The 70,614-nt window shown below is 42.6% G+C and overlaps 4 protein-coding genes and 1 pseudogene across 9 annotated transcripts; all 5 read right to left on the minus strand.

Annotated features, from left to right (window-relative positions):
* Positions 1-4,558: 4,558 nt before the first annotated feature.
* On the minus strand, positions 4,559-10,490 carry LOC134481925 (uncharacterized). Of its 2 annotated transcripts, none has more exons than XM_087587019.1 (4): positions 7,889-8,066; positions 7,485-7,644; positions 5,865-5,996; positions 4,559-5,422 (listed from the first exon to the last, which is right to left on the minus strand). In XM_087587019.1, exons 3-4 carry the CDS (start codon positions 5,975-5,977, stop codon positions 5,221-5,223), a joined length of 315 nt encoding a protein of 104 aa, XP_087443145.1. In that variant the 5' UTR covers positions 5,978-5,996; positions 7,485-7,644; positions 7,889-8,066; the 3' UTR covers positions 4,559-5,220. The 2 variants fall into 2 exon arrangements, with proteins under 2 accessions (XP_087443145.1, XP_087443144.1); XM_087587018.1 differs by lacking the exon at positions 7,889-8,066 and adding an exon at positions 8,395-10,490 and having other exon boundaries at positions 4,721-5,422.
* Positions 10,075-10,432, minus strand: LOC134482242 (glutaredoxin-1-like; annotated as a pseudogene).
* Positions 10,491-15,377: 4,887 nt separating the features above from the next.
* Positions 15,378-28,098, minus strand: LOC148000745 (disks large homolog 5-like). Of its 5 annotated transcripts, none has more exons than XM_087587158.1 (9): positions 28,012-28,098; positions 27,245-27,507; positions 24,970-25,195; positions 22,365-22,442; positions 22,013-22,240; positions 21,133-21,295; positions 19,832-19,963; positions 19,198-19,374; positions 15,378-15,967 (listed from the first exon to the last, which is right to left on the minus strand). In XM_087587158.1, the coding sequence occupies exons 5-8, from the start codon at positions 22,161-22,163 to the stop codon at positions 19,287-19,289; spliced, it is 534 nt and encodes a 177-aa protein (XP_087443284.1). In that variant the 5' UTR covers positions 22,164-22,240; positions 22,365-22,442; positions 24,970-25,195; positions 27,245-27,507; positions 28,012-28,098; the 3' UTR covers positions 15,378-15,967; positions 19,198-19,286. The 5 variants fall into 5 exon arrangements, with proteins under 5 accessions (XP_087443284.1, XP_087443283.1, XP_087443280.1 ...); XM_087587157.1 differs by having other exon boundaries at positions 27,245-27,361; positions 28,012-28,097; XM_087587154.1 differs by having other exon boundaries at positions 22,013-25,195; positions 27,245-27,361.
* Positions 28,099-36,923: 8,825 nt separating this feature from the next.
* LOC148000746 (disks large homolog 5-like) lies at positions 36,924-40,643 on the minus strand. The gene is made up of 4 exons (XM_087587021.1): positions 40,483-40,643; positions 39,573-39,732; positions 38,060-38,191; positions 36,924-37,613 (listed from the first exon to the last, which is right to left on the minus strand). The coding sequence occupies exons 1-4, from the start codon at positions 40,571-40,573 to the stop codon at positions 37,412-37,414; spliced, it is 585 nt and encodes a 194-aa protein (XP_087443147.1). The 5' UTR covers positions 40,574-40,643; the 3' UTR covers positions 36,924-37,411.
* A 6,628-nt stretch (positions 40,644-47,271) lies between these two features.
* Positions 47,272-54,516, minus strand: LOC134482168 (disks large homolog 5-like). The gene is made up of 5 exons (XM_087587159.1): positions 54,320-54,516; positions 53,418-53,580; positions 52,118-52,249; positions 51,484-51,660; positions 47,272-47,861 (listed from the first exon to the last, which is right to left on the minus strand). Exons 1-5 carry the CDS (start codon positions 54,342-54,344, stop codon positions 47,777-47,779), a joined length of 582 nt encoding a protein of 193 aa, XP_087443285.1. The 5' UTR covers positions 54,345-54,516; the 3' UTR covers positions 47,272-47,776.
* Positions 54,517-70,614: the final 16,098 nt, after the last annotated feature.

Here is a 70,614-nt window from a genome sequence, read left to right on the forward strand (position 1 = left end):
CCTGAGTGTTAGTATTCTGCTAGCAGCCTTCTGATGAAGATGTAGAACTCACAACTCCTGCTGCACCGCTGCACCACACCTGCTTAGAGGGTGACATGCCCCCACCTTAAAGATATTGAACTAAACATCTGAACCTATAAGCCCAGCCCCAATTAAATGTTGTCCTTCATAAGACTTACTTTGGTCATGCTATATGTTCTCAGCAGTAAAACCCTAACTTCACGGTCCTCTGAAGGATCATTTCCCCAATGTAGGGGACTGCCAGGGCGTTGAGGGCACATAATTTAGGGCAAACATAGTCATGAGCCTATTGGGTAGCGCTGACCTTAAATATTAAATTATCATTTTTCAGTTCTGTAATAGCTGCCAACTGTAGGCTGGATACAATGGGGGCTAGAATGCCATATACATCTAATGCAGGGCAAAGGGAAGGAGCGTCATCCAGTCCCACCAGTCTCTAAGGCTAATTCAGTTAAGGTCTAATTTAGAGTTCTATGTATCCTTTCTACCTGCCCTTAACTGTGGGGATGATATGCATAATGAAGCTTCCAATTAGTCCCCAAGATCTTAGTCAGTCCCTGACATTTCTGAAATATGAAGGCAGGCCCTTATCTGGTCCTATTACCTTAGGTGCTCCAAACCTGGGAAAATCTCTTCTAGTATCTCTATCCGTCTATCCAGGAGGAAATGTCCACAAAAACCAGCAGGTATTTTGAGCCATGTCTTTCTTCCTTAATCTCTATAAAATCAATTTTCCCAGTAGAGGCCTCCAAGCTCTTACCTCTCAGTCAGGAGTTTGGATATTTGGGGTGACTGGGAGTGTTGCTCAGCTGATAAGCTTTAAAGTTTGTCATTCGTTTTACTCCCAAGTGAGTGACTCTGTGGATCTTTCTGAGAAGAGTTCTTGTTAAAGAGATGGATAATATTAGCTTACGCTCGATAATCACCGTCCCATTTAGTTTCTTTTTCTGCATGTATCAGTTGATCTAGGTGGTTCAGGTAGAACAGTATCCAATCTAGAGATGCTGTTTTCTTTAAGACTATGTCCTTAGCGGCCTTGTTAGCCCGTCTGTTATCTCTAGCCATTGGGTTCTTTTCCCATGATGAGGGCCTGTGTTAATGTTATTAGCTTGGCCCTTTGAATTGAAGTGTCTGGAGGAACAGACTGAGTCCAGACTACCTCCATTTCCAGTGTCACTACTGCCCCTGCTCTCCTCTGACCCTCATGGGTAAAGCTGCTTTTGTTAATAAACCAGATCTGTTCTGTCTCTGACAGAGGAGAATCACTTTGATGGAGTGGACAGTCCAAGTCAGGGTCGGGCAGCAGAATTGCACGGTTCGGGGTAACAGGTGGCTGGAAAATATGTAAGCCATAGTAGATTGAGAAAGTCTGATAATGAAGCCTGTAGACATTACTGAACAGCAATCTGTGTGTGTGTGTGTGTGTGTGTGTGTGTGTGTGTGTGTGTGTGTGTGTGATGAGTCCCAAAGTTAACTTATCCGCATCTTTATCCAACAGTGCTGTGGCAACAATAATAAGCAGGCAATCCTGCTGTCACTGAGTCCAGTTTCTATGATAAATAAGCCATTGGCCATTTCTATGGTAGTCTTTTCTCCTGGATCCAGGGCTTTGTTGGCTAGAGGGGCTCTAATTAATTCTTCTTGTCTAATCTGCACTCTTCTATAATCTCTGCAACTTTTATTAGCTTGTATCTGTAACTTTTATCTAATATTTGGCACTAACTAATTGAAGAAAGCCCTGTGCTAGAGTTCTCTGTTTTCTCTTATTTAATATCATATCTAAACACTGGCAAATTATTGTTTAAACCTGCTTACAGAGCCTGGTGGCAAATCTGGAGGAGATCCCTAACCCTTACACCCATTAAATAACCAATCTGGGTGGGTTCCCTGTGGGCCCAAGGGCCAGTTTCTTGGCCTATGTCTGTGGTGAAGAGAATCTGTAAGAACTTTTCGGGGGAGTTGGTGTCATGTCCTGAATACAGTTTATTCTACATTATGCCATCCTGTGGCTGGTTCCTCAGGGGAAGAGATGCCTCAACATGAGCCTACCAGAGGCATCCCCTTTCTTTATATAAAATAAATCTTTTTCATCTTAAAAACTCAGAGACCACATTTACTCGGACAGGGAGCAAGCATTTCTCTTGGCAAGAAGGATATTCATTTACTGAACAAAAGATGTGACCAAGAGTCAGTTGCAAACTCTGTTAATGGATACATATGACCACTTGGGGCCTCTCCTGTCATGGACCCTGGATGCCAGACTGCACTGTGTCTGCCCTAGGCAGAAGGAGAGGGGAAGAGGGGATAAACCAGTGAGAAATGTAAAACCTGGAGCTGGTCCTGAGGGAAAAAGAAACTCAACAAATGACTGCTGAGAATTGAACTCAGGACATCTGGAAGAGCAGTCAGTGTTCTTAACCACTGAGCCATCTCTCCAGCCCTTAAGCTAACACTGTCAACACGGATGGAGCTAACCGCTAGGCTGGACTCAGATTTTGTTCCCGTTGACAAAGAAGTGTTAGCAGGGAGGAGGAGGGAAAACTTCTGAAACACTATATCCTCTACTGCTGACACCTTGGGGGGGGGGGTCCTGTGGCCATTTAACATCAAACGCAGGCCACTCTAAGTTACATTAAGTGGTCATTAGTCCTAACAACCTGTCCCATGTCAAAAAATTTCGTCAGTCCAAGTCCAAGAACACAGAAAACAAAAGAACAACTAACACAAAGCGCCCTCTTTCACAGCTGAAGTACACAGACCAGCCTGTCCATGCCACGGACAGGATAACTCAGGCTATCTGCTCCAGCCACTGGCCAGATCAAAGTCCTGTTACTGAGGCTGTCCGAGCCCTCCTTAAGCTTGCACATATGAATCTAACCAAAAGCAGAACACATGGAAGCTAGATAGAGGCAACATAGACAACTGTGGTACATCGCTCAAGCTGTCACTTCCCCGATTCACCACTCTCCTGTGGGTCCCCCACAAGAGGGGAGTTTACTGGCCAATACACAAAATGTGAGGTGCAAATTGAACCACTACCTGGACCTCCTGAAATGTTACTCACAGAGGAGGAAATCTATGCAAAAACAAGAGTTAGAAATTCCAAAATATCAGGGTCATCCCATTTCAGAGAGAGAAGTCCCTGAGTAGAGTCTACCAGGGAGTTATATACTTGCAATTAAGGTAGAATTCAAACAATTGGGGCAGAATTTGGAGAAAGGTAACTATATAGGGTACTATCAGTGGGGAGAGGCAACCTCCAAATTGACTTGCAGTCAGTGGGCTGTTCTGGGACCTTCTGAGGGAGTCGGATGGGGAGTCACAGGAGGCTTTTTCAACAGTCTGGTTTGCAGCTGTTGCAGGAACTACACTAGCTCTACTCCTCCTGGAAGGGAGGGGTCATTCTTTGCTCAGAGGTTGGTGGTGGAATTTTCCCACCGGCCTCAGATTTGTTCCAACTCGGGCTCTTTCATGGGGACTTTGGATCTGGAAAGCTGTGGAAATGCTTTAAATAGGGCTTAATGGGCCATCCTAGAACAAATATGGAAGACTTTATTACTGAAAGTGGTTTAAATTGTGTGACTCTGTCCCAAGCATACTGTGAAGAATTTCAATATTTGCTTAGAGACTCTTTGGGGAGATTTTATGGTAAAGAATGTGGCTACCTTTTGCACTTGTCTGAAGATTCTGCGTGAGAACTAGATTAAGAAAATCAGATAAATTGAATTGAAAAAGGAAGTCTCAGAAACACCACTATGTGGCCCCCATAGTCTTATATGTTTGAAGAAGCCTCTGGAAGCCTCAGAGTGAAATGTGCAGGTTTGTATATGCTTGGCCCAGGGAGTGGTACTATTATACGGTACGGCTCTTTGGAGTAGGTATTTCCTTGTTGGGTCAGGTGTTTAGCTGTGGGTCTGGCCTTTAAGACCCTCATCCTAGCTGCCTGAAACTGAGTATTCTGCTAGCAAACATCAGATGAAGATGTAGAACTCTCAGCTCCTACAGCACCATATCTGCTTAGTTGCTGCCAGGCTCCCACCTTGATGATAAAGAACTGAAAATCTGAACCTTTAAGCCAGCTCCAATTAAATGCTGTCCTTTATAACATTTGTCTTAGTCATGGTATCTGTTCTCGGCAGTGAAACCCTAACTAAAAACTTCACATAGATGCCTGGAAGTTTAGATAATTAGCATGCGTACCCCATAAATGTGTCCCTACATATCTCAAGAAACACTTTGTTCAGGTATGATCCATTGCCACAAATAAGGAACACGATGAAGGACAAACGTCCAGGGTAGGGGCTGGAGAGATGGCTCATCATTTGAGAATTTGTTTCTCAAAAGACCTGCAGGGCACCTAACAATCCTCTGTCACTTAAGTTCCAGGTGAAACCCAATGACCTCTTCTGGCCTTTGGGGAATAGCACGCACAGACCTACAGAAGGCAAAACACTCATAAATATAAAATAAATCAACGACAACAACAAACAAAAACAAAAGCACCCAAAGATGGGAAAACCAAAGGAGAAAACTCATAGGGCACCTTTGCCTGGATATTTTGTCCAGCTTTTAAAGAAATCTAGAAACTGAATTGTAAACTATGTGGTCTGCTTGAGTTGAAATCCCAAATGGAACATAGTACATTGTCAAGAACAAAAGTCATCATCCTAATCAAGAAGAACAAGAAAACAACCAACCATAAAAACCCTATCCCCTGAAAGGTCTTGCAATTTATTATCTCTTCTGTGCAGTTACAATTGATATCATGTTTGAAGGAAACCAAAAGCAAGCAATTCTGTTTCATGACTGCTTCTATACTCCCTATAATATTGTTTTATTTCCTGGGAGATACTACAGAACACCTGATGAATATTCCATTAATATGTTCAACACTCTCATCCACAAAAGAGTATATTTTAGTGGTCACTAAATATTTGATAAGGATACAGCATTGATAATTTTTTCATCATGAAGTTGGTATTCAGAGTTGGACACACAATCTACACTGAAAGTACAATTTTCTTTGTATCTCAGTCTGACTGGGAAGTAATTATGATGCCCAATCCCTGTGAGAATGCAGAGATCCATCTCTGCCTGAGAGCTGTGGGATTTCAGATGGTTACATCACACCTCAATAAAGAAGGTTCTTAAGAGTGACGAGTTCGAGATCACTGTTTGATTCACAAGGATACATTCGATTTACTCAAAAGTAACAGGACACAAGGATTCAATATCTGCGGTGTAGATGGTCTTGCTGGCCTCCTCACAGAACCTCTTTCCCTCCTCACAGGATGCTTGCAGTTCAGTCTGCTCCACCAGCAGTTTTCTGTTCTCATTCATCAAAATCCTTACATTCTTCTTCAATTCATTGCATTCATTCAGGAGGTGGAAGTTTCTGATGCTGAATCAAAAACAAATAATGGTAAATCCCAGGCAGTTTCTGTTTGCCTGCCACTCCTGCAAGTACAATCATCCCTTCAAGGGCCCCATCCCCAGGCATCTCCAGACTAGAGCCACAGTTTGCATGTTAGCACCAATTAGAGGCAGGTCAAATCCCGAGTCCGCACTCCATGGGAATCAAAGTACTTCAGAAAATCTTGACACTAGAGGGTATATATACATCAAAGCAGAGGAAATGGTGCATATGGGTGCTTATGTGTTCATGGTATTCTAAAATCATTGGCAGGTGGAGGGCCAATCCCCTCTGAGGGCTGATAGAAGACCCAGCAGCTATACAATCTTCCCATGTGTTTCTCATGGATCCCAGATCTTTTTTCAAAGTCATAGCTGGACAGAAGTATTCCCTGCCTAGTGCTGGGGTCTCCTTTCTGTCAGTGACTCACCGGTAGGAATTGTTCTCTTGTATGAGCTCCTTGTACTTCGCCATGGCATCACTTATCCAGTTGGTCATCTTATGCATGTCCATCGTTCTCATCTCATGTTGGGATTTAAGCATTGGCAATTCAACACTCAGCCTGTGTTAGAACATGACCCAAGGAACAAATAACTGTCTGACCCCATGATTTCAGAATTAGGTGAAGTGTAAATAAAAAATAGCCAATAAAAAATTCAAATTCAAGGAATGGGGGCTAGGGAAGAAAGTGGAAAACTCAAAGACCACAGCAAAAACACAACAGTGAGATTCAAACCATCACTCTCCCATAGAAAATATTTCTCTGCAAATCAGCATGCATTTGTTTTGAAATAAGTAATCCTTAAAAGGCTGGTGAGATATGGTCCTATAAAGACTCTCTGTATAGGAGGGGAGAAAGTCTGAGAGCTGCATGTTTGGGAATAACAAGTGCCAAGAATTTATTCCCACAGTGACCTTTTCTAGGTCACAGTAAACCATCCTTGGATAATTAAAAAAAAGAAAATAAAGTTCAAAGCAGGAAAATGAATAATAAATAAATAAATAAATAAATAAATAAATAAATAAATGAACTCAGACTGTTCTCTGGACTACCTAAGCCCAGTATATACCACAAACTTGCTACTTCCAATGGTGCTGGTTAAATTAATTATCCTGGCCTTTGGACAGCAGAGCTAGGGGACCAAATGGAGGGAGCTGACCTTGAAGAGCTGGCCATGTAAGCATGAAGGAATTGAATAGTTGTGTAAGAAGTATAAGATGTTTCCTCCAGTCTGTGCCATAGCCTTGGGTCCAACAGAAAGATGTGATGACATTTCTCTTGTTTTGAATGCAGGGATTCTCAATCCTTGTTACATGACTCCCAGAGGCCGAAACTACTTTTTACAGGGAAGAGGATTCATAACACCTCCTCCCCTCAGGAGAGTCCTATTTGCCAGCAAGGTAAACAGAAGGAGCAAAGTGCTCTGTTGATCAATGACGGACTCACGGACTCATCACTATCATGACCTGCAAACTGTTCATCAAACAAATTCTCAGACCCAATCAAAGGTCCCAGACTTCCTGATCCTAAGCAAAACAAACACAAATACTTTCACATCCATACGTTCATACCAACCCATATACAAACATAATTAGAATGCCAACTTTATCGTGGAGGTGCCATAGAATCAGTGTATAACGACCAAAATCAGAGTAAGAGTGATGACATTCAGGCATTTCATTTCACACACTTAGATGCAGCAAGTGTGACCAGGTCCTTCCAGCTGTTGAAAAAATCCAATTCAACTCCAAGGAGCTCAGGGTCAAGTACAAGAGAGGTTGACCCTAAACACACAGCACCTAGCTTCTCTCACAGGCCAGCACCTGTCAAGGCTCCTTAAAATCCAGAATGAGAGGTGAAACACTTTCTTTTTTTTTTTGGTTCCTTTTTTCGGAGCTGGAGACCGAACCCAGGGCCTTGTGCTTCCTAGGTAAGTGCTCTACCACTGAGCTAAATCCCCAGACCCGAAACAGTTTCTTGATGTGAGGAAATCTTGGCTTAGCAGAGAGAGCACAAGACAGTCAATAGGTTACAGGGCATAATGACTACCTGTAGTTCAAACCATCATTGACAAAAAGGTCCAGGATTCGAGAAAGTTCATCCCGCTCGATTTTACACTTCTGGATTTCAAGTTTTAGTTCCTCCAATTTCTTTATACGCTTTTCATGGTTACTGATGAAATTTTCTGATGATGCCTTCCGAATAAACCCTGTAGATAGATAAACACAAGTGAATGTACATATTGGATAGCCCATGGGCAGAAAAGACCATTCTGAGTCTCAAAATGGAGGTTGAGGAAGAGGAAAGGCTGGAGACTTGTTGAATCCCTGAAAGAGAAGAAAAGCTATCTTTAATGTGGACTCTTAAGCTATTTCCCTCTTCCCAACCTCCATTGCCATACATAAGCCTCACTCACTATTACAGGATCCCTCATACTGAAAGATAGAATCTACCTCAGACATAAAGATTTGGGACATTGTCAGCAGATAACAGACGTGGAGCAGGTCAATCCTGGAGTTCACAGCACCATCAAACCCTAATCGTGTGTTCAAGCTTAAAGTGTCTGCGACCTCAATTCATGACTAGGGGGTTCATCCTTCCTTGTTGTTGTCACTACAGACTTAGTAACCTACAGGAATCTAGAGGATGAAGTGCGTCAGCACCCAACCATGAACGGGCACATTGTTAGTCTCATAGGGCTTCCTCCTGGCATTCCTTGGCAGTAGAAATTAAAAAGCTCATAGAAAAGAAGCTGCAGGCTGTCCAATTCCTGGCTCTCTGTCAAATTAATCATCAGGACTCTTGACTCTTGGTCTGCAATTGACAAATTCCAAGGCTCCTGCTTGTAAGGCCGACTCCTGAAAGGCTCAGCTCAAACCTCCCTCCTGGAGGAAGTTCCCCAACTCTACCCAGTACTCACTGTGCCTTCCCCAGAATGATTTCATTCTTCTGTACTTACAAGACAGAAGGCCAGCTTTCTTCTGCCTCGGTCTGGTCTCTCCTTGGTCTCCCCTCTCCTTCTGAACTAGCTTGAGCAGCTGGTGAAACATGCCTGTTTGTGAACCCAAAAGGCACTGAGGGAATCCCACAGGCAGTTGGTGTCACCACAACACTGGTGACATCACAGAAGATTCTAGTGCTCTCTTAGATACAAGAGATTGTCCAAGGAAGAGATTACTGATGACGTCACTGGAAAGTTCTATGGCCTACCTGCTAACCAGCTCTCCCAAAAGAAACCAATTTCTATGAGGCCCTTTTCTGCAGCCTCTCCTGTGACCCAGGGAATATCCTTTGGCAACTTCTCCTCCAGAGTTAGATATTTCTCTCTGCTTCATCGGATGTCATCAATGCTTTTGATGGAGAGAGTTGGTTACAACCCTGAATTGCATATGATATTTTTGTTAGTATCTAAATCTCCAGGGACCACAAATGAGGACGATTTCTATCAATAATAAATCTACACCTGAGACGATGCACATACATACAGTCCAATTCCCAAATTTTTCTGTTTCCTAGAGGCCAATATATTCCTCCTGTAATTTTAATTTTATAAAACCTGAATAATATTTGCTTATTGTGCATTGCTTGATAGCCAGGACTATTTCCACATACATGTCCATGTAGTTCACAAAGTCAATGTTAATAATCCTACTTTTTGCAATAAAAACTCCCTTTTCTTCGGAATATAGGGGATCAACTACAGGGCAAATATAAAATCATAAATTTCTGTCCCTTCTTTTACATATTAAGTAGGACATCATTCCTTTCTCAAATATAGCCAGACAATTAAATTGGTCATCAGTGAGTAAAGGTCAACCTGGACTGCGTGTTCCTACATTGTAGCCCGACAGCCATCACTTCTCCAATATCTGTCTTCCTTAATTTCCAAGTCCAGGCATGAGGATATTGGGGGTTGCCCCTTGATACAATTGATGCAATTTTGCATTTCATATTTGACTTTGCTGGTACTCTGACGAGGATCAACATAAAACTTGGGATTTTCTTAATCTCCTTTATGAATAGAGATGAATGCACAATCTGCTCTGTCGTCTATGTTATTATGGCTACAGTGAGGACCAAGTATGCTAAAGCTCTTCATCTGATTTTTCAAACAGCGTGCTCATACAAGTGTGGCCTTCTGTGGGTTGTGCGAGGGCAAGGTTGAGAACACTGGCTGAGGGCTGTGAATGGAGAAGTGGGACGGTGCATGCAGGATGGAGGGAAAGGCCTGTGTGTAGGTCATAAACAAAATCACAATATCCATTGATTTAATGACCATTCAGGAAGAGGACTTCTGCAAAATGACTTCAGCTGACCAGCATGGCAGGAAACCAGAAACAGATTCAATGGGGATTTAGATCAACTGGATGGGAAACATGGGCTTAGAGGCAGAGACATGTCAGCTCAGGAAGAGTGGAAAAGCCAGTGTTGTCTGTTAAGCTTCTCAGCCCCATGGTTAAAGGCAAACAGCAACAAGTTTTAGCACTGAGGAAAAGAAGAAATAAAAGCCAATTTGTTGAAAAGTCTGGTCACCAGAAAATACTGACATCCTCTGTGATGCACATCATCTCTCAGGGGTCCGGGCCATCAGAATAGCTGGATGATGGCTCTCGGCATGGGCTCTGCCTGCACCCCTTTCCTAACCGCAGAGCTCAAATCGCTTCAGCCGGGTCATCAGCTCCCCATTGTGTGGCATGGAGATCAGATCGCTGCGTCTGCCTATGCAGTCTTTCTTTACCTATGAAGGCCTGAGGAACTGTTCTCCATCCAGTGAGCTGTTGTAATTAATCTGGAATCTCATTGGTGTTGTTAGTGGCTGTGATGTTCACAGACTCCAGAAGACCAGGTTTGAAAGGCAGTTGACTGAGGATTTCTTGGGTCTTTCTGCAATAGGGGCAGGTGGGCTGGATGAACACGACCACCTTCCCAGACGGACACTTGCAGTTCACAAACCACTGAGCCACGCTGACAGGCTGCAGCTTTCCAGGAAGGAACATTCGGTTGAAGGTCCTGGTCCCGTGTCAAATGGAATTGGAAAACCTGATGTCTTTGCTTCTGTGGACCAAGACCGGAAAAACCCAACTACATAAAAATCTGAGGACAAGTTGTGAGGGGTTTGTTCTTTCCTTCAATCATGTAGGTCCTAGGAAGGAGCTCAGGTGTAGGGAGTTGGCAACAATTACCTTTATCTGCTGAGCCATCTCATCTGCTGAATACCTCATTCATGGAACTGAAGAAACTCTGTATCCATCCTGGTATTCTGTGTATATATCTGTGTATCATTCGTAGAGTGGATACTTTTGTCTGTTGGTTGGAAAGACCAGTCTGGAGGGCTCATGGTTGGTCTCAGTAGTCCAGTCCAGGAGCTGCTTTACAAGAACCATTCATTGATCTAGAAGAAACTCTTTTTATAGGCAGTGAGATCTACTGGAACAATATCAACCATCCTTCTCCCTTCCCAGTTCTGAACTGAATCATTCTCCACCAAAGGCCTGTGGTCTCTGCTGCAGGCTGCACCCCCCAGGCTGTCTGAAGCTTGCTCATAGCAGTGCATTTATGGGACGGCAACATGATTTCCTCACCACTTCACCCCCAGGAGAGTTTTTCAATTCTTTATTTAATCGATGGGTCTAATCTACATCGTCACCCAGGATGAGATGGGGGAGTTCTGCTCCAACCCTTACAGGAAGAGATGCTGAGATATGATGCTGTACCCACTAATGCCCTACCTGGACGCCTGCCAGTTTAGACAATAAGCATGGCTGTCCAATATATGTGTTCCTACTGGTCTCTAGAAAGAGAGAGTGAGAAAATATGCCTTGTACATATGAAGCCAGAAAAGAATTTGTGGTTCTAGAAGACAAGGTACGAAGGACTGCGTGAAAATCCCAGTGACTGAGAAAGCAGCCTGGAGCCAGTTGTGTTATTGAGACTTCCGACAGCTTGGCCTTTACACATGTGAGACAGCAGACTCCCATGAGCAAATCCTTAGCCTGGAAGATGTAGTTATGGTAGCCCAGAAGAACAAACACAGAACTGTCCCCTCTGTCTGCCTCTTACTACTCTGATCTCCCACATCACAGGAGGCTGAATGGTCTTCCGCATACCCTGGGATGCAGCTCACAAGGGACAGCGCCTGTCTTCAACAGAGCTTCATCTGAGCCTGCCCTTGGCCTGTGGTGGATGTGCAGGAAGTGAGCTGACAGGTGAAACGTAGCCTGGCTGGGTCTCAAAGTGCAGCTTGAGACTCACCCACTGTGATTGTCAACACTTCCATGTCTCCATTGGGAGGGCAGTGTCACAATGTCCTCCTATTGTCTTCTCACTCCATTCACATGCTTCGTGTGACACAAGCTCATTCACAGTTCACAGGAGGCAGCATAGCTTCAGACCCCTCATGTCTGGCCACAGAAGCCAAGAGAGCAATGTCACAGTTCACAGTGACAATGTAGATAAGCCAGGGCCTTTCCTCCAAGTTTTACTTTCAAGCATATCCTTTTATTGCAGTTTACGCTACTCTTTCTAGAAGGCCAGGTTGCAGGAGAGCATTTGGATGACGTCACTGGGAACTGCCAGGGCCTCCTGCTAACCAGCTTTCCTTATGGTGACCAGATTCTGAGGTGCCATCTCCAGGAGGCTCTCCAGTGACACAATGGAACCCTTTCCATGTCTCCTCCCTCTAAAGCTAGAGATTTCTCTTTGCTCCATTAGTAGTTACCTGCTCTGAAAGGGCAGATTGCGTCAGGGGCTTGGCATGGGGAGAAAACATCAAGGGACACGTGATGGAAGACATTCTTCTGCATAATAATTTTATTCCCAGATCCAGTCCTGTGACATACATTCCAATTTCCTAGGTTTTCCTGGTTTCCCAAAAGTCAGTATTTCCCTCCAGACCTTTAATTTATTGGATATTGGATTTCATTTTCTTATTGTACATTCCTTCCAAGGTGTCTTTCTTTTTATATATTCATGGATGTGTACTCACAAAGTCTCTGTTTTGCATCCCTCTGTTGCAATGATCTTGGTAACATAGTGAACCCAGTTATACAGTGAATATAAAACTGTAAATGTTGTGCACCTACTTCAGATGATAAACTTTCAAATCCTTTCTCCAAAAAATAACCAGATATTAGTGAGCAAAGGACAACGTGGACGGAGATTGGTCCTCTGCAGTTCCATTAGATGTCACTTCTCTAGTGTCCACCTTCCTGAGTTCCCAGGGCCAGGCCTGAGGGTGTTAGAGTTTGGACCATGACCCTGTATTCATGCCAAACATAAGATCCAGGAGGTTGGGCAGGTAGTGGAAGGGCTTGAGGTCAGGTGAAAGCTCAACTTTAATAGGTCCAGAAGCTCTGGAGGGAGTCTATTTGGCCTTGTCATCTGTGGCTTCTATATTCTTGACCTAGTTGTGAGGAATCCATGTTAAAATTCCACCTAACCTCATAACTGTAAGAGTGTAAAACATCGCCACGTAAGTTCATTGCAAATTGCTTTCATTGTCCTTTTCGTTGCCCACTACCACCAGGTCCAAATTAGGGGATATTGTAGATAGATTTAGAGGTTCACTGGGTCTCTCTGATAGTCAAAGTAATAGACTTTACAGAGAACTGGACAGACAGGATTTCAAGAATAAAATAGTTGAAGAATTCTGCCAAGTGCTGATCTCTAAGACTTAGAAGCAATGGGGCGTGTATTCTAAATATAATATTATAGGGTTCAATCCCTCCTTGTATGGAGTACAGCAGGCCCAAAATAAGAAAAGAGCCTTTCCACCTTTCCTGGACTCTAATGAGAGTTTTCTTAGTGTCTTCTTTAATGTCTTGTTCATTATTTCCACCTACCCAGAATTCTGCACAACAAAGACTCCAAACTATTCATACATCTTTGACTGTTATTCATAGGCTTTGGCCGTGAGAGCTGGGCTATTATAGGACAGCATTCTTAGTAAGTGGCAAAATTAGGAGGAAAGTTCCTAGCAGAGCTTTCTAGTTGCTCTATGATCAGTTTCAGTCCGATGTAGTGAGCTTCTACTCACCCAGAAAGGGTATCAATAAAAACAAGCAGGTACTTTTATCTGACTCTAGGAGGCCATGTGTCAGTTAATTCAGGTTCCCATAATTTATCATAGCGTTGGCTACCTGTATGCAATCCTTTCTTGGTAAATGATCTCTATTTTTTATTTACATAGGTGTAAATGTGACATCTGGCTTTGACATCTCCTTCTACACTGTCCAGTGTATGTAGGCGTAACATACCTTGGTGTTGGCAACTCAGAGAGTTCTGTGGACCCAAGACAAGTAGTCTGGTAAAGCTGAGTTACCAGAAACCTGCCAATTCTTTCTGGAAGAATGATCTTTCCCTCTGGTGTTCACCACTAACCTCTGGCCTCAAGCTATTCATTTGATTCTTTTACATCCTCGCCTCTTAGTTATACTCGAAATACACAAGATCTAAGGCACAAACCACATGAAACTCAAGAAGGATGACGAAAATGTGGATGCTTCACTCCTTCTTTAAGGGGGGAACAAAAATATTCACAGGAGGGGATAGGGAGGAAAATTTTAGGGCAGAGAATGAAGGAACGGCCATTCAGAGCCTGCCCCACATGTGGTCCATATAGATAGATAGATGGATAGATAGATAGATAGATAGATAGATGATAGATAGATAGATATAGATATAGATATAGATATATAGATATAGATATATAGATATATAGATATATAGATATAGATATAGATATAGATATAGATATAGATATAGATATAGATATAGATATAGATATAGATATAGATATGGATATATATCCACCAAAACTAGATAAAATAGATGAAGCTAAGAAGTGCATGCTGACATGAACCGGATATAGATCTCTCCTGAAAGACACAGCCAGAACATGTCAAATACAGAGTCAAATGCCTGAAGCGAACCACTGAACTGAGAACGGGACACCCATTGGAGGAACTAGGGAAAGGATTGAAGGAGCTGAAGGGGCTTGCAACCCCATAAGAACCAACCAGAGCTTCCAGGGACCAAACCACTGCCCAAAGACTACACATGGACTGACCCTGCGTAGGTAGCAGTAAATAGCATTGTTGGGGCAACAGTGGAAGGGGAAGCCCTTGGTACTACCAAGGTTGAACCCCCAGTGTAGGGAATGTTGGAGAGGGCAGTAATGGGGGTTGGACGGGGAGGGGACACTCATTTAGAACGGGAAGGGGAGTTGTTAGGGGGCTGATGGACAGGAAACCGGGAAAAGGAATAACATTTGAAATGTAAATAAGAAATGCCCAATTTAATAAAAATGGGAGAAAAAGAATAACAACAAACAAACCAACAAAAACAATAAAGAAAATGTTCCAGGGGCAGTGCAGGGGAATAGTGGTGAACAATAAGGGGGATGTATAGGGGATACACATATGGGGAAGGGAGAGGGAAGGGAATGGGGGCTTAAGGAAGGAAACAAGGATGGGGAATAACGTTTGAAATGTAAGTAAAGAAATATATCTAATAAAAAATTTAAAAATATCGTTCCTCCAAAATTGCTGGAATTCAATAAATGTGCAGTTATAACCGATGCTTTATTATAAGGAATGCAGAGGCATACAGCTCTGTGTGTCCTGATCGCTTTTTATATTCCTATACTGAATGTTTTTATTTCCTCTAATGTATTAGAGAAATACTTGTGTTTCTCCTTTGTTTGTCATTATAAAGGAAGCTAAATTTGTGAGCACAAGGATAAAGCAAGGATAATTTTCGTCATGTATGTGGGATCCACAGAGCACGACACACTGTCTACATCAAGATCACAGTTTCCTGTGCAGTTCTGGCTGCTGTGAACTGATGGTGAAGCCTAAGCTGCATGAGACTTGCAGAACACCACTGTTGCCTTACACTTATGCTGTTACAGGAGGAAGAACCACACACGACTCAGGACGGTATTGTCAGTGAAGGGTTAAAGGTCACATTTTTATTTATTGGCAAAAATTAATTTATTCGAGAACATTTTAAAGTGCGGAGTCAATGAGTTCAATGTATATAGCCTTAAGAATATAGCATATTAATTAAAAATCTAAAGTTAACAAATAAATAAAAAAACTTCAAACGTAAACAAATAAAACCAAATGCATAAAACCAAACTTCAAACTAAAAACAAATATAACAAGTAAATTAGTCAGCATTCAATTCCTGCTGATTCTTCAACATATAACTCCAGCCTGTTGCTGGCCTTGCAAACACAGCAGAACGGCAGGTAAGATGGTAAAAATCTCCTCAAGAGGAATGTAGACCTGCCTCACTCGGAGTGGTTGGTTGTTGATGGACAAGTCGTCAAAAGGTTAAACGTGAGGCGTGTTCCAGGCCACATCTCAAGGTCTTTCAAATTTAGCCCAAGATTTGTACGGTTACAAGGACTGAGATGTGGGAGGTGGTGTCAATCTTTGCACCCTCAGTGCTCCTGGTGGACAGTTCTGTCTCTGAGAGCTGTAGTCCTGGTCTGGGCCCTGGGAAAGCTTCTGCTGCAGTGTTCAGACCTAGGGGTGGAAAAGACCTGGTGAGGACCTGCCATGTCACTTATCCCATACACAGCAGCACAATTCAGCAGGATAATGCAGGATGATCTTTCATCTGAGGTCATTCTCTCATGCCCAAGAGAGAAGGGTAAGAGATCCCACAGGCCTGCATATTTTCCCAGCTTTTCAAAATGCTAAAAATTGAACAGTGAACAGCAGATAAATCCAATGGTACATATATATTATATTTTAATATCATGTAGCAATGTCTAAATGTCAGGTGAGGAGAGATATGAACAACCTAGAAAACAATAGGAAGGCCTTGGAAGCCTGGCCATCTCTGAAATGAAGACTATTATTATTCCTCCAATGCAGGGAAATGCCTGGGGTCCACATCACAACCTCAATACCTGCAAAGACCCAGAGAAACAATATTTCAAGAAGTACATGCACACCGAAGTGATATTATATTTGGCAAGAATATGCTGCATGGAAATCTTGCCAAGGGTAGGCATTGAACTCTAAAGGAGATACTCATGCAGAAAATAAACTATACCACTCCTTTGTTTATGGGTATCGTAAAACTATTTGTGGGGAGACTTAAAGGCACTGGGCTCAGATAATACTAGAGAGCTCAGACTGGAGGGATCAGTACACAGTAGCCAGAATCTCTATGGATCACATACACTTCATGGAAGAAATTTCTTTTAAAATGGACAAGAATAATATTCTGAGCTGCTCCTAGCTGACAGATGCTGAGAACTATGTAGGAAGTCACACACCCAATAAGACAGTTTATAAGTATAGCTAATCTACTTGGGTCCTCTCATCCTGTGCTTTCAAACCATCTCAGTGACACCGAAATGGTGCTGCATCTTCTCAGACAAGGCCTTTTGCTCAGTGACCAGTTTTTTCTGATTCAGGGGATCCTGCAGACTTTCTTCCATTCTCTCCTCATCCTGGTCATTAGATTATTTTGTCCATGGAGAGAGGCATGTATACAGACTCAGATAGACAGACACCCAGACATACACACTTTTGAACTCACCCAAATATATTTGTTCACACACACAAGCAGAATATTTTGCAGAATGTGGTTAGTTTCCCACTTAATGGTAATAGAAGAGATCACCCAGTCTACTATTGTGGCATAAAAAAAAAAAACCTGGAATGGGGTAAGTACACAGTGAGCATAGCCTAAAGACAGCTCAGCCAATAAAGTGTATTCCCCTGAAAATCAGAAATTAGAAATGTGACATCTAGGCCTGTTAGCCAAGCCTGCTTAGCAAGGTCACAAGGCTGTGCACAGGAGGCTGATTTCAGGCAACAGAGCACTGGGTGGGGGCATGTGAGCCTCTTCAGTCCTCTGCTCACTGTTTCCCAGTGCAAGCAAAGTGAGCTGCATTTTTCAATATGAGGTCCCTTTACCATACAGTACCTGACAGGGGAACCAAACTATCAGAACAAACAGCTAGGAAATCTCCATAACCACAATCCAAGGTAAAACTTGTAATGGGATGCTATCAGGTATAATTCGAGTAAGATAAGGCTGACTAATTCAAACCCAAATGCTGGAAGGTATAATCAAACTCAGCCACAGTCCATGGAAGGGCTGGACAACATTGTACCTTTTCACTTTCTGACTGGTGAACATCTGGATAATTTTGTTTCATGGCTGCTCTGAGGTGAACCACTAAAACACTAATGTGCCACAGTTTCTCTGCTAACACCTACTACTTGTTCCGGAATCGCTGTGTCAAAAGGTTGAACTTTCTCAAGAGTTGTACATGGTTTCTCACAGGGCTACCCATTTGACACCTCCAGCAATGTCTGAGGGTCATCACTTTCCTAAACCCTCCTTACAAATGATTTTCACTCAGATCAAATGATTTTGAATAACAATGGTTAAGAGTGCCACAACACAACACAGGCTGAGTGCTTTGGACTATTTTGAGCCTGAGTTTCTGTCTGAGGCAAAGATGTGATTCCACCTCAGCATAACTCCTGGACATCTTCTGCCTGAAGATTCAACTCTAAGCAAATTAATCTTTCAATTAACAAATTCCAGCCCAAACTCCAAAGCCAAGGTATATTCAACCAAGTTTAGGCCAATCTGGAGAGAAAGTGGTGGCAGGTTAATGATTAACATAACCTGGATGTTGAGAAGATACAACAAGCACGTGACCTTCCAGTGTTACTATACACCGAGAGCAAAGAAGGCAGAAGAGCCCTCAGTCATCAGTTTTGACACTGAGGTACATGGATTACACACAGCAGCCTCTCCTAACATCCCTGTACCACATTCCTGAGTTTTCTCCAAGTAATGTCAATGTTGATGAATAGTTTTCCCACTGTAATAATTTCAATAGTGATCAAGACCCCATTAAGAACAGTTTAAAACTAATTGGAAAAATTGTGTTTCCTCTTCTCTCTCTCTCTCTCCCTCCCTCTCTCTCTATCTCTCTACCTCTCTATCGATATATATATATATATATATATATATATATATATATATATATATATATATATATATATTGTTGAATACAGATGAGGCAAAGGAAATGTTTCAAGTGAGAGCTTAGACATTGCTATCCATCCCTTATAGAGTAAACCTGTGTAGGGAATGTACTCCTTGGGCACACTAGGTTGAAAGAGTTGGAGAAAAATTTCCCTCTAATCCTCACGTATCTCACACAAACCCTCACCCTGAGAGAAGTCTTTCTTACATCCCTGTTCATCCAGTCAGCTCCAGGACATAAGCCACAGGAAAGAACACTAAAACACTGACATAAAACAGGACGGACAAACTGCTTCTCAAGCTCTGTCACTGTAAACCACGATTTAGACGGGCAGAAGGGAAGATTTTCAATGTACGGGGAAAAGGAGAGAAAGTCCACAAGCCCCATCATAATTGACAATGAGAGCCGTTCTTTTGGCAATTGAACTGAACTCTAATCAGTTCTGTGCACTACAAAGACGGCTACCACATGGCATCCCTCTAGCATAATGGCATGTAAGTGTGCAGTGTGTGATCAACAGATCCCCCTTAAGGAAATGCATTTTCTAGTTGAGCAGGAGGATTTGGTTGTCAATCCTCCAGTTTCTTGCATGAAGCTAACACCACAGAACTACTGAACAACTGGATGAGTCCTAGGAGAGCGTCTGGATAAGTTGGAGAAGGTTAAACTGGTTTGACTTGGTTTATGCTTAGATATCCGGAAAACCTGACCTTGATGCGTCATTCATCCTACCTGAGGCTGCTTGATACAGGGATTTTCATACTGGCTTCCCCACAGATCCTTGTTGTTTCCTTAATGGACTCTTCCAGTGCAATCTGTTCCTATAGAAGCTCCCTGTTCTCATTCCGTGCTCTCTGGCCATTGTTCTTCAGCTCAAACAACTCAGTTAGGAGGGGGCAGAAGCTGCGGCTGAGACACAAAGAAAAAATGGTGACTCCCAGACAGTCTCCAACTTCCTCCCACGTCTCAAAGTCCATTACTCCTTCTAGGGTCCTGATCCAAAGAGAGCCCCAGATTATAGTCCAAGTCCACAGTAGCCATGGAGCATGACCTAGAGTCAGGTCAAATGGAGAAAAGAGCCACATTCCAGAAGACTCAGTGCACTTCTCAAAAACCTGACACGATTGATTCAAGTTTTTCCCAGAGGAGGACATAATCCCTATGTGTGCTTATTTGTCCATTTTATTAGAATGTTGCTTGGAGGCCAATCTTTCTGTGTCCTGTGTGTCCTAGAGCCTTCCTTAGACACAGGCTTCCTGGTTGCTTCAAACACTATAAAGCCTGATCCTCACTTTACTTCACAGATAAGAATGGGCTGACACATGCTGTGCCTAGTGCTGGGGTCACAGCCTTGTAAGTTACTCACCAGTACCAGTCATTTTCCAGTGTGAGGTGTGTACATTTGACCAAAGCTCTATTGACCTGCTCGCTCATTTTCTTCATGTCGGTCATCATTTCCTCGTGCTGCATCGTGAGCATCTCGGACTCAAAGTTGATCCTGTGGTAAGGCATGGTCCAAGGATGAAATAACATTATGAATGAAGGATTCAAGAATTACATGAATTCAGACTGAATCCTGAACTACCCCAGCCTAGGAATGCCACACTCTTGCCCCTTGGTACTGGGTCCATTTGGTATTTATAAGTTTATTATTATGGACACAGGGACAGCAGTGCCAGCAAACAAAAGGAGGGAGCTGATTTGCTTGAGCTCCCTGAGGGTGTTTGAAGGAATAGACTAGCTTGCCAAGAACATTTGAGGACCCTGTGCCACAATCCAGGCTCCAACTTAAACCCATGAAGACTATTCTCCTGTTCTTAGGTAACAATTCTCAATCATACAATCTATTGCTACAAGAAAACCCAAATGTACATGAACATCATTTACAGGGAAAAGAATTTATAACACGCACCAGGAGATTCCCATGTGCGTCCACCTGAGCAGATGTGAAATGTTCTACTGCTCACAGTGAGGCTCTCACCCTCATCATCATCATGCCATGGAAATTGACACAGGATAATTCTCAGGCCAAATCAGAACATAGAATACCCAGATCTTAAGTGATACACACAAACGCACTCACACATGCATACACACACACAAACTCACACAAAACACTCTCTCTCTCTCTCTCTCTCTCTCTCTCTCTCTCTCTCTCTCTCTCTCTCCCACTCTCAAATACAATTAGAATGCCAAATAAATACAAGGATGTGGCATTATTTCCACATACAATGAATAAAATCAGAGAAAACCAATGATACCCTGTTGTCAGTCTAGTCACACACTGTGAGGCAGCAAGTGGGATTGGGTCCCTCCAGCTCTTCACAGGACCTATTGAACCCAAAGCACCTCCACGTCAATTACAACAATGATTGGTCATAATCAGAGCACCTAGAAATTCCCACAAGCCAACACCTGTCCAGTCTCCTTAAATCACACAATGAGAGCTCACACACTACTACCCTCATTCCCAGACTGTGATTCAGGCCACAGGCTATGATTTACGTTTGTAGGAATTAAAATATCCTGTGCCACCATCTCATTCCCATCTGAACTTCACATTCTGATGTAACCAGGAAAGTGATTTTGACCATGAGGACACCCTGGAGTTGTAGCCTACTGTGATGTGAGGAAATGTGGATTTAACAGAAGTTGCATTGTGACTACCTGTCATTTAAATTCTTTCCCGGGTAATCTGCCAGGATTCTCCTGAGTTCATCTCTCTCCTTCTGCATCTTCTGGAGAGCAATTTTGAGGTTCTCCAGACACTTCATTCTCTCCTCCTCAACAGGTGTCATGGAGGGTTGGGACGATGCCTTCTGATCAGACTCTGTAGGTAGATAAACACCAGTGAACAGGCATGTATGTGGACACAGTGTCAAGGAAAACTATGCTTAGTCTAAAACAGAAGTCTGAGGATGAACAGTTCTACAGATACAGTGAATCCCTGACAGAGCAAGAAAGCTATCTTTAAGCTGAACTCAGCTAGGTCCCTATTCCCATAGGATAACATATGCCATCATAGATATAGATCACACCTCCTAAAGCCATTCCTCTGGCACTGAAATTCTAAAGCTGGCCTAAACAAGAAGAATTGGAGGACCTTCTCAGCTAATGTCTGATGTGAGGCAGGTAAGTCCTTGAGTTCAAACTGCTTAACATCTTGAATCCCTAATCATGTGTGTTCAAGGACAAAGTAACTGAGACCTTGATATATGACCAGGAGAGTATCCCTCTTGGCATCAATTACCCACGTAATCTACAGGACACTGCTGAGAATGAAGTGTTTCAACAGCCGATCCTGGGAGAGACACTGTGTTATTCTTATAAAGGCTCATCCTGGTATTCTTTGACACTGCCCATGATATTAAAGAGATCCAAGGAAAGCCCCTTGACATATAACAGTTCTTGGTTAATGATCAGAAATTGTTGAATCTGGGTCAGCCATTTAGGAAGACTGAGGCTCTAAATCATACATCCTACTCCTGGAAGGACCAGCTCAAGCCAACCTCCTCCAGGAATCCCCCTTGCCCTGCCCAGTACTCACTTGACCTCCTCAAGGACCTTTCCATTCGTCTTCTTCTCCAACATGATAGAAGGCTGGCCTCCCTCTGCCTTGGTCTGGTGCCTGCATGGATATGATTGTCCCTCCGAAAGAGACTGAGGATCCTGGAGAACATGCCTCCTCGGGAACCCATTAGGAAATGAAGGGAAATCGCTCAGGCAGTTGGTGTCACCACAACACTGCTGACATCACAGAAGATTCTAGTGTCTCCTGGATACAAGAGAATTTCCAGGGAAGACACAACCAGTGATGTCACTGGGAAATGCCATAGCTTACTTGCTAACTACCTCTACCAGACTGACCAGGTTCTGCAGTGGCTTTTCCAGAGACTCACTTTTGAACCAGGAACACACATTCGCACACTCTCCTTCCAGAGCTTTAGAGTTCTCACTCCTTCATTACAACTCAGTTGCTGAGGAGAGGGAGAGTTGTATCAGGCCTTGAAATGGATAGAACATCTTTGTTAACAGCCAAAGATCTAAAGACCGTGGATGAGGGATATTCTTCATCCTGAAATGTATAAACCCAGGGTCCGTGTATGTGACATATAGTCCAATTTCTACAGTTGTTACTGTTCCCCAGAGGCCAATATTTTTTTCCTACACCTTTAAATGTATGCAAGCTGGACCTGTTGTTTCATGGAGTGTACCTTGAGAGGGGTCATGGTTTCAATATATTCACCCATGTTTTTTCCTGAAATCTTGGCCTTACCATCCCATTTTGTGCAATGGAAACTCCCTTTTCCTGGCAAAAAAGCTTCTCAGGTATAGGGCAAACATCAAATTGTAATCTTTCTGTCCATTCTTAAAGTTAAAATCCCCAAAAGTGAGGGAACTGAGACCCAAGCGAGAGCCATGGAGGGGCAGAATGCAGAGGTGCTGCAGGCCAAGGAAGAGCAGGAGGAAGTAGAGAAACTGTAGCACATCATGGTGCACACCTGGGCAACCTGCTGGCTTCACTCTGAGGACCTACAGGGTGCTTAACCATCATTTATAACTCTGTATCTGGTGCCCTCCTCTGGCCACCGCGGGAACTGCATTCAGACGAACCACAGACAAAAGTCATACAAAGAACAATTCACCAAAATAAATAAAAATGAATACATTTTTCTTTCGAAAAGCCATACAAATGTATGGTCAAGTCAACAAAACCCAAGGAAACACAAGAAATGAAATATTTCACATCAACCCAAGAGTGCAAGAAACAGCATAAAAACAATCTCTTAAACCTATAATCATTCTATATGTATTTCCTGAAATAGCAGTTGCAGTAAGCAACCGGGCTGTAATGCTCTTCTGAGTTCCATAGCCTCATCAACCCTTGTCACAGTCTCCACCTGTTTGACTTTTTTTTAAGCACAAATATGTGTGAGTTAGAATCCCGAGTCTGTCTGTGATCAGACTGTAAACTGTAGTCAATGTAACACTGGCAATCATTAGCCACAATATTTAAGTTTCCCTCCTAACCCCAGAGCACAGCCATAACTTTGGAAAGCAAAACTCACCCTCCACCAAACTATCTATCCTCCAAAATCCAGTCTCTCCAAAACACCAAGTCCATTCCTCATGCTATAAAGTATGGCAGCCAAGCCTTGCATATGAAAAAACGATGGTGCAGGCTCTAATACCTCAGCAAAGAGACATTTCCCTAAATTCTTTTATAAGTCCAGTTTCCATGATAAGAGTTATATTAAAATATATCCCAATCTAGACATGTTTCCCTGGGTTGGCTCATGCCACGTGTTGTCTTGAATGACTCCAGTTTTAAGCCAACTTTCTGTTACCAATGTTAAAAATTTTAACCATACCCAATAACTTAAAAGCCAGTGACCTGGGGTTGGGGATTTAATTCAGTGGTAGAGCTCTTGCCTAGGAAGTGTAAGGCCCTGGGTTTGGTTCCCAGCTCCGAAAAAAAGAACCAAAAAAAAAAAAAAAAAAAGGCCAGGGACCTATAGCCAAGACATGTAGAGCGTATTATACATTTAAAACCAAACAGAAAAAAAATGAAGTGATTATACATATCTTTAGTATTTAGATCAAATACCATTTTTACTTTTTGTAGCTATCATTTTAAATGAAGCACCTTGTTACCTGTTGAATCCAATAATCACAGTCACAGATTTCTCTAAGAGAAACAGACACCAGCTCCCTTACCATAGAAGCTTTGAAGCTGCTGGCACCTTTAAGACCAGCTAGTGTATTTAGTCTATTTAATCTATTTAGCCAGCCCCCTGGGGAGCTTCCCCAGGGACAGACCTAGGCTCCTAGCTACATTCCTCCATTGAGGCCTGATCCAGTCAGGGACATGCATAATAGTTAACACCAGAGATAACCAGTTATCCTAGGGATGTAGGGCTCCAAAGGTCAATTGAAACGGTTTTTATTTATTTGTTATTTCTTGAAAGGACTTAAAACTTAATCAAGGGGAGAATCAACCAGCATTTAAAGTTTTCACCATTTTTTCTTTTAAACATGAAACACAAAACATTCAAGCAACGAGAAGCAAAACCCAGACATAAACTGACACCCATGGACAGCTTGGTGCACCAAGGACAGACAATAGACATAGAGGGAAGGAGCTAGATGGTGTCCCACCAAAGGGACCCAGATATCCTACCTAAAGGACCCAGAACCAGAAATGAGCACTTCTCCAATAGGAGCCAGCAAGGAGGCAGGATGTCCCTAGGAGAGCTCTTAAAAAGCTTAATCTCATTTTCCTTCTTTTGCCAAAGCATCTGTGGAGAGTCTGGGAGGAATGTTTTTCTCAAAGCATTTTCTCTCTTATCTAGGGTGTAAACTGTCTCTAATCAGGGTCCAAAGACTAAAAGCATCTATGAGAATTGACTTTGCTTCTCTAGATTTTAGCATAAATCTAAAAGAACACAGACACAAAAACATTTGACCATTATTACCTTGTCCCTTTTTACAAGGTTTACTCACCACTACCCCAAATCTTTATTTTTCTTTGCATGTGTTTTCAATGCCCACGGTGCTTCTGTATCCTGCTTACTGGGACCTTTCCTGGCCCATTTTCCCCAACATGTCCCTCCTTCACTGGCCGGTTTCCTGGGACCATCTCGTCAGGTTGTCCTCTCTTTCCCGATCTTGGTGAAATCTCCATTTGATGATGCCTGTGTTATCAGGACACTGAGGACCAGGCATAGGCCTATAAGAGTTAAGAAGAAACACACACTCGGGTCATTCGTGTTAAAAGAATGCTGTCCGGGCTTTACTGAGATCTCCTTATATACCAGAGGCAAAAGCCGTGGAAAAACAATAAAGCAGGTGAAAATTCCCAACCAGGAAAATAGGAAAACAGGAAAAATCTGCATCGTGGCAAGTCCGGGCCCCAACACAGGGGCGTAAACAACTTCTTAACAATAAGAAGCTGAAAGGCTCAGCAAGAGGAATGGGTGCCATGGAAGGTCCTGGCCCCAAATCAGGGGCCTAGAGCAGCTGCCAAGAGTGTAAACAACTTTTGGCCACAGCAGGCTGAAAGGCACAGCGAGGGGGAAGGGAAACACTCCAAGGTAGGGCCCAACAGGCTAATATAAAAATGTATTTGAAAAACTAAAACACTATATATCAAGAAAAATAATTAAAATGTGCTACATATCTAAGCACAACATTCATAATAGAAAAAACTCAAATGACTGAGAAATTCATAAGAAATATTCATCATTCTTGTACTTCACACAAATGCAAATCACAATTACTCTGAGATCACTTTTCATATTAGTCAGTATGACCAAGGTTAATAACACGTGTGACAACTCAAGCTGACTGGGTTATGGAGCAAGGTGAACATTCATAGTCTCCTGGTGGAAAGGCAAACTTCTACAGCAACTTCGGATATCAGTATGATGGTTCTTCAGGAAGGTGAAAATTGTTATACCTTAAGATACAACTCCAGGTCTCATGTCCAGATGTTGGTTCATCCTAGAATAGAGACCTTGGCTCACCCATGTTCAGTGAAGCTCGTTTATAATACTTAGAATTTGGAAATATTTAAGTTGTCCCTTAACGGACGAATGCATAAAGAAAACATGGTGCATTTACAGACTGCATTTCTGCTTCACAATTACAAAAGGCAAAAAGGAAGCATGCACTATGCAGGACAATGAATGGATCTAGTAAAAGTCATTCTGGATGCGGTAATCCAGGCTGAAAAAGACAAATGGGATACATATTCACTTAAATATGGATGTTAGCTGTTGATTCTTCAATCTGTGTGACTGTATGATCAGTTTAGTGTAAGGGTCTAGGGACATGGGCCAGACTGTCCTCATTTAGGGAAGTACAAGTTCACTCATGGATTGCTGAGGGACACTGTCAGAACAGGAATGTCACATGTGAGGAGACAGGGAGAGGGCAGGAATGGAGGGAACATAGAGAGGGACAGCTAAAATGAGGCACTGTATCAAAGCCTAAGAGAGTAGAAACCCTAATTGCTTTTTAAATTGTTTTATAAAGGTAACTAATGCAAGGAGAGAAGTTAAAATGGTGATTGGGTTCATCTATGTGAAATTTCAATAATAAGTAAGTCACAACAATTATGGAGTTTGACTTTCAATGAACCTGTTACAGATAATGAATATCTAGTCCTTTTGGAGACATCTGTCACCATCTATTTTACACTAGTCATTTTATTTGTTTACATTTCAAATGTCATCCCCATCATTGATCTCTCCACTTTGAACCCCCATACCCTCCCAGTCCTTTTTGTTTCTAAGAGGGCACTCCTCCATCTACCCACCCACTTCCACTTCACCCCTCTAGCATCCCCCTTCTCTGGGACATCAAGTTTCTAGAGGGCCAATTGCCTCCCTTCCCCGAGATGTCAGATGAGCCAGTTGTTGCTACACATGCTCTACACTTTATGTATCAGGAGCCGTGGCCGGGACCACATATCCTCTTTAGTTGGTAGTTTAGTCCCAAGGAACTCTGAAGGCTCCAGTTAATTGATATTGTTGTTCTTCATATTGTGTTCCAATCCCCTTCATCTCCTTCAGACTTTCCCCTAACTCTTTCATTGTGGTCCCCAGGCTTAGTCCAATGGTTGGCTCTGAATATCTGCATCTATGTCTTGAACAGAGGCACATGAGAGGCTAGAAGGAAGCCTCGGACTCCAAAGGAAGGTAATAGGATGTAATTCGGTATTTGCCCAGAAGATGGCGCATAGGATCGTATTCACACACACTTGTTTCTCACTAACCTCTTAGTTCTGTCCAGCGTGTCAGGTAAGGTCCGCAATGTGCTCTGTGACTGAAGATCCTTCTGCTTGCTGGAACTCGATCCGCTGCGTGGAATCCTCTCGATCGGCGATGGGCATCTGGGTTGGTGGACGCAAAGACATTGTGAATGAATGGACTGAGTTGAGCAGACATTGAATTCATCTGAGGGGCTGGCATCTCCAGAACCTGCAGCTTAGCATCCACGGATCCAGGAGAGCACAGTGTGCAGGGCTGAAGTCAGATTCTGTAATGGGGAGGAGGGAGAATCTAAGTTTTTGAAGTATTTGTTCTTTTTGAAAGCACAAAGTGGGAGATCAGTCAGTTTTCCTCTTTTTGCAACATCTTACTCTGAGCTGCAGGACATATCCTGGGGGATATTGCTTTCCAGACTCAATGGGCTTTTCAGAAATTCCAGTTTCCTGAAACGGCATGGCCCTACTTTGGTGGACTGACAGGTAGGAAGTGGAAAGGTCCTCTGAGGGGCAGATGAGGATCATAATAGGAAAGGCCAAAAGAAGAGGAAAGACACAGTTATGAAAGGGCTGCTGGTGGGTACAAGGCAACAAGAAGCATATTTCTCAAAGCCCTATTTTACTATAGCACTGTGGGAAGCATAACCACAAGCTGACAGAAACAAATTGTTAAAATAAACAATGCATTCATTCCCATTCCCCAAACTTCTCCGTTTTTTCCACCAAGGTCAATAGAAGTTTAAGCCTCAGGTACACCTTCTCTTAAGGTTCCATACCTCAGCAGGCTGAAAAATCTGCCAACAGGACTTGACCTTCCTTGACTATCCCCAGCAGGCAGACCTTCTCTCTCTTTCTTTTCCTCTGTTTGAGAGCAGGAGCAAATGACTTTATACAGTGGGCGATTTCCATTATCAACAAACAGAAATTTTCCTAAGTCATTAAAGCTAGAAAGCCAGTCATTGATGGGCGGGTGCGGTCAGGTCATTCTAACTAAACTATCCCATGGGGAAAAGTAAAACAGACAGCCACACCTGTGTTTAGGAAACAAGATGTCCGCAGGAGATTTGAGTATGGGTGCTGAGTGGGAGGGAGGAGGTCATGAATCCAGCTGGAAAAGCCCATCCCACTTTTAGATGTGTTTCCAAAAGGCATGTATTAGAAATTTAACCACAATAAAAGTGTGTCAGCAAATGTGCTCTAATGATAGGTGATTAGGTTTTGGGGGTCATATTGACACAGAAACTGGATTAATGGTAATATCTTGGGAAGTAGCTTGTGTTACAAGGAGAACTTCAGTTATCCCTTGCCTAGGCCATCTACTGTCTTCTCTTCTCTTTTTCCTCTTTCACTCTTCTACCTGGGCTGATGTAGCAAAAGGCTCTTCCCAGAGACAAGTCAAAGGAGAATTAAGGTGCAATCTTTAGCCTGTTTTCTTGGAGACACATTGGACTGGAAAGGCTGTGAGGGAACCAGGCGGGAGGAGACTGCAAAGGGCAGAACGAAGCAGTGACTGCACTGGTCGTGTTTCCCATTCTGTCACAGAAGCATTTTAAGAAAGGAGGGTTCCATTGGCTCAGAGTCGGGAAGCACAGACTCCGTCCTAGAAGGGGTGAGTGTAGCCGTGAGAGGTGCAGTTGGTAGAAGTGGACTGGCTGGCAGGATGTGAATGAGACTCTTTCCATGTGGGTGGAGCAGGGAGCAGAAATAGGGAAATTCTAGCTCTTAGCTTCCTCTCTGTGCCATTTAGTGCAGGCACCTGGCCTGAGAGTTATGGTGTTACCACCATTCAGAGTGAGCTTTACGTCGATTCTCTCCCCAAAACCCCTCAGAGCGACATTCAAAGGCCTGCTTCACTAACACACTAGGCACTTTTTACCTTCCTCAAGTTGTCAGTGACCAGCATCAGAGCAAGGCAAAAAGGTAGCACGGCCATTTAGAGGGAGGAATCAAGGAGTGGTATCCGTGCAAGCCGGAAGAGACCTACAGGAAAGCTGGGACATCAAAGAGATAGGCGCAATATATGGTGTATACATATATGAAAATTAGACACACACACAGACACACACACACACACACACACACACACACACACACACACACTTGGGCAATAGCAGCAAGGTCCTTAGCAGGTAAAAGAACTTGCTACCCTAGTATGATTATCTGAGTTCAATACCTGGGACCCATGGTACAAACATGGATTGAATATTGTGGCACATATATGCACAGACACACACATATCCACTGGCAAAGAAAACTTTGAAAATTCATAAGCATTTGACTTTAGAGGCACAAGGATCAGGAGTTGGGAATGAGGTCACCCCAACATTCACTTACCTCAGAAAACCCAAGAACCGAAATTGAGCTAAGCTAATGAGTCCAATTAAAGTGTGGCAAATGCAAGAAAAAAGAATTTTAATGTGCAAATATGTACGGCATTAACCACAGCAAATATTAGGTTAGAAATATCAAATTGCTGGTCCTTTATATTAGTTGATAGAAAGAAAGTAACAAAGAAACAAAAAAGAGAGAAAAGAAACTAAATGACAAACTTATGAAGGGAAGTAGAAGCCATCAAAATAAAGGCAGGGAATGAAAGAAAATGGGCTGGGGTGCCATGCTTGAAGGAGGAAAAGACTTTAGACTCTCTGCTCTGATGAAGCTGACTAAGGTGGTGCCTGCGGGTCCTTCACAGGCGCTTTTGCGCTGCCTGCTTAGCTTGGGCACAGTTGTTTGTCCTCTTGTATCCTGTGCGGATTCCAGGTAAGGCAGGCAGTGGGAGAGCCAGGTCTCCAGCTAACTGGCTAAGCTGCTGTGCTTCAGAGCACAGGGTGCTTTGTTGCAGCTTGAGCAGGAGCTCCTGAGTCTGCACAGCCGCTGCCACAATGTTTCCACCACACTCCTGCTTTCCTCCCCTGAGAAATCCCCTCTGGAGTCAGGTTTGCTGGTTGCTGTTGTCCTGAACTGCTGCCAAAGAAAAACAAGCTCGTTCCTGAAGAACTATTGCTGAACAGGTCCTCTTCCCCACATCCTAATAACTTTTCTCTTCCATTAACTATGATGTGGGCTACTTATTAAAAGTAGTTTGCAAAAAACTTTGCCTCCATCCTGCTGTAGTAGAAATAAGGAAAAAGGAAGCAGGTACTTTTGTACAAAATACTTTATCAGAGGTCTTAAGCTCCTCAGGCTTCCTCAAGGAAGCTCTGAAGGCAATTTTAGAAAGTATCTAATAATATTGTATGTGATAAAAGAAGTGAGGCCCTTGGGTCAACTAAAATCCAACTTTATTAGTCTGGTCTCTTAGTCTTCGGTGCATCTATCCAGGCTCTTCTGGCTTTTAGGGCCTGTAGCGAGAAGTAATGTGTGATTCTGATAGGAGGACTGACTTTGTATGTTACCAGTACTTTTTCCCTTGCAGCTTTTATTACACTTATTTGTTCTCCATGTTTACTGTCTTAGGTAATATATGCCCAGGGGAATTTCTTTTCCACTCCAGTCTATTTCATACTGTGTGCTCCTTTTACTTTGATGAGTCTCTTGTTTAAGTTAAGGACATTTTCTTCTATGATTTTGTTGTGAATTTTTGTTTGTTTGTTTGTTTGTTGGTTTTTGTTTTTGTTTTTTTTGTTTTATTTGCCTTTGACCCAAGTTTATTTTCATCCTTCCTATATACTTTATTGTCTTTATCATTATTATATTTGTTATTTTGCAGAAAAATCCTGTCTATTTCTTGGATGTTTTCTTCCAGGATTGACTTCCTTCCTTCCTTTCTTCCTTTGCTTTTCCTTTATTCCTTTCCCCCTCCACTCTTTTCCTCCCTTTGGATTTAAGATTTCCTCTATCTACGTATCCATTCCTTCTATCATCTCTTCAATGCCTGAGGTTCTCTATTCCATCTGTTGGAGTCTGTTATTAAGGTCTGCCTCTGAGAGACTATTTGAGTTCCTACATTTTACTCATCCACATCTCTCTGTTTAGGTTTCCTTCATTCATTTCCTTCCACAGTTAGTGTTTTCACACATTTCTTTACTTTCTCTTTAAAGGCCTCTCCCATATGTGCAAATGCTGTTTTACAGTCTGTTTTATTCTTGTTCTTCAGTCATGTTGACATATTCAGGGCCTTCTGTCATAGTGTTGATGGGCTCTAATAGAGATTTGAATGCCCTGGCTGTTACTGGTTGTGTTTCTATGCTGGTCTGTAGTTATCTGGGCTTGGGAAGATTGTAATTCTAGGTGCTGAATCTGGTTTTGTGTGTAGAAAGTATTTGATCCCAACCATGGATTTCTGCCCATCCTTTGCCCAGTTAGTTTCTGGATAAAAGATTCACACTAGCTTTATATCTATGATAATCCTTAATCAGCACAAGAGCTGGGCAGATAGCTATCCTCTATACTATTATGCATATTTTTCCAATAATTCTGTTATATAATTTGCCATGGTTTTGTCTGGGATGCTTTAAACTCCAATTTGACCACTCACATGGCCATTATTTAAAGATTCTTACCTCATGGTGGCTTCTCCTCTATTTATGTTCTTCTTTCTACCCCTGTCTGTAATGGTCTCCTCCCACCACCAAGCTGGGAACACCAGGGAACACCTGTCTAATTCTGTACAGCTTTTGATTATAGGCATTTTAATTTACAATTCAGAAATAACTTGGAGGCAAGGTCACATAAGAGTATGCATTGGTGTTTTCTTTCTTTCGTTTGCTGTTGTTATTGTTGCTGCTGCTCCTGTTTTTATTTTGTCTTTTTTTTTTTTTTTTTTTGAGAGCTGAGAACCATATCCAGGGCCTTACGCTTGTTAGGCAGGTGCTCTACCACTGAGCTAAATCCCCAACCCCGTTGCTGTTGTTTTTAATTTGTCTTTGTTGCTTTGGTTGGTTGGTTGGTTTTTGAGACAGTGTTTCTCTACTGTACTAGCATTTTCAAAAGCCAGTTGCTTGATTAAGATATCTGGGGTCAGAGAAATGCCTGAGTGTTAGTATTCTGCTAGCAGCCTTCTGATGAAGATGTAGAACTCACAACTCCTGCTGCACCACACCTGCTTAGAGGGTGACATGCCCCCACCTTAAAGATATTGAACTAAACATCTGAACCTATAAGCCCAGCCCCAATTAAATGTTGTCCTTCATAAGACTTACTTTGGTCATGCTATATGTTCTCAGCAGTAAAACCCTAACTTCACGGTCCTCTGAAGGATCATTTCCCCAATGTAGGGGACTGCCAGGGCGTTGAGGGCACATGATTTAGGGCAAACATAGTCATGATCCTATTGGGTACCGCTGACCTTAAATATTAAATTATCATTTTTCAGTTTTGTAATAGCTGCCAACTGTAGGCTGGATACTATGGGGGCTAGAATGCCATATACATCTAATGCAGGGCAAAGGGAAGGAGCGTCATCCAGTCCCACCAGTCTCTAAGGCTGATTTAGTTAAAGTCTAATTTAGAGTTCTATGTATCCTTTCTACCTGCCCTTAACTGTGGGGATGATATGCATAATGAAGCTTCCAATTTGTCCCCAAGATCTTAGTCAGTCACTGACATTTCTGAAATATGAAGGCAGGCCCTTATCTGGTCCTATTACCTTAGGTGCTCCAAACCTGGGAAAATCTCTTCTTGTATCTCTATCCGTCTATCCAGGAGGAAATGTCCACAAAAACCAGCAGGTATTTTGAGCCATGTCTTTCTTCCTTAATCTCTATAAAATCAATTTTCCCAGTAGAGGCCTCCAAGCTCTTACCTCTCAGTCAGGAGTTTGGATATTTAGGGTGACTGGGAGTGTTGCTCAGCTGATAAGCTTTAAAGTTTGTCATTCGTTTTACTCCCAAGTGAGTGACTCTGTGGATCTTTCTGAGAAGAGTTCTTGTTAAAGAGATGGATAATATTAGCTTACGTTCACTCGATCATCACCATCCCATTTAATTTCTTTTTCTGCATATATCAGTTGATCTAGGTGGTTCAGGTAGAACAGTATCCAATCTAGAGATACTGTTTTCTTTAAGACTATGTCCTTAGCGGCCTTGTTAGCCCATGTGTTATCTCTAGCCATTGGTTTCTTTTCCCATGATGAGGGCTTGTGTTAATGTTATTAGCTTGGCCCTTTGAATTGAAGTGTCTGGAGGAACAGACTGAGTCCAGACTACCTCCATTTCCAGTGTCACCACTGCCTCTGCTCTCCTCTGACCCTCATGGGTAAAGCTGCTTTTGTTAATAAACCAGATCTGTTCTGTCTCTGACAGAGGAGAATCACTTTGATGGAGTGGACAGTCCAAGTCAGGGTTGGGCAGCAGAATTGCATGGTTCGGGGAAACAGGTGGCTGGAAAATATGTAAGCCAAGATAGATTAATAAAGTCTGATAATGAAGCCTGTAGGCATTACTGAACAGCAATCAGGATGTGTGTGTGTGTGTGTGTGTGTGTGTGTGTGTGTGTGAGATGAGTCGCAAAGTTAACTTATCCGCATCTTTATCCAACAATGCTGTGGCAACAATAATAAGCAGGCAATCCTGCTGTCACTGAGTCCAGTTTCTATGATAAATAAGCCATTGGCCATTTCTATGGTAGTCTTTTCTCCTGGATCCAGGGCTTTGTTGGCTAGAGGGGCTCTAATTCATTCTTCTTGTCTAATCTGCACTCTTCTATAATCTCTGGAACTTTTATTAGCTTGTATCTGTAACTTTTATCTAATATTTGGCACTAACTAATTGAAGAAAGCCCTGTACTAGAGTTCTCTGTTTTCTCTTATTTAATATCATATCTAAACACTGGCAAATTATTGTTTAAACCTGCTTACAGAGCCTGGTGGCAAATCTGGAGGAGATCCCTAACCCTTACACCCATTAAATAACCAATCTGGTTGGGTTCCCTGTGGGCCCAAGGGCCAGTTTCTTGGCCTATGTCTGTGGTGAAGAGAACTTGTAAGAACTTTTCGGGGGAGTTGGTGTCATGTCCTGAATACAGTTTATTCTACATTATGCCATCCGGTGGCTGGTCCCTCAGGGGAAGAGATGCCTCAACATGAGCCTACCAGAGGCATCCCCTTTCTTTATATAAAATAAATCTTTTCCATCTTAAAAACTCAGAGACCACATTTACTCGGACAGGGAGCATACATTTCTCTTGGCAAGAAGGATATTCATTTACTGAACAAAAGATGTGAGCAGGAGTCAGTTGCAAACTCTGTTAATGGATACATATGACCACTTGGGGCCTCTCCTGTCATGGACCCTGGATGCCAGACTGCACTGTGTCTGCACTAGGCAGAAGGAGAGGGGAAGAGGGGATAAACCGGTGTGAAATGTAAAACCTGGAGCTGGTCCTGAGGGAAAAAGAAACTCAACAAATGACTGCTGAGAATTGAACTCAGGACATCTGGAAGAGCAGTCAGTGTTCTTAACCATTGAGCCATCTCTCCAGCCGCAAAGCTAACACTGTCAACACGGATGGAGCTAACCGCTAGGCTGGACTCAGGTTTTGTTCCAGTTGACAAAGAAGTGTTAGCAGGGAGGAGGAGGGAAACTTCTGAAACACTATATCCTCTACTGCTGACACCTTGGGGAGGTCCTGTGGCCATTTAACATCAAAAGCAGGCCACTCTAAGTTACATTAAGTGGTCATTAGTCCTAACAACCTGTCCCATGTCAAAAAATTTCGTCAGTCCAAGTCCAAGAACACAGAAAACAAAAGAACAACTAACACAAAGTGCCCTCTTTCGCAGCTGAAGTACACAGACCAGCCTGTCCATGCCACGGACAGGATAACTCAGGCCTTCTGCTCCAGCCACTGGCCAGATCAAAGTCCTGTTACTGAGGCTGTCCGAGCCCTCCTTAAGCTTGCACATATGAATCTAACCAAAAGCAGAACACATGGAAGCTAGATAGAGGAGACGTAGACAACTGTGGTACATCGCTCAAGCTGTCACTTCCCCAATTCACCACTCTCCTGTGGGTCTCCTCCAAGAGGTGAGTTTACTGGCCAATACACAAAATATGAGGTACAAATTGAACCACTACCTGAACCTCCTGAAATGTCGCTCACAGAGGAGGAAATCTATGTAAAGGCAAGAGTTTAGTCATTCCAAAATATCGGGGTCATCCCATTTCAGAGAGAGAAGTCCCTGAGCAGAGTCTACCAGGGAGCTATATACTTGCAATTAGGGTAGAATTCAAATAATTGGGGCAGAATTTGTACAAAGGTAACTAAATAGGGTACAATCAGTGGGGAGATGCAACCTCCAAATAGACTGGCAGTCAGTGGGCTGTTCTGGGACCTTCTGAGGGAGTCGGATGGGGAGTCACAGGAGGCTTTTTCAACAGTCTGGTTTGCAGCTGTTGCAGGAACTACACTAGCTCTACTCCTCCTGGAAGGGAGGGGTCCTTCTGTGCTCAGAGGTTGGTGGTGGAATTTTCCCACTGGCCTCAGATTGGCCCCAACTCTGACTCTTTCATGGGGACTTTGGATCTGGAAAGCTGTGGAAATGCTTTAAATAGGGCTTAATGGGCCATCCTAGAACAAATATGGAAGACTTTGTTACTGAAAGTGGTTTAAATTGTGTGACTCTGTCCCAAGCATACTGTGAAGAATTTCAATATTTGCTTAGAGACTCTTTGGGGAGATTTTATGGTAAAGAATGTGGCTACCTTTTGCACTTGTCTGAAGATTCTGCGTGAGAACTAGATTAAGAAAATCAGATAAATTGAATTGAAAAAGGAAGTCTCAGAAACACCACTATGTGGCCCCCATCGTCTCATATGTTTGAACAAGCCTCTGGAAGCCTCAGGGTGGAATGTGAAGGTTTGTATATGCTTGGCCCAGGGAGCGGTACTATTATACGGTACGGCTCTTTGGAGTAGGTATTTCCTTGTTGGGTCAGGTGTTTAGCTGTGGTTCTGGGCTTTAAGACCCTCATCCTAGCTGCCTGAAACTGAGGATTCTGCTAGCAAACATCAGATGAAGATGTACAACTCTCAGCTCCTACGGCACCATATCTGCTTAGATGCTGCCAGGCTCCCACCTTGATGATAAAGAACTGAAGATCTGAACCTTTAAGCCAGCTCCAATTAAATGCTGTCCTTTATAACATTTGTCTTAGTCATGGTATCTGTTCAGAGCAGTGAAACCCTAACTTAAAACTTCACATAGATGCCTGGAAGTCTAGATAATTAGCATGCAGACCCCATAAATGTGTCCCTACATATCTCAAGAAACACTTTGTTCAGGTATGATCCATGGCCACAAATAAGGAACACGATGAAGGACAAACGTCCACGGTAGGGGCTGGAGAGATGGCTCATCATTTGAGAATTTGTTTCTCAAAAGACCTTCAGGGCACCTAACAATCCTCTGTCACTTAAGTTCCAGGTGAAACCCAATGACCTCTTCTGGCCTTTGGGGAACAGCATGCACAGACCTACAGGAGGCAAAACACTCATAAATATAAAATAAATCAACGACAACAACAAACAAAAACAAAAGCACCCAAAGGAGGGAAAAACAAAGGAGAAAACTCATAGGGCACCTTTGTCTGGATATTTTGTCCAGCTTTTAAAGAAATCTAGAAACTGAATTGTAAACTATGTGGTCTGCTTGAGTTGAAATCCCAAATGGAACATAGTACATTGTCAAGAACAAAAGTCATCATCCTAATCAAGAAGAACAAGAAAACAACCAACCATAAAAACCCTATCCCCTGAAAGCTCTTGCAATTTATTATCTCTTCTGTGCAGTTATAATTGATATCATGTTTGAAGGAAACCAAAAGCAAGCAATTCTGTTTCATGACTGCATCTATACTACCTATAATATTGTTTTATTTCCTGGGAGATACTACAGAAAATCTTATGAATATTCCATTAATATGTTCAACACTCTCATCCACAAAAGAGTATATTTTAGTGGTCACTAAATATTTGATAAGGATACAGCATTGATAATTTTTTCATCATGAAGTTGGTATTCAGAGTTGGACACACAATCTACACTGAAAGCACAATTGTCTTTGTATCTCAGTCTGACTGGGAAGTCATTATGATGCCCAATCCCTGTGAGAATGCAGAGATCCATCTCTGCCTGAGAGCGGTGGGATTTCAGATGGTTACATCACACTTCAATAAAGAAGGTTCTTAAGAGTGACGAGTTCGAGATCACTGTTTGATTCACAAGGATACATTCAATTTACTCAAAAGTAACAGGACACAAGGATTCAATATCTGTGGTGTACATGGTCTTGCTGGCCTCCTCACAGAACCTCTTTCCCTCCTCACAGGATGCTTGCAGTTCAGTCTGCTCCACCAGCAGTTTTCTGTTCTCATTCATCAAAATCCTTACATTCTTCTTCAATTCATTGCGTTCATTCAGGAGGTGGAAGTTTCTGATGCTGAATCAAAAACAAATAATGGTAAATCCCAGGCAGTTTCTATTTGCCTGCCACTCCTGCAAGTACAATCATCCCTTCAAGGGCCCCATCCCCAGGCATCTCCAGACTAGAGCCACAGTTTGCATGTTTGCACCAATCAGAGGAAGGTCAAATCCCGAGTCCGCACTCCATGGGAATCAAAGTACTTCAGAAAATCCTGACACTAGAGGGTATATGCACATCAAAGCAGAGGAAATGGTGCATATGGGTGCTTATGTGTTCATGGTATTCTAAAGCCATTGGCAGGTAGAGGGCCAATCCCCTCTGAGGGCTGATAGAAGACCCAGCAGCTATACAATCTTCCCATGTGTTTCTCATGGATCACAGATCTTTTTTCAAAGTCATAGCTGGACAGAAGTATTCCCTGCCTAGTGCTTGCTGGGGTCTCCTTTCTGTCAGTGACTCACCGGTAGGAATTGTTCTCTTGCATGAGCTCCTTGTACTTCTCCATGGCATCACTTATCCAGTTGGTCATCTTAGGCATATCCATCGTTCTCATCTCATGTTGGGATTTAAGCATTGGCAATTCAACATTCAGCCTGTGTTAGAACATGACCGAAGGAACAAATAACTGTCTGAACTCTTGATTTCAGAATTAGGTGAAGTGTAAATAAAAAATAGCCAATAAAAATTCAAATTCAAGGAATGCGTGCTAGGGAAGAAAGTGGAAAACTCAAAGACCACAGCAAAAACACAACAGGGAGACTCAAACCATCACTCTCCCATAGAAAATATTGCTCTCCAAATCAGCATGCATTTGTTTTGAAATAAGGGCTCCTTAAAAGGCTGGTGAGATACGGTCCTACAAAGACCCTCTGTATAGGAGGGGGAAAGTCTGAGAGCTGCATGTTTGGGAATAACAAGTGCCAAGAATTTATTCCCACAGTGACCTTTTCTAGGTCACAGTAAACCATCCTTGGATAATTACAAAAAAGAAAATAAAGTTCAAAGCAGGAAAATGAATAATAAATAAATAAATAAATAAATAAATAAATAAATAAATAAATGAACTCAGACTGTTCTCTGGACTACCTAAGCCCAGTATATACCACAAACTTGCTCCTTCCAATGGTGCTGGTTAAACTAATTATCCTGGCCTTTGGACAGCAGAGCTAGGGGACCAAATGGAGGGAGCTGACTTTGAAGAGCTGGCCAGGTAAGCATGAAGGAATTGAATAGTTGTGTAAGAAGTATAAGATGTTTCCTCTAGTCTGTGCCATAGCCTTGGGTCCAACAGAAAGATGTGATGACATTTCTCTTGTTTTGAATGCAGGGATTCTCAATCCTTGTTACATGACTCCCAGAGGCCGAAACTACTTTTTACAGGGAAGAGGATTCATAACACCTCCTCCCCTCAGGAGAGTCCTATGTGCCAGCAAGGTAAACAGAAGGAGCAAAGTGCTCTGTTGATCAATGACGGCCTCCACAGACTCATCACTATCATGACCTGCAAACTGTTCATCAAACAAATCCTCAGACCCAATCAAAGGTCCCAGATTCCCTGATCCTGAGCAAAACACACACAAATACTTTCACATCCATACGTACATACCAACCCATATACAAACATAATTAGAATGCCAACTTTATCATGGAGGTGCCATAGAATCAGTGTATAACGACCAAAATCAGAGTAAGAGTGATGACATTCAGGCATTTCATTCACACACTTAGATGCAGCAAGTGTGACCAGGTCCTTCCAGCTGTTGAAAAAATCCAATCCAACTCCAAGGAGCTCAGGGTCAAGTACAAGAGAGGTTGACCCTAAATACACAGCACCTAGCTTCTCTCACAGGCCAGCACCTGCCAAGGCTCCTTAAAGTCCAGGATGAGAGATGAAACACTTTCTGGATGTGAGGAAATCTTGGCTTAGCAGAGAGAGCACAAGACAGTCAGTAGGTTACAGGGCATAATGACTACCTGTAGTTCAAACCATCATTGACATAAAGGTCCAGGATTCGAGAAAGTTCATCCCGCTCGATTTTACACTTCTGGATTTCAAGTTTTAGTTCCTCCAATTTCTTTATACGCTTTTCATGGTTACTGATAAAATTTTCTGATGATGCCTTCCGAATAAACCCTGTAGATAGATAAACACAAGTGAATGTACATATTGGATAGCCCATGGGCAGAAAAGACCATTCTGAGTCTCAAAATGGAGGTTGAGGAAGAGGAAAGGCTGGAGACTTGTTGAATCCCTGAAAGAGAAGAAAAGCTATCTTTAATGTGGACTCTTAAGCTATTTCCCTCTTCCCAACCTCCATTGCCATACATAAGCCTCACTCACTATTACAGGATCCCTCATACTGAAAGATAGAATCTACCTCAGACATAAAGATTTGGGACATTGTCAGCAGATAACAGACGTGGAGCAGGTCAATCCTGGAGTTCACAGCACCATCAAACCCTAATCGTGTGTTCAAGCTTAAAGTGTCTGCGACCTCAATTCATGACTAGGGGGTTCATCCTTCCTTGTTGTTGTCATCAGAGACTTAGTAACCTACAGGAATCTAGAGGATGAAGTGCTTCAGCACCCAACCATGAATGGGCACATTGTTATCCTCATAGGGCTTCCTCCTGGCATTCCTTGGCAGTAGAAATTAAAAAGCTCATAGAAAAGAAGCTGCAGGCTGTCCAATTCCTGGCTCTCTGTCAAATTAATCATCAGGACTCTTGACTCTTGGTCTGCAATTGACAAATTCCAAGGCTCCTGCTTGTAAGGCCGACTCCTGAAAGGCTCAGCTCAAACCTGCCTCCTGGAGGAAGTTCCCCAACTCTACCCAGTACTCACTGTGCCTTCCCCAGAATGATTTCATTCTTCTGTACTTACAAGACAGGAGGCCAGCTTTCTTCTGCCTCGGTCTGGTCTCTCCTTGGTCTCCCCTCTCCTTCTGAACGAGCTTGAGCAGCTGGTGAAACATGCCTGTTTGTGAACCTAAAAGGCACTGAGGGAATCCCACAGGCAGTTGGTGTCACCACAACACTGGTGACATCACAGAAGATTCTAGTGCTCTCTTAGATACAAGAGATTGTCCAAGGAAGAGATTACTGATGACGTCACTGGGAAGTTCTATGGCCTACCTGCTACCCAGCTCTCCCAAAAGAAACCAATTTCTATGGGGCCCTTTTCTGCAGCCTCTCCTGTGACCCAGGGAATATCCTTTGGCAACTTCTCCTCCAGAGTTAGATATTTCTCTCTGCTTCATCGGATGTCATCAATGCTTTTGATGGGGAGAGTTTGTTACAACCCTGAATTGCATAAGATATTTTTGTTAGTATCTAAATCTCTAGGGACCACAAATGAGGACGATTTCTATCAATAATAAATCTACACCTGAGACGATGCACATACATACAGTCCAATTCCCAAATTTTTCTGTTTCCTAGAGGCCAATATATTCCTCCTGTAATTTTAATTTTATAAAACCTGAATAATATTTGCTTATTGTGCATTGCTTGATAGCCAGGACTATTTCCACATACACGTCCATGTAGTTCACAAAGTCAATGTTAATAATCCTACTTTTTGCAATAAAAACTCCCTTTTCTTCGGAATATAGGGGATCAACTACAGGGCAAATATAAAATCATAAATTTCTGTCCCTTCTTTTACATATTAAGTAGGACATCATTCCTTTCTCAAATATAGCCAGACAATTAAATTGGTCATCAGTGAGTAAAGGTCAACCTGGACTGCGTGTTCCTACATTGTAGCCCCACAGCCATCACTTCTCCAATATCTGTCTTCCTTAATTTCCAAGTCCAGGCATGAGGATATTGGGGGTTGCCCCTTGATACAATTGATGCAATTTTGCATTTCATATTTGACTTTGCTGGTACTCTGACGAGGATCAACATAAAACTTGGGATTTTCTTAATCTCCTTTATGAATAGAGATGAATGCACAATCTGCTCTGTCGTCTATGTTATTATGGCTACAGTGAGGACCAAGTATGCTAAAGCTCTTCATCTGATTTTTCAAACAGCGTGCTCATACAAGTGTGGCCTTCTGTGGGTTGTGCGAGGGCAAGGTTGAGAACACTGGCTGAGGGCTGTGAATGGAGAAGTGGGACGGTGCATGCAGGATGGAGGGAAAGGCCTGTGTGTAGGTCATAAACAAAATCACAATATCCATTGATTTAATGACCATTCAGGAAGTGGACTTCTGCAAAATGACTTCAGCTGACCAGCATGGCAGGAAACCAGAAACAGATTCAATGGGGATTTAGATCAACTGGATGGGAAACATGGGCTTAGAGGCAGAGACATGTCAGCTCAGGAAGAGTGGAAAAGCCAGTGTTGTCTGTTAAGCTTCTCAGCCCCATGGTTAAAGGCAAACAGCAACAAGTTTTAGCACTGAGGAAAAGAAGAAATAAAAGCCAATTTGTTGAAAAGTCTGGTCACCAGAAAATACTGACATCCTCTGTGATGCACATCATCTCTCAGGGGTCCGGGCCATCAGAATAGCTGGATGATGGCTCTCGGCATGGGCTCTGCCTGCACCCCTTTCCTAACCGCAGAGCTCAAATCTGCTTCAGCCGGGTCATCAGCTCCCCATTGTGTGGCATGGAGATCAGATCGCTGCGTCTGCCAATGCAGTCTTTCTTTACCTATGAAGACCCGAGGAACTGTTCTCCATCCAGTGAGCTGTTGTAATTAATCTTGAATCTCATTGGTGTTGTTAGTGGCTGTGATGTTCACAATTCCAGAAGACCAGGTTTGAAAGGCAGTTGACTGAGGATTTCTTGGGTTTTTCTGCAATAGGGGCAGGTGGGCTGGATGAACACGACCACCTTCCCAGACGGACACTTGCAGTTCACAAACCAGTGAGCCACGCTGACAGGCTGCAGCTTTCCAGGAAGGAACATTCGGTTGAAGGTACTGGACCCGTGTCAAATGGAATTGGAAAACCTGATGTCTTTGCTTCTGTGGACCAAGACCGGAAAAATCCAACTACATAAAAATCTGAGGACAAGTTGTGAGGGGTTTGTTCTTTCCTTCAATCATGTAGGTCCTAGGAAGGAGCTCAGGTGTAGGGAGTTGGCAACAATTACCTTTATCTGCTGAGCCATCTCATCTGCTGAATCCCTCATTCATGGAACTGAAGAAACTCTGTATCCATCTGGTATTCTGTGTATATATCTGTGTATCATTTGTACAGTGGATACTTTTGTCTGTTGGTTGGAAAGCACCAGTCTGGTGGGCTCATGGTTGGTCTCAGTAGTCCAGTCCAGGAGCTGCTTTACAAGAACCATTCATTGATCTAGAAGAAACTCTTTTTATAGGCAGTGAGATCTACTGGAACAATATCAACCATCCTTTTCCCTTCCCAGTTCTGAACTGAATCATTCTCCACCAAAGGCCTGTGGTCTCTGCTGCAGGCTGCACCCCCCAGGCTGTCTGAAGCTTGCTCATAGCAGTGCATTTATGGGATGGCAACATGATTTCCTCACCACTTCACCCCCAGGAGAGTTTTTCAATTCTTTATTTAATCTGATGGGCCTAATCTACATCGTCACCCAGGATGAGATGGGGGAGTTCTGCTCCAACCCTTACAGGAAGAGATGCTGAGATATGATGCTGTACCCACTAATGCCCTACCTGGACGCCTGCCAGTTTAGACAATAAGCATGGCTGTCCAATATATGTGTTCCAACTGGTCTCTAGAAAGAGAGAGTGAGAAAATATGCCTTGTCCATATGAAGGCAGAAAAGAATTTGTGGTTCTAGAAGACAAGGTACGAAGGACTGCGTGAAAATCCCAGTGACTGAGAAAGCAGCCTGGAGCCAGTTGTGTTATTGAGACTTCCGACAGCTTGGCCTTTACACATGTGAGACAGCAGACTCCCATGAGCAAATCCTTAGCCTGGAAGATGTAGTTATGGTAGCCCAGAAGAACAAACACAGAACTGTCCCCTCTGTCTGCCTCTTACTACTCTGATCTCCCACATCACAGGAGGCTGAATGGTCTTCTGCATACCCTGGGATGCAGCTCACAAGGGACAGCGCCTGTCTTCAACAGAGCTTCATCTGAGCCTGCCCTTGGCCTGTGGTGAATGTGCAGGAAGTGAGCTGACAGGTGAAACGTAGCCTGGCTGGGTCTCAAAGTGCAGCTTGAGACTCACCCACTGTGATTGTCAACACTTCCATGTCTCCATTGGGAGGGCAGTGTCACAATGTCCTCCTACTCTCTTCTCACTGCATTCATATTCTTCGTGTGACACAAGCTCATTCACAGTTCACAGGAGGCAGCATAGCTTCAGAGCCCTCATGTCTGGGCACAGAAGCCAAGAGAGCAATGTCACAGTTCACAGTGACAATGTAGATAAGCCAGGGCATTTCCTCCAAGTTTTACTTTCAAGTGTATCCTTTTATTGCAGTTTACGCTACTCTGTCTAGAAGGCCAGGTTGCAGGAGAGCATTTGGATGACGTCACTGGGAACTGCCAGGGCCTCCTGCTAACCAGCTTTCCTTATGGTGACCAGATTCTGAGGTGCCATCTCCAGGAGGCTCTCCAGTGACACAATGGAACCCTTTCCATATCTCCTCCCTCTAAAGCTAGAGATTTCTCTTTGCTCCATTAGTAGTTACATGCTCTGAAAGGGCAGATTGTGTCAGGGGCTTGGCATGGGGAGAAAGATCAAGGGACATGGGGTGGAAGATTCTTCTGCATAATAATTTTATTCCCAGATCCATTCCTGTGACATACATTCCAATTTCCTAGGTTTTCCTGTTTCCCAAAAGGCAGTATTTCCCTCCAGACCTTTAATTTATTGGATATTGGATTTCATTTTCTTATTGTGCATTCCTTCCAAGGTGTCTTTCTTTACATATATTCATGGATGTGTACTCACAAAGTCTCTGTTTTGCATCCCTCTGTTGCAATGATCTTGGTAACATAGTTAATCCAGTTACACAGTGAATATACAACTTTAAATGTTGTGCACCTACTTCAAATGATAAACTTCCAAATCCTTTCTCCAAAAAATAACCAGATATCAGTGAGCAAAGGACAACGTGGACGGAGATTGGTCCTCTGCAGTTCCATTAGACGTCACTTCTCTAGTGTCCACCTTCCTGAGTTCCCAGGGACAGGCCTGAGGGTGTTAGAGTTTGGACCATGATCCTGTATTCATGCCAGACATAAGATCCAGGAGGTTGGGCAGGGAGTGGAAGGGCTTGAGGTCAGGTGAAAGCTCAACTTTAATAGGTCCAGAAGTTCTGGAGGGAGTCTATTTGGCATTGTCATCTGTGGCTTCTACGTTCTTGACCTAGTTGTGAGGAATCCATGTTAAAATTCCACCTAACCTCATAGCTGTAAGAGTGTAAAACATCACCACGTAGGTCCTTTGCAAATTGCTTTGTCCTTTTTGATGCCCAGTTGGCTCATGTAGGTTCACTACCGCTAGGTCCAAATTAGGGGATATTGTTGATAGATTTAGAGGTTCACTGGGTCTCTCTGATAGTCAAAGTAAAAGACTTTACGGAGAACTGGACAGACAGGATTTCAAGAATAAAATAGTTGAAGAATTCTGCCAACTGCTGATCTCTAAGACTTAGAAGCAATGGGGGGTGTATTCTAAACATAATATTATAGGGTTCAATCCCTCCTTGTATGGAGTACAGCAGGCCCAAAAGAAGAAAAGAGCCTTTCCACCCTTTCTGGATTCCAATGAGAGTTTCCATAGTATTTCCTTTAATGTCTTGTTAATTATTTCCACCTACCCAGAATTCTGCACAATAAAGACTCCAAACTATTCATACATCTTTGACTGTTATTCAAAGGCTTTGGCCGTGAGAGCTGGGCTATTATAGGACAGCATTCCTAGTAAGTGGCAAAATTAGGAGGAAAGTTCCTAGCAGAGCTTTCTAGTTGTTCTATGATCAGTTTCAGTCTGATGTAGTGAGCTTCTACTCACCCAGAAAAGGAATCAATAAAAACAAGCAGGTACTTTTATCTTACTCTAGGAGGCCATGTGTCAGTTAATTCAGGTTCCCATGATTTATCATAGCGTTGGCTACCTGTATGCAATCCTTTCTGGGTAAATGATCTCTGTTTTTTATTTACATAGGTGTAAATGTGAAATCTGGCTTTGACATCTCCTTCTACACTGTCTAGTATATTAGGTATAACATACCTTGGTGTTGGCATCTCAGACAGTTCTGTGGACCCAAGACAAGTAGTCTGGTAAAGCTGAGTTACCAGAAACCTGCCAATTGTTTCTGGAAGAATGATCTTTCCCTCTGGTGTTCACCACCAACCTCTGGCGTCAAGCTATCCATTTGATTCTTTTGCATCCTCACCTCTTAGTTATACTCGAAATACACACGATCTAAGGCACAGACCACATAAAACTCAAGAAGGATGACCAAAATGTGGATGCTTCACTCCTTCTTTAAAGGAGGAACAAAAATATCCATAGGAGGGGATAGCGAGGCAAATTTTAGAGCAGAGAATGAAGGAACGGTCATTCAGAGCCTGCCCCACATGTGATATATATATATCTCCACCAAAACTAGATAAAATAGATGAAGCTAAGAAGTGCAGGCTGACATGAACTGGATATAGATCTCTCCTGAAAGACACAGCCAGAACATGTAAAATACAGAGTCAAACGCCAGAAGCGAACCACTGAACTGAGAATGGGACACCCATTGGAGGAATTAGGGAAAGGACTGAAGGAGCTGAAGGGGCTTGCAACCCCTTAAGAACCAACCAGAGCTTCCAGGGACCAAACCACCACCCAAAGACTACACATGGACTGACCCTGCGTAGGTAGCAGTAAATAGCATTGTTGGGGCAACAGTGGAAGGGGAAGCCCTTGGTGTTGGGAATTTTGGAGAGGGCAGTAATGGGGGTTGGATGGGGAGGGGACACCCATTTAGAACGGGAAGAGGAAGGGTTAGGTGGCTGATGGACAGGAAACCGGGAAAAGGAATAACATTTGAAATGTAAATAAGAAATGCCCAATTTAATAATAATGGGAGAAAAAGAATAACAACAAACAAACCAACAAAGCAATAAAGAAAATGTTCCAGGGGCAGTGCATGGGAATATGGGTGAACAATAAGGGGGATGTATAGGGGATACACATATGGGGAAGGGAGAGGGAAGGGAATGGGGGCTTAAGGAAGGAAACAAGGATGGGGAATAAAGTTTGAAATGTAAGTAAAGAAATATATCTAATAAAAAATTTAAACATATTGTTCCTCCAAAATTGCTGGAATTCAATAAATCTGCAGTTATAACCAATGCTATATTACAAGGAATGCAGAAGCATACAGCTCAGTGTGTCCTGATCGCTTTTTATATTCCCATACTGAATGGTTTTATTTCCTCTAATGTATTAGAGAAATAATTCTGAGTTTCCCTTTGTTTGTCATTATAAAGGAAGCTAAATTTGTGAGCACAAGGATAAAGCAAGGATAATTTTCGTCATGTATGTGGGATCCACAGAGCACGACACACTGTCTACATCAAGAGCACAGTTTACTGTGCAGCTCTGGCTGGCTGTGAACTGATGGTGAAGCCTAAGCTGCATGAGACTTGCAGAAAACCACTGTTGCCTTACACTTGTGCTGTTACAGGAGGAAGAACCACATGTGACTCAGGACGGTCTTGTCAGTGAGGGGTTAAAGGTCACATTTTTATTTATAGACAAACATTAATTTATTCAAGAAAATTTTAAAGTGGGGAGTCAATGAGTTCAATGTATATAGCCTTAAGAATATAGAATATTAATTAAAAAACTAAAGTTAACAAATAAATAACAAAACTTCAAACGTAAACAAATAAAACCAAATGCATAAAACCAAACTTCAAACTAAAAACAAATATAACAAGTAAATTAGTCAGCATTCAATTCCTGCTGATTCTTCAACATATAACTCCAGCCTGTTGCTGGCCTTGCAAACACAGCAGAACGGCAAGGAAGATGGTGAAAATCTCTTCAAGAGGAATGTAGACCTGCCTCACTCGGGGTGGTTGGTTGTTGATGGACAAGTCGTCAAAAGGTTAAACGTGAGGCGTGTTCCAGGCCACATCTCAAGGTCTTTCAAATTCAGCCCAAGATTTGTACAGTTACAAGGACTGAGATGTGGGAGGTGGTGTCAATCTTTGCACCCTCAGTGCTCCTGGTGGACAGTTCTGTCTCTGAGAGCTGTAGTCCTGGTCTGTGCCCTGGGGAAGCTTCTGCTGCAGTGTTCAGACCTAGGGGTGGAAAAGACCTGGTGAGGACCTGCCATGTCACTTATCCCATAGACAGCAGCACAATTCAGCAGGACAATCCAGGATGATCTTTCATCTGATGTCATTCACTCATGCCCAAGAGAGAAGGGTAAGAGATCCCACAGGCCTGCATATTTTCACAGCTTTTAAAAAAATGCTAAAAATTGAACTGTGAACAGCAGATAAATCCAATGGTACATATATATTATATTTTAATATCATGTAGCAATGCCTTAATGTCAGGTGAGGAGAGATTTGAACAACCTAGAAAACAATAGGAAGGCCTTGGAAGCCTGGCCATCACTGAAATGAAGGCTATTATTATTCCTCAAGTGCAGGAATATGCCTGGTGTCCACATGACAACCTCAATATCTGTAAAGACCCAGAGAAACAATATCTCAAGAAGTACATGCACACCGAAGTGATATTATACTTGGCAAGAATATGCTGCATGGAAATCTTGCCAAGACTAAGCATTGAACTCTAAAGGAGATACTCATGCAGAAAATAAACTATACCACTCCTTTGTTTATGAGTATCGTAAAACTATTTGTGGGGAGACATAAAGGCACTGGGCTCAGATAATACAAGAGAGCTCAGACTGGGGGGATCGGTACACAAGAGCCAGAATCTCTATGGATCACATACACTTCATGGACGGAATTTCTTTTAAAATGGACAAGAATAATATTCTGAGCTGCTCCTAGCTGACAGATGCTGAGAACTATGGAGAAAGTCACACACCCAATAAGACAGTTTATAAGTACAGGGAATCTACTTGGGTCCTCTCATCCTGTGCTTTCAAACCATCTCAGTGACACCGAAATGATGCTGCATCGTCTCAGACAAGGCTTTTTGCTCAGTGACCAGTTTTTGCTGATTCAGGGGGTCCTGCAGACTTTCCTCCATGCTCTCCTCATCCTGGTCATTAGAAGATTATATTGTCCATGGAGCCATACATGTATACAGACACAGACAGACAGACACCCAGACATACACACTTTTGAACTCACCCAAATATATTTTTTTCACACATACAAGCAGAGTATTTTGCAGAATGTGGTTAGTTTCCCAGTTAATGGTAATAGAAGAGATCACCCAGTCTACTATTGTGGCATAAGAAAAAAAAAAAAACCTGGAATGGGGTAAGTACACAGTGAGCATAGCCTAAAGACAGCTCAGCCAATAATGTGTATTCCCCTGAAATTCAGAAATTAGGAATGTGACATCTAGGCCTGTTAGCCAAGCCTGCTTAGCAAGGTCACAAGGCTGTGCACAGGAGGCTGATTTCAGGAAACAGAGCACTGGGGGTGTTGGGGGGGGCGTGTGAGCCTCTTCAGTCCTCTGCTCACTGTTTCCCAGTGCATGCAAAGTGAGCTGCATTTTTCAATATGAGGTCCCTTTACCATACAGTACCTGACAGGGGAAACAAACTACCAGCACAAACAGCTAGGAAATCTCCATAACCACAATCCAAGGTAAAACTTGTACTGGGATGCTATCAGATATAATTCGAGTAAGAGAAGGCTAATTCAAAGCCAAATGCTGGCAGGTATAATCAAACTCAGCCACAGTCCATGGAAGGGCTGGACAACATTGTACCTTTTCACTTTCTGACTGATGGACATCTGGATAATTTTGCTTCATGGCTGCTCTGAGGTGAACCACTAAACACTAATGTGCCACAGTTTCTCTGCTGACACCTACTTCTTGTTCTGGAATCACTGTGTCAAAAGGTTGAACTTTCACAAGAGTTGTACATGGCTTCTCACAGGGCTACCCATTTGACACCTCCAGCAATGTCTGAGGGTCATCACTTTTCTAAACCCTCCTTACAGATGATTTTCACTCAGATCAAATGATTTTGAATAACAATGGTTAAGAGTGCCACAACACAACACAGGGTGAGTGCTTTGGACTATTTTGAGCCTAAGTTTCTGTCTGAGGCAAAGATGTGATTCCACCTCAGCATAACTCCTGGACATCTTCTGCCTGCAGATTCAACTCTAAGCAAATTAATCTTTCAAATAACAAATTCCAGGCCAAACTCCAAAGCCAAGGTATATTCAACCAAGTTTAGGCCAATCTGGAAAGAGACTGGTGGCAGGAAATGATTAACATAACCAGGATGTTGAGAAGACACAACAAGCCACATGACCTTCCAGTGTTACTGTACACCGAGAGCAAAGAAGGCAGAAGAGCCCTCAGTCATCAGTTTCGACACTCAGGTACATGGATTTCACACAGCAGCCTGTCCTCACATCCCTGTACCCTATTCCTGAGTTTTTCTCCAAGTAATGTCAATGTTGATGAATAGTTTTCCCAGTGTAAATAGTTTGAATAGTGATCAAGACCCCATTAAGAACAGTTTAAAATATAATTGGAAAGATTATGTTTTCTCTTCTCTCTCTCTCAGAGTGTGTGTGTGTGTGTGTGTGTGTGTGTGTGTGTGTATACTTTTACATGTTTCTAAATATGCACATATAGACTTATACAATATATATAAATACATGTATATGTGTCTGTGTTCAGAAACTTGATGAGTTCACACACACACATGCGAAAAAACACACATATACACACACTTCTATATATAAGACCCCCATATCACAAATAATTAAAACAAACAACTTCCAAAGTACAATATGCATCATAGCCATAAAAATGATCACACATATATGTGCCCACAGACACAAACACACAAAAAAACACCCCCCCCAAACACACAGAGTCAGAGAGAGATGGAGAGGGGAAGGGAGAGAGAGAGAGAGAGAGAGAGAGAGAGAGAGAGAGAGAGAGAGAGAGAGAACAGAAATCATAAGTGAGAAGCAGAAAAGAATGGGGAGGCCATTATGCTGGAAGAACAGTTGTTGAATACAGATGAGGCAAAGGAAATGTGTCAAGTGAGAGCGTAGACACTGCTATCCATCCCTTATAGAGTAAACCTGTGTAGGGAATGCACTTCTTGGGCACACTAGGTTGAGAGAGTTGGAGAAAAATTTCCCTCTAATCCATACATATATCACACAAACCCTCACCGTGAGAGAAGTCTTTCCTACATCCCTGTTCATCCAGTCAGCTCCAGGACATAAGCCACAGGAAAGAACACTAAAACACTGACATAGAACAGGACGGACAAACTGCTTCTCAAGCTCTGTCACTAGAAACCACGATTTGGACAGGCAGAAGGGACCATTTTCAATGTACGGGGAAAAGGAGAGAAAGTCCACAAGCCCCATCATAATTGACAATGAGAGCCATTCTTTTGGCAATTGAACTGAACTCTAATCAGTTCTGTGCACTACAAAGACGGCTACCTCATGGCATCCCTCTAGCATAATGGCATGTAAGTGTGCAGTGTGTGATCAACAGATCCCCCTTAAGGAAATGCATTTTCTAGTTGAGCAGGAGGATTTGGTTGTCAATCCTCCAGTTTCTTGCATGAAGCTAACATCACAGAAAGGTTAGTAAATGGTCAAAGAAATGAACAACTGGATGAGACCTAGGAGAGTGTCTGGATAAGGTGGAGAAGGTTAAACTGGTTTGACTTGGTTTATGCTTAGATATCAGGAAAACCTGCCCTTGATGCGTCATTCATCCTACCTGAGGCTGCTTGTTACGCGGATTTTCATACTGGCTTCCCCACAGATCCTTGTTGTTTCCTTAATGGACTCTTCCAGTGCAATCTGTTCCCATAGAAGCTCCCTGTTCTCATGCCGTGCTCTCTGGGCATTGTTCTTCAGCTCAAAAAACTCAGTTAGGAGGGGGCAGAAGCTGCGGCTGAGACACAAAGTAAAAATGTTTAATCCCAGCCAGTCTCCAACTTCCTCCCACGTCTCCAAGTCCATTACTCCCTCTAGGGTCCTGATCCAAAGAGAGCCCCAGATTATAGTCCAAGTCCACAGTAGCCATGGAGCATGACCTAGAGACAGGTCAAATGGAGAAAAGAGCCACATTCCAGAAGACTCAGGGCACTTCTCAAAAACCTGACATCATTGATTCAAGTTTTTCCCAGAAGAGGACTTAATCCCTATGTGTGCTTATTTGTCTATTTTATTAGAATGTCGCTTGGAGGCCAATCTTTCTGTGTCCTGTGTGTCCTACAGCCTTCCTTAGAGACAGGCTTCCTGGTATGTTTCAAACACTATAAAGCCTGATCCTCACTTTACTTCACAGATAAGAATGGGCTGACACATGCTGTGCCTAGTGCTGGGTCCCAACCTTGTAAGTTACTCACCAGTACCAGTCATTTTCCAGTGTGAGGTGTGTACATTTGACCAAAGCTCTATTGACCTGCTCGCTCATTTTCTTCATGTCGGTCATCACTTCCTCATGCTGCATCGTGAGCATCTCAGACTCAAAGTTGTTCCTGTGGTAGGGCATGGTCCAAAGATGAAATAACATTATGAATGAAGGATTCAAGAATTACATGAATTCAGACTGAATCCTGAACTACCCCAGCCTAGGAATGCCACACACTTGCTCCTTGGTACTGGATCTATTTGGTATTTACTAAGTTTATTATTATGGACACTGGGACAGCAGTCCCAGCAAACAAAAGGAGGGAGCTGATTTGCTTGAGCTCCCTGAGGGGGTTTGAAGGAATTGACAAGCTTGCGAAGAACATTCGAGGACCCTGTGCCACAATCCAGGCTCCAACTTAAACCCATGAAGACTATTCTCCTGTTCTTAGGTAACAATTCTCCATCATAGAATCTATTGCTACATGAAAACCCAAAGGAACATGAACAGTATTTACAGGGAAAAGAATTTATAACACACACCAGGAGATTCCCATGTGCGTCCACCTGAGCAGATGTGAAATGTTGTACTGCTCACAGTGAGGCTCTCACCCTCATCATTATCATGCCATGAAAATTGACACAGGATAATTCTCAGTCCCAATCAGAACATAGAATAACATAGAATACCCAGATCTTAAGTGATACACACAAACGCACTCACACATGGAGACACACACACACACACAAACTCACACAAAACTCTCTCTCTCTCTCTCTCTCTCTCTCTCTCTCTCTCTCTCTCTAATACAATTAGAATGCCAAATAAATACAAGGATGTGGCATTATCTCCAAATACAATGAATAAAATCAGAGAAAACCAATGATCCCCTGTTGTCAGTCCAGTCACACACTGTGAGGCACCAAGTGGGGTTAGGCCCCTCCAGCTCTTCACAGGACCTATTGAACCCAAAGCACCTCCACGTCAATTACAACAATGATTGCTCATAATCAGAGCACCTAGAAATTCCCACAAGCCAACACCTGTCCAGGCTCCTTAAATCACACAATGAGAGCTCACACACTACTACCCTCATTCCCAGACTGTGATTCAGGCCACAGGCTATGATTTACGTTTGTAGGAATTAAAATAGCCTGTGCCACCATCCCATTCCCATCTGGACTTCACATTCTCATCCAATCAGGAAAGTGATTTTGACCATGAGGACACCCTGGAGTTGTAGCCTACTGTGATGTGAGGAAATGTGGAATTAACAGAACTTGCATTGTGACTACCTGTCATTTAAATTCTTTCCCGGGTAATCCGCCAGGATTCTCCTGAGTTCATCTCTCTCCTTTTGCATCTTGTGGAGAGCAATTTTGAGGTTCTCCAGACGCTTCATTCTCTCCTCCTCAACAGGTGTCATGGAGGGTTGGGACGATGCCTTCTGATCAGACTCTGTAGGTAGATAAACACCAGTGAACAGGCATATATGTGGACACAGTGTCAAGGAAAACTATGCTTAGTCTAAAACAGAAGTCTGAGGATGAACAGTTCTACAGATACAGTGAATCCCTGACAGAGCAAGAAAGCTATCTTTAAGCTGAACTCAGCTAGGTCCCTGTTCCCACCATCATAGCCATAGGATGACATATGCCATCATAGATATAGACCACACCTCCTAAAGCCATTCCTCTGGCACTGAAATTCTAAAGCTGGCCTAAACAAGAAGAATTGGAGGACCTTCTCAGCTAATGTCTGATGTGAGGCAGGTAAGTCCTTGAGTTCAAACTGCTTAACATCTTGAATCCCTAATCATGTGTGTTAAGGACAAAATAACTGAGACCTTGATAATGACCAGGAGAGTATCCCTCTTGGCATCAATTACCCACGTAATCTACAGGACACTGCTGAGAATGAAGTGTTTCAACAGCCGATCCTGGGAGAGACACTTTGTTATTCTTACAGGGGCTCATCCTGGTATTCTTTGACACCGCCCATGACAGTAAAGAGATCCAAGGAAAGCCCCTTGACATATAACAGTCTTGGTTCTCTGTCAAACTAATGATCAGAAATTGTTGAGTCTGGGTCAGCCATTTAGGAAGACTGGGGCTCTAAATCATACGTCCTACTCCTGGAAGGACCACCTCAAGCCAACCTCCTCCAGGAAGCTCCCCTTGCCCTGCCCAGTACTCACTTGACCTCCTCAAGGATCTTTCCATTCGTCTTGTTCTCCAACGTGATGGAAGGCTGGCCTCCCTCTGCCTTGGTCTGGTGCCTGCATGGATATGATTGTCCCTCCGAAAGAGACAGGATCCTGGAGAACATGCCTCCTCGAAAATCCATTAGAAACTGAAGGGAAATCGCTGAGGCAGTTGGTGTCACCACAACACTGCTGACATCACAGAACATTCTAGTGTCTCCTGGATACAAGAGAATTTCCAGGGAAGATACTACCGGCGATGTCACTGGGAAATGCCATAGCTTACTTGCTAACTACCTCCACCCAGACTGACCAGTTTCTGCAGTGGCTTTTCCAGAGACTCACTTTTGAGCCAGGAACACCCATTCGCTCACTCTCCTTCCAGAGCTTCAGAGTTCTCACTGCTTCATTACAACTCAGTTGCTGAGGAGAGGGAGAGTTGTATCAGGCCTTGAAATGGATAGAACATCTTTGTTAACAGCAAAAGACCTAAAGACCATTAATGATGGATATTCTTCTTCCTGAAATGTATAAATCCAGGGTCCATGCATGTGACATATAATCCAATTCCCACAATTTTTACTGTTCTCCAGAGGCCAATATTTTTTTCCTACACCTTTAAATGTATGCAAGTTGGAGAATGTTGTTTCATGGAGTGTGCCTTGGGATGAGGAATGGTTTCAATATATTCACCCATGTTTTTCCTGAAATCTTGGCCTTACCATCCCATTTTGTGCAATGGAAACTCCCTTTTCCTGGCAAAAAAGCTTCTCAGGTATAGAGCAAACATCAAATTGTAATCTTTCTGTCCATTCTTAAAAATTAAAATCCCCAAAAGTGAGGGAACTGAGACCCAAGCGAGAGCCATGGAGGGGCAGAATGCAGAGGTGCTGCTGGCCAAGGAAGAGCAGGAGGAAGCAGAGAAGCTGTAGCACATCATGGTGCACAGGGAGCTACAACTGTAGTTGGACCTGGACAACCAGCTGGCTTCACTCAGAGGACCTACAGGGTGCTTAACTATCATTTATAACTCGGTATCTGGTGCCCTCCTCTGGCCACCGAGGGAACTGCATTCAGAGGAACCACAGACAAAAGTCATACAAAGAACAATTCACCAAAATAAATAAAAATAAATACATTTTTCTTTCAAAAAGACATACAAATGTATGGGCAAGTCAAACAAAACCCAAGGAAACACAAGAAATGAAATATTTCACAACAACCCAAGAGTGCAAGAAACAGCATAAAAACAATCTCTTAAATCTATAATCATTCTATATGTATTTCTTGAAATAGCAGTTGCAGTAAGCAACCGGGCTGTAATGCTCTTATAAGTTCCATAGCCCCATCATCCCTTGTCACAGTCTCCACCTGTTTGACTTTTTCTTAAGCACAAATATGTGTGAGTTAGAATCCCGAGTCTGTCTGGGATCAGACTGTAAACTGTAGTCAATGTAACACTGGCAATCATTAGCCACAATCTTTAAGTTTCCCTCCTAACCCCAGAGCACAGCCATAACTTTGGAAAGCAAAGCGTACCCTCCACCAAACTATCTATCCTCCAAAATCCAGTCTCTCCAAAACACCAAGTCCATTCCTCATGCTATAAAGTATGGCGGCCAAGCCTTGCATATGAAGGAACGATGGTGCAGGCTCTAATACCTCACCAAAGAGACATTGCCCTAAATTCTTTTATTAGTCCAGTTTCCATGATAAGAAATATATTAAAATATTATCCCAATCTAGACCTGTTTCCCTGGGTTGGCTCATGCCACGTGTTGTCTAGAATGACTCCTTTTTTAAGCCAACTTTCTATTACCAATGTTACAAATTTTCAACCATAACCAATAACTTAAAAGCCAATCACCTATAGCCAAGACATGTAAAGCGTATTATACATTTAAAACAAAAAAAATGAAGTGAGTACACATATCTTTAGTATTTAGATCAAACACCATTCTTACTTTTTTAGCTGTCATTTTAAAAGAAGCACCTAGTTACCTGTTGATTCCAATAATCACAGTCACAGATTTCTCTAAGAGAATCAGACATCAGCTCCCTTACCATAGAAGCTTTGAAGCTGCTGGCACCTTTAAGATCAGCTAGTGTAGACATTTAGCCAGCCCCCTGGGGAGCTTCCCCAGTGGACAGACCTAGGCTCCTAGCTACATTCCTCTTTTGAGGCCGGATCCAGTCAGAGACACACATGACAGTTAACACCAGAGATAACCAGTTATCTAGGATGCAGGGCTCCAAAGGTCAATTGAAACTGTTTTTGTTTATTTGTTCCTTTCTTGAAAGGACTTAAAACTAAATCAAGGTGGGAATCAACCAGCATTTAAAGTTTTCACCATTTTTTCTTTTAAACATGAAACATAAAACATTCAAGCAACGAGAAGCAAAACCCAGACATAAATTGACATCCATGGACAGCTTGGTACACCAAGGACAGACAATAGACATAGAGGGAAGGAGCTAGATGGTGTCCCACTAAAAGGACCCAGATACCCTACTTGAAGGACCCAGAACCAGAAATAAACACTTCTCCAATAGGAACCAGCAAGGCGGCAGGATGTCCCTAGGAGAGCTCTTAAAAAGCTTAATCTCATTTTCCTTCTTTTGCCAAAGCATCTGTGGAGCGTCTGGGAGGAATGCTTTTCTCAAAGCATTTTCTCTCTTATCTAGGGTGTAAACTGTCTCTAATCAGGGTCCAAAGACTAAAAGCATCTATGAGAATTGACTTTGCTTCTCTAGATTGTAGCATAACTCTAAAAGAACACACACAAAGAAACATTTTACCATTATTACCTTGTCCCTTTTTACAAGGTTTACTCACCAGTACCCCAAATCTTTATTTTTCTTTGCATGTGCTTTCAATTCCCACGGTGCTTCTGTATCCTGTTCACTGGGACCTTTCCTGGCCCATTTTCCCCAATGTGTCCCTCCTTCACTGGCCGGCTTCCTGGGACCATCTCGTCAGGTTGTCCTCTCTTTCCCGATCTTCGTGGGACCTCCATTTGATGATGCCTGTGTCATCAGGACACTGAGAACCAGGCATAGGCCTATAAGAGTTAAGAAGAAACACACACTGGGGTCATTCGTGTTAAAAGAATGCTGTCCGGGCTTTACTGAGATCTTCTTATATACCAGAGGCAAAAGCCGTGGAAAAACAATAAAGCAGGTGAAAATTCCCAACCAGGAAAATAGGAAAACAGGAGAAATCTGCATTGTGACAAGTCCTGGCCCCAACACAGGGGCGTAAACAACTTCTTAACAACAATAAGCTGAAAGGCTCAGCAAGAGGAATGGGTGCCATGGAAGGTCCTGGCCCCAAATCAGGGGCTGAGAGCAGCTGCCAAAGGTGTAAACAACTTCTGGCCATAGTAGGCTGAAAGGCACAGCGAGGGGGAAGGGAAACACTCCAAGGTAGGGCCCAACAGGCTAATATAAAAATATATTTGAAAAATGAAAACACTATATATCAAGAAAAATAATTAAAATGTGCTACATATCTAAGCATAACATTCATAATAGAAGAAACTCAAATGACTGGGAAATTCATAAGAAATATCCATCATTCTTGTACATCACAAAATGCAAATTAAAATTACTCTGAATCACTTTTCACACTTGTAAGTATGACTAAGGTTAATAACACGTGTGACAACTCAAGTTGACTGGGTTATGGAGCAAGGGGAACATTCATATTCTCCTGGTGGAAAGGCAAACTTCTACAACAACTTCTGAAATCAGTACGATGGTTCTTCAGGAAGGTGAAAATTGTTATACCTTAAGATACAACTCCAGGTCTCATGTCCAGATGTTGATTCATCCTAGAATAGAGACCTTTGCTCAAACATGTTCAGTGAGCTCGTTTATAATACTTAGAATTTGGAAATATTTAAGTTGTCCCTTAACGGATGAATGCATAAAGAAAACGTGGTGCATTTACAGATTGCATTGCTGCTTAACAATTACAAAAGGCAAAAGGAAGCATGCACTATGCAGGACAATGAATGGATCTAGTAAAAGTCATTCAGGATGAGGTAATCCAGGCTGAAAAAGACAAATGGGATACATATTCACTTAAATGTGGATGTTAGCTGTTAATTCTTCAATCTGTGTAACTGTATGATCAGTTTAGTGTGAGGGTCTAGGGACGTGGGCCAGACTGTCCTCATTTAGGGAAGTACAAGTTCACTCATGGATTGCTGAGGGACACTGTCAGGGATAGGAATGTGAAATGTGAAGAGACAGGGAGAGGGCAGCAATGGAGGGAACATAGAGAGGGACAGCTAAAATGAGGCACTGTATCGAAGCCTAAGAGAGTAGAAACCCTAACTGCTTTTTAAATTGTTTTATAAAGGTAACTAATGATTTATTATAGGTTCAGGGAGAGAAGTTAAAATGTTGCTTGGGTTCATCTATGCGAAATTTCAATAATAAGTAAGTCACAACAGTTATGGATTTTGACTTTCAATGAACCTGTTACACATAATGAACATCTGGTCCTTATGGAGACATCTGTTACCATCTATTATACACTAGTCATTTTATTTGTTTACATTTCAAATGTCATCCCCAACATTGATCTCTCCACTTTGAACCCCCATACCCTCCCAATCCTCTTTGTTTCTAAGCAGGCACTCCTCCATCTACCCACCCACTTCCACTTCACCCCTCTAGCATCCCCCTTCTCTGGGACATCAAGTTTCTACAGGGCCAGTTGCCTCCCTTCCCAGAGATGTCAGATGAGCCAGTTGTTGCTACACATGCTCTACACTATATGTATCAGGAGCCATGGCCAGGACCATATATCCTCTTTAGTTGGTAGTTTAGTCCCGAGGAACTCTGAAGGCTCCAGTTAATTGATATTGTTGTTCTTCATATTGGGTTCCAATCCCCTTCATATCCTTCAGGCTTTCCCCTAACTGTTTCATTGTGGTCCCCAGGCTTAGTCCAATGGTTGGCTGTGAATATCTGCATCTGTGACTTGAACAGAGGCACATGAGAGGCTAGAAGGAAGCCTCTGACTCCAAAGATAATAGGATGTAATTCTGAATTTGCCCAGCAGATGGCGACATAGGATGGTATTCACACACACTTGTTTCTCACTAACCTCTTAGTTCTGTCCAGCGTGTCAGGTAAGTTCCCCAATGTGCTCTGTGACTGAAGATCCTTCTGCTTGCTGGAACTCGATCCCCTGCGTGGAATACTCTCGATTGGCGATGGGTGTCTGGGTCCGTGGGCACAATGACTCCAGGAACTGTGAATGAATGGACTGAGTTAAGCAGACATTGAATTCATCTGAGGGGTTGGCATCTCCAGAACCTGCAGCTTAGCATCCACGGATCCAAGAGAGCACAGTATGCAGGGCTGAAATCAGATTCTGTAATGGGGCGGAGGGAGAAACTAAGTTTTTAAGTATTTGTTCTGTTTGAAAGCACAAAGTGGGAGATCAGTCAGTTTTCCTCTTTTTGCAACAACTTACTCTGAGCTGCAGGACATATCCTGGGGTATATTGCTTTCCATATTCAATGGGCTTTTCAGAAATTCCAGTTTCCTGAAATGGCATGGCCCTACTTTGGTGGACTGAGTGGTAGGAAGTGGAAAGGTCCTCAGAGGGGCAGATGAGGATCAGAATATGAAAGGCCAAAAGAAGAGGAAAGACACAGTTATGAAAGGGCTGCTGGTGGGTACAAGGCAACAACAAGCGTAATTCTCAAAGCCCTGTTTTACTATAGCACTGTAGGAAGCATAACCACAAGCTAACAGGAACAAATTGTTAAAATAAACAATGCATTCATTCCCATTCCCTGAACTTCTCCATTTTTTCCACCAAGGTCAATAGAATTTTAAGCCTCAGGTACACCTTCTCTTAAGGTTCCATACCTCAGCAGGCTGAAAAATCTGCCCACGGGCCTTGACCTTCCTTGACTATGCCTAGCAGGCAGACCTTCTCTCTCTTTCTTTTCCTCTGTTTGAGAGCAGGAGCAAATGACTTTATACAGCGGGCGATTTCCATTATCAACAAACAAAAATTTTCCTAAGTCATTAAAGCTAGAAGGCCAGTAATTGATGGGCTGGTGCGGTAAGGTCATTCGAACTAAACTATCCCATGGGGAAAAGTAAAAGAGACAGCCACACCTGTGTTTAGGAAACAAGATGTCCGCAGGTGATTTGAGTATGGGTGCTGAGTGGGAGAGAGGAGGTCATGAATCCAGCTGGAAAAGTCCACCCCACTTTTAGATGTGTTTTCAAAAGTCATGTATTAGAAATTGAACTGCAATAAAAGTGTGTCAGCAAATGTGCTCTAATGATAGGTGATTAGGTTTTGGGGGCCATATTGACACAGAAACTAGATTAATGGTAATATCTTGGGAAGTAGCTTGTGTTACAAGGAGAACTTCAGTTATCCCTTGCCTAGGCCATCTACTGTCTTCTCTTCTCTTTTTCCTCTTTCACTCTTCTACCTGGGCTGATGTAGCAAAAGGCTCTTTCCAGAGACAAGTCAAAGGAGAATTAAGGTGCAATCTTTAGCCTGTTTTCTTGGAGACACATTGGACTGGAAAGGCTATGAGGGAGCCAGGCGGGAGGAGACTGCAAAAGGCAGAATGAAGCAGTGACTGCACTGGTCCTGTGTCCCATTCTGTCACAGAAGCATTTTAAGAAAGGAGGTTCCATTGGCTCAGAGTCGGGAAGCACAGACTCCGTCCTAGAAGGGGTGAGTGTAGCCGTGAGAGGTGCAGTTGGTAGAAGTGGACTGGCTGGCAGGATGTGAATGAGACTCTTTCCATGTGGATGGAGCAGGGAGCAGAAATAGGGAAATTCTAGCTCTTAGCTTCCTCTCTGTGCCATTTAGTGCAGGCTCCTAGCCTGAGAGTTTTGGTGTTACCACCATTCAGAGTGAGTTTTACGTCGATTCTCTCCCCCAAACCCCTCAGAGTGACATTCAAAGGCCTGCTTCACTAACACACTAGGCACTTTTTACCTTCCTCAAGTTGTCAGTGACCAGCAGCAGAGCAAAGACAAGAAGGTTGCACGGCCATTTAGAGGGAGGAATCAAGGAGTGGTGTCCGTGCAAGCCAGAAGAGACCTACAGGAAAGCTCGACATCAAAGAGCCACACACATTCTCTCATGGATTCTCATGGTTTTCCCAGGGTGAGATTCAGATGCATGTGGTAGCTAAAGGCATTTCTGCCTGAAGCCGGTTTTCCTATGTGACATTAGGAAACAGTTGTAATAAAAGAAAGTTTCAAACAGCAACCTGTTCTGATTCTGATGGACACAAGTCTGATACTAGGCTGGAATTCTCTTCCTAACTTTCGATATTTTTGAAAATAAAGGATAGATAGTATAATGTACTCTAATCCTAAAATACTGTGAAATATGTATTTCATAAATATGCATTCCATGATATTCAGTTGGAATTGCTCGGAATAGTACTTTCTTCTATCCCTATAACCACTCTGCTCTGGACAGAATTACTAAAGAATATGATGACTTGGGCTGTGTGTGTGTGTGTGTGTGTGTGTGTGTGTGTGTGTGTGTGTGTCTTTGTGCATTCTGTGTGTGTGTTTATGTGTGTCTCTTTGTTTCTTTGGGTATGTTTGTGTATTTATGTGTCTATATATTTATGTGAAAATGGAGACTATCAACTTATGGTATTTTTTTCATAGTAGCTATTGTCCACAGTGCTTTATGAGATGAAGTCTTTTACTGGCTTGGAAGTTGATAAGAAGACTTGGCACCAAAATGTCTTTATCACTCCTTCTCTGATATGGGCCATGTGTATGTGTACCTAGGTTTTGACATGGGTTGTACACACTGAACTGAGGTTCTATGTGTGCCTGACGAGCACTTTACCCATGGAGATATCTCACTGGCCCACACAGGGCAATCTTTTGCTGAATATTTCTTGAGTCAAGGTCTCATTAACTCTTAGGTCTGCCTACTGAATTATTGATGCACATTTTCGAGGGAACATATACCCCTCTCCTCTTTTGGTTCCTGTTCTACTCACCGACTACGAAATAAAGAAATGAATAAAATGCCTAATTCCTACTCAGTCAAACAACCCTTCAGAAATGTGAAATGGTAAATTCTTCCACTGACTCGGTTCTTTTGTCAGTTGTGTGTCAAACCATCCTTTGTGCACAGGCCTAGGTGGAAGAGTAGATGAAATAACAGACTTACAGCACCAACCAAACTTTCCTGCTAACTCCGTAGGGATAATGTTTGTATCAGTCTTCACCTCCCATAAGACAATTTCTGTCATTAACTTTCCCCATCACGAGAGAGCACAGATTTGACCTTAGAAGGCAAAGCCAGAGTTGATCCTTGAAACTCTACTTTCACAGAGGCACTGAACATAATGTCTACCTAAGGACTTCTAAAGGCAAGCGAGGTCTAAAGTGTCTTCCTGAATAGTGCACACTGGTACATACTCAGTAGATATTTCCCTGTCTTTTTAATTCGATGCTTTAGCAAAAGGAAGGAAGAAAGAAGAAAGGAAGGAACGACAGAAGGAGAACATGCCTACTTGGTTAATATAACCCAGTACAGTGAATGCTCAGGAAATAGAACTCTTTCTGGACGTCCAGTATGAAGAGTCCCAGGATTTTCTCTTTCTTCTTCATCAGGTAAAATGAGGCAATTTCTTCAAATGGAAGCAGCAGGAACAATGTGCACCGTGACGGGAAGAACAATAGTGAAGTGGGCAATGACAGTGACTCAGACAAAGTGCTGAAGGCCCAGGTATTTATTCTGGGTTGTCTGGTATGAGTGACAGAGCCGTGCTGTAGTCACTTTTCTGTGGCAGTTTACCTGTGGGTGGCAGTTTTCTGTAGTCCTTGACACTGATGCTTTAGATCATTTTTCTTACAAAGTCCAGCTGGCTTATATGGCTAGAATAGGAAAATCGATTTGGTTGTTTACTGATTTTTTAAAAATTCCTATTAAAAATTTCTGATAAAGAATAGTTTAAGTAAGCATGATTGATTAATATTTTTAAAAGAGGTAAAAACACTCAGAGACCGAGAAAACCATGGATGGGTTCCTCTTTAGTCAACTGGAGCCACAAAAATGTCAGAATCACACAGCCAATCAGAATTCACCTGAAACCAGACACTACAGACATGGTCTCATTTACATAGAAAGAATTGGCTGATGGGAAAGGATAAGCAAAGTTGCTCACCACAACCACGAAAGGACTCTTCACAACTGGGCATAGTGACTCAAAGTGCCAATTTCGGTATTTGGGATAAAGAAGTAGGTAGATTCCTGTAGGATCAAGGCCACCCTGCTTCACCCAGCAAGTCCATGACGGTCAGGTTTGCCAGATTATACTGAGAGGTCCCGTTTTTCCTTTTTTTTAATATTTAATTTTTACTTGTGTGAGTACATTGTAGCTATCTTCAAACACACCAAAAGAGGGCATCAGGTCCCATTAGAGATGGCTGTAAATAGCCATGTGGTTGTTGAGATTTGAACTCAGGATCTCTGGGAGAGCAGTACTCTTAATCCCTGAACCATCTCTCCAACCCCTGACAGATCCTGTGACAACATACTGACTAAAAGTCTTTGTACATTCCTTCAAAGAGTTAATATTTCCAGGCTTGAATGACAATGGAACATTTATAACTTAAATGAAGTATTTCATAAGTAACACTGGTCTCAGATACTGAAGTGGTGAGTGAACTATCAGAAATAGAAGGACACTGCAGGACACTGGATATCTATGCAGGATAGCAGTAGATGTAGTTTCACTTTTTACATAAAACACACAGAGCTTTCCAAACCTATTTACTTTTTTTTAGTTTGTTTAAGATTTATGACGTATACAGCATTCTGCCTGCCTGCATGCTTGCCGACCAGAAGAGGGCGCCATATCTCACTATAGATGGTTGTGAGCCACTGTGTGGTTACTGGGAATTGAGCTCCAGACCTCTGGAACAGTAGCCAGTATTAACTGTGGAACCACCTCTCCGGCACCATTACTTCTATTCTAATCTGCCTCGTGTCTCCAGTAATTTTCTTATGAATGTTCTCTTGGCAGGATAAAGTTTGGTCTTACCCTGTGCACTCAGAAGGGACACACATCTGCAATGACATGTTCATTTTGAGTTTTGTATTTTGTAATCCAAGATCTTTTTGTTTGTATTTAGCATGGAACTATCTATGTAAACAAGGATGTTCTCCTCCCTGCCTCTGCCCTCCTGCTTGAACTCTTGAAGTAACAGTGGACCACCACCATGAAAGGCACTTTCTTCTTTGTGTCCTAAAACCACAAAAAAGCAATTAAGTGCCTACTAGGGCATACGAAATATGCTATCACCTTAGATGGTTCACGACATGGCGTATAGATTAACAACTTGTAGCTGGGTATTTCGAGGCATTGTTCCATTGGACTAGACAGAAGACTCTGGCATGAATTTTCTAATGGCGCTAAGTGCCCTTTCATTTTTCAGAAAGTCCTTTGGACTTATGCCAGAGTGAGGGATGTGCACGAATCTAACTGGAAATTAAGTGTCCGTTTCCTTTAAAGCTGAGGTTGGGTTTCTTTTGAGAGAGGAGTGCTTGTGACTGGGATGATTCAGGAATCCTCCAGCCAAGGCAACTGTGGGAGAAGACATCGCTCAGGTGCACTGAATTCTCACTTCCACAAGGTGGCACCCCATACCTAGCAATCCATATCCTCATTTCTTCAGGACAAACACATAAGGGACATTGGCCAGGAGGGGTCAGAACAACACCACTCTTCTGTTCCCCTTTTATTGAGTACTAAGTGGTGATCACCCTTATAGACAGCAGACTGCTGTGGTCAGAATGGAGGAAGGGGATAATTTAAGGCCTGTCACTGTAGGAATTAAAAGTTGACATTTTTATCCACAGATAGTATAACATTTATGAAAATTCCAAGGATATAATCATTAAGGAAAAATTTCAAACTGATTGCCCATTAATTATTATATATCAATTGTATAAAAAATCAAAGAAAAGCTATTCCTAAGGAGTACTGATCAGAAAGACTGCATATTTTTATTTTTCATTTTAATTTGGTTTCAAACAGTGTGTGTGTGTTCCTACATTTTAAACTGATGTGAACAAAGAGAAACTGTCCAGAGGGATAAAAAGAAATGATAGAAGAGGTAAGGAAAGGAAGGATAATGGTATTGAGAGGCAGAGATAGGTGCAATATAAGGTATATACATATATGAAAATTAGACACACACACACACACACACACACACACACACACACACACACACACGCTCTTGTGCAATAGCAGCAAGGTCCTCGGCAGGTAAAGAACTTGCTGCACTAGTGTGATTATCTGAGTTCGACACCTGGGACTGCTAGTAGAAACATGAACTGAAAATTGTGGAACCTATGTGCACAGACACATGCACATATCCACAGGCAAAGAAAACTTTGAAAATTATAAGCATTTGACTTTAGAGGCAGAAGGATCAGGAGTTGGGAATGAGGTCACCCCAACATTCACTTACCTCAGAAAACCCAAGAACCGAGATTGAGCTAAACTAATGTGTCCTATTAAAGTGTGGCAAATGTAAGAAAAAAGAATTTTAATGTGCAAGATAAACCACAACAAATATTACATTAGAAATATCAAATTGCTGGGCATTTATATTAGTTGAAAGAAAGAAAGTAACAAAGAAGCAAAAACAGAGAGAGAGAGAGAAGAAACTAAATGACAAACTTATGAAGGGAAGTAGAAGCCATCAAAATGAAGGCAGGGAATGAAAGAAAATGGGCTGGGGTGCCATGCTTGAAGGAGGAAAAGACTTTAGACTCTGTGCTCTGATGAAGCTGACTAAGGTGGTGCCTGCGGGTCCTTCACAGGCATTTTGCCCTGTCTGCTCACCTTGGGCACAGTTGTTTGTCCTCTTGGATCCTGTGCGGATTCCAGGTAAGGCGGGCAGTGGGAGAGCCCGGTCTCCAGCTAACTGGCTAAGCTGCTGTGCTTCAGAGCACAGGGTGCTTTGTTGCAGCTTGAGCAGGAGCTCCTGTGTCTGCACAGCCGCTGCCACAATGTTTCCACCACACTCCTGCTTTCCTTCCCTGTGAAATCCCCTCCTGAGTCAGGTTTGCTGCTTGCTGTTGTCCTGAACTGCTGCCAAAGGAAAACAAGCTCGTCCCTGAAGAACTATTGCTGAACAGGTCCTCTTCCCCCATATCCTAATAACTTTTCTCTTCCATTACCTATGATGAGGGCTACTTATTAAAAGTAGTTTGCAAAAAAACTTTGCCTCCATCCTGCTGTAGTAGAAATAAGGAAAAAGCAAGCAGGTCCTTTTGTACAAAACGCTTTATCAGAGGTCTTAAGCTCCTCAGGCTTCCTCAAAGAAGCTCTGAAGGCAATTTTAGGAAGTATCTAATAATATTGCATGTGATAAAAGAAGAGAGGCACTTGGGTCAACTAAAATCCAACTTTATTAGTCTGGTCTCTTAGTCTTCAGTGCATCTATCCAGGCTCTTCTGGCTTTTAGAGTCTCTAGCGAGAAGTAATGTGTGATTCTCATAGGAGGACTGACTTTGTATGTTACCAGTACTTTTTCCCTTGCAACTTTTATTACACTTTATTTGTTCTGCATGTTTACTGCCTTAGGTAATATACGCACAGGGGAATTTCTTTTCGACTCCAGTCTATTTCATACTGTGTGCTCCTTTTACTTTGATAAGTCTCTTGTTTACGTTAAGGACATTTTCTTTTAGGATTTTTTTGAGAATGTTTTTTTGTTTGTTTTTTGGTTTTTGTTTTTGTTTTTTGTTTTATTTGCCTTTGACCCAAGTTTATTTTCATCCTTCCTATATACTTTATTGTCTTTATCATTATTATATTTGTTATTTTGCAGAAAAATCCTGTCTATTTCTTGGATGTTTTCTTCCAGGATTGACTTCCTTCCTTCCTTTCTTCCTTTGCTTTTCCTTTATTCCTTTCCCCCCTCCACTCTTTTCCTCCCTTTGGATTTAAGATTCCCTCTATCTACGTATCCATTCCTTCTATCATCTCTTCAATGCCTGAGGTTCTCTATTCCATCTGTTGGAGTCTGTTATTAAGGTCTGCCTCTGAGAGACTATTTGAGTTCCTACATTTTACTCGTCCACACCTCTCTGTTTAGGATTTCTTTATTCATTTCCTTCCCCAGTTAGTGTTTTCACAGACTTCTTTATTTTTCTCTTTAAAGACCTCTATGATATGTGCAAATGATGTTTTACAGTCTTTTTTATTCTTGTTCTTCAGTCATGTTGACATGTTCAGGGCCTTCTGTCATAGTGTTGATGGGCTCTAATAGAGATTTGAATGCCCTGGCTGTTACTGGTTGTGTTTCTATGCTGGTCTGTAGTTATCTAGGGTTGGGAAGATTGTAACTCTAGGTGCAGAATCTGGTTTTGTGTTGATCCCAACCATGGATTTCTGCCCATCCTTTGCCCAGTTAGTTTCTGGATAAAAGATTCACACTAGCTTTATATCTATGATAATCCTTAATTAGCACAAGAACTGGACAGACAGCTATCCTCTATACTATTATGCATATTTTTCCAATAATTTCATTATATAATTTGCCATGGTTTTGTCTGGACTGCTTTAAACTCCAATTAGCCCACTCACATGGTGGCTTCTCCTCTATTTATGTTCTTCTTTCTACCCCATCTGTCATGGTCTCCCACCCCCAAGCTGGGAACACCAGGGAACACCTGTCTTAATTCTGCACAGCTTTTGACTATAGGCATTTTAATTTACAATTCAGAAATCACTTCGTGGTAAGGTCACATAAGAGTATGCATTGGTGTTTTCTTTCTTTCGTTTGTTGTTGTTATTGTTGCTGCTGCTCCTGTTTTTATTTTGTCTTTTTTTTTTCCGGAGCTGAGGACCAAATCCAGGGCCTTGCACTTGCTAGGCAAGCGCTCTACCACTGAGCTAAATCCCCAACCCGGTTGCTGCTGTTTTTAATTTGTCTTTGTCGGTTTGGTTGGTTGGTTGGTTTTTGAGACAGTGTTTCTCTACTGTATTAGCATTTTCAAAAGCCAGTTGCTTGATTAAGATATCTGGGGTCAGAGAAAGGCCTGAATGTTAGTATTCTGCTAGCAGCCTTCTGATGAAGATGTAGAACTCACAACTCCTGCTGTGCCATACCTGCTTAGAGGGTGACACGCCCCCACCTTAATGATAATGGACTAAACCTCTGAACCTGTAAGCCAGCCCCATTAAATGTTGTCCTTCATAAGACTTACATTGGTCATGCTATATGTTCACAGCAATAAAACCCTAACTTCACTGTTCTGTGAAGGATCATTTCCCCAATGTAGGGGACTGCCAGGGTGTTGAGGGCACATAATTTAGGGCAAACATGTTGTGGTTTGCCCTGTAGTTACTGTATTTTGATGCTAATTCCACTGCCCCAAGGACAACTGCCTAGTCAAGGACTCAGAACTCAGGTGACTTCACCAGAACAACCTCTCCATTGAATTTGTAAAGTACAGGTGAGGGGCAGGTACAGGAGAGAAGGAGGCCTGTCATTGGAGGAGAAGGAATGATGGGCTGGAGAGAAGTTTGAAGGAAGAGGAGGAGACTAGGGGAGAGAGAAGGGAGACAGAGAGAGGGGAGAAACCATGGCAGGTGATGTTAAGATTCTGCTCTGTGTATTTACAGGTTGTTATTAATGTTCTCAAGGGATGGATGGTACCGGGCTTTGTATGTTTAAGTGGGCATTATATCTTACCAATTGGGTCAAAGATTGTTGTGTTGTGTGTTCTTTTATGTGAGGGTTTGAGTGTAAGAAAGTGTGTGGGTAGGATGTGTTTCCGCCAGATATCTGGGCACCGAGGTGTAGACCCAGTGGGGTAAAAGACAATTACTCATTATTATTTTTATATTTTTACAACAACACAAACATAGTCATGAGCCTATTGGGTAGCTCTGACCTTAAATATTAAATTATCATTGTTCAGTTCTGTAATCACTGCCAACTGTAGGCTGGATACAATGGGGGCTAGAATGCCATATGCATCCAATATAGGGCAAAGGGAAGGAGCTTCATCCAGTCCCACCAGTCTCTAAGGCTAATTTAGTTAAGGTCTAATTTAGAGTTCTATTTATCCTTTCTACTTGCCCGTAACTCTGGGGATGATATGCATAATGAAGCTTCCAATTCGTCTCCAAGATCTTAGTCAGTCCCTGACATTTCTGAAATATGAAGGCAGGCCCTTATCTGGTCCTATTACCTTAGGTGCTCCAAACCTGGGAAAATCTCTTCTAGTATCTCTATCCGTCTATCCAGGAGGAAATGTCCACAAAAACCAGCAGGTATTTTGAGCCATGTCTTTCTTCCTTGATCTCTATAAAATCAATTTTCCCAGTTGAGGCCTCCAAGCTCTTACCTCTCAGTCAGGAGTTTGGGTATTTGGGGTGACTGGGAGTGTTGCTCAGCTGGTAAGCTTTAAAGTTTGTCATTCGTTTTACTCCTAAGTGAGTGACTCTGTGGATCTTTCTGAGAAGAGTTCTTGTTAAAGAGGTGAATGATATTAGCTTACGCTCCATAATCACCGTCCCATTTAATTTCTTTTTCTGCATATATCAGTTGATCTAGGTGGTTCAGGTAGAACAGTATCCAATCTGGAGATGCTGTTTCTTTAAGACTATGTCCTTAGCGGCCTTGTTAGCCCGTCTGTTATCTCTAGCCATTGGTTTCTTTTCCCATGATGAGGGCCTGTGTTAATGTTATTAGCTTGGTCCTTTGAATTGAAGTGTCTGGAGGAAGAGGCTGAGTCCAGACTACCTCCATTTCCAGTGTCACCACTGCCCCTGCTCTCCTCTGACCCTCATGGATAAAGCTGCTTTTGTTAATAAACCAGATCTGTTCTGTCTCTGACAGAGGAGAATCACTTTGATGGAGTGGACAGTCAAAATCAGAGTTGGGCAGCAGAATTGTATGGTTTGCAGAAACAGGTAGCTGGAAAATATGTTAGCCAAGGTAGATTAATAAAGTCTGATAATGAAGCCTGTTGGCATTACTGAACAACAATCAGAAATGTATGTGTGTGTGTTGTGTTTGTGTGTGTGTGTGTGTGTGTATGTGTGTGTGTGTGTGTGTCATGCGTCCCAAAGTTAACTTATCTGCATCTTTATCCAACAGTGCTGTGGCAACAATAATAAGCAGGCAATCCTGCTGTCACTGAGTTCAGTTTCTATGATAAATAAGCCATTGGCCATTTCTATGGTAGTCTTTTCTCCTGGATCCATGGCTTTGTTGGCTAGAGGGGC

Source organism: Rattus norvegicus, chromosome 15, assembly GCF_021556685.1.
Source record: "Rattus norvegicus strain SHRSP/BbbUtx chromosome 15, alternate assembly SHRSP_T2T, whole genome shotgun sequence".
Taxonomy (NCBI): domain Eukaryota; kingdom Metazoa; phylum Chordata; class Mammalia; order Rodentia; family Muridae; genus Rattus; species Rattus norvegicus.

What these genes read in the sequence shown, in the direction of transcription:
- LOC134481925 (XM_087587018.1), bottom strand. Translation starts at nt 8,485, where the DNA reads ATGTTTCACCAGCTGCTCAAGCTAGTTCAGAAGGAGAGGGGAGACCAA. An exon ending in GAAAGCTGGCCTTCTGTCTT is followed by an intron (nt 7,645 to 8,394) that starts GTAAGTACAGAA and finishes ATCTATCTACAG; the next exon opens with GGTTTATTCGGAAGGCATCA. An exon ending in AATGATGGTTTGAACTACAG is followed by an intron (nt 5,997 to 7,484) that starts GTAGTCATTATG and finishes GTTCTAACACAG; the next exon opens with GCTGAGTGTTGAATTGCCAA.
- LOC148000745 (XM_087587154.1), bottom strand. Translation starts at nt 22,163, where the DNA reads ATGGGTTCCCGAGGAGGCATGTTCTCCAGGATCCTCAGTCTCTTTCGG. An exon ending in GGAAAGAATTTAAATGACAG is followed by an intron (nt 19,964 to 21,132) that starts GTAGTCACAATG and finishes GCCTTACCACAG; the next exon opens with GATCAACTTTGAGTCCGAGA. An exon ending in CTGGAAAATGACTGGTACTG is followed by an intron (nt 19,375 to 19,831) that starts GTGAGTAACTTA and finishes TTTGTGTCTCAG; the next exon opens with CCGCAGCTTCTGCCCCCTCC.
- LOC148000746 (XM_087587021.1), bottom strand. Translation starts at nt 40,573, where the DNA reads ATGTTTCACCAGCTGCTCAAGCTCGTTCAGAAGGAGAGGGGAGACCAA. An exon ending in GAAAGCTGGCCTCCTGTCTT is followed by an intron (nt 39,733 to 40,482) that starts GTAAGTACAGAA and finishes ATCTATCTACAG; the next exon opens with GGTTTATTCGGAAGGCATCA. An exon ending in CAAGAGAACAATTCCTACCG is followed by an intron (nt 37,614 to 38,059) that starts GTGAGTCACTGA and finishes TTTTTGATTCAG; the next exon opens with CATCAGAAACTTCCACCTCC.
- LOC134482168 (XM_087587159.1), bottom strand. Translation starts at nt 54,344, where the DNA reads ATGGAAAGATCCTTGAGGAGGTCAA. An exon ending in GGAAAGAATTTAAATGACAG is followed by an intron (nt 52,250 to 53,417) that starts GTAGTCACAATG and finishes GCCCTACCACAG; the next exon opens with GAACAACTTTGAGTCTGAGA. An exon ending in CTGGAAAATGACTGGTACTG is followed by an intron (nt 51,661 to 52,117) that starts GTGAGTAACTTA and finishes TTTGTGTCTCAG; the next exon opens with CCGCAGCTTCTGCCCCCTCC.